Consider the following 56,182-nt stretch of genomic DNA (forward strand, 5'->3'; position numbering starts at 1 on the left):
GTCACTGCACAGCTGCATTGCGCGATTCCACCCGAGGAGAAGAGGTCATATAAGGCGTGCATTGTTCGTAACTGCAGTACAATACTACAAAGCCGTTTCAAAAGAGCTTTGCGTTTATCAACTTCAAAAGGCTTTTACAAACAGGTTTCTGAAAATCTGTTTAGGAAACCTGTTTGGAAAGCCACAAATTTGCGGCTTTCGAAAAGGCTTTCCGAAAGGGCTTTCAAAACAGCTTTGCGTTTATCAACTCGTAAAAATTCCTTGAAAGCTGTTTGGAAAACCTGTTTCTGATGAGAAAAGGAGTTGATAAACGCACCCTTGGATCCATGGGGAAACAGCTGCAAACAACCTTGTGGGATATTAGAATTGCCAGTGACTGGAAACTGAGGGGATAAAATGGAGACTAGATTTCCAGCCAATAAAATTTGGTACCTGGGCTCAGCAGCCAGCTAATCATGAACTCACGTAATAAATGGCTGCATCTAGCAAATGAAAATTAGTTATGTGAAACCTTCTCGATTCCTAATAAACCAGCATTGATTGTAAGACTACAACACAGTCAAGCACAATTTGACCTACAAGCAGGCATGGTTATACATAATTTGCTTGCTTTGCAGGACCAGGGCCAAAAAACATGAATTTTCATATGCACAGCCCCTTCCGTTTGAACAAAACATATGAAGCATTATGTTGAAAAAAAAATACATGTATAACCACTTAGCCATGTCTGGTGTTGAGGACACCTTTTGTTGATGAGAAAATGAAAATTGATATAACAACAGTATAATAATAACATACGAGTGCACTCCCATCACAACAAAGTCCTTGGAACTGGCGGTTTTCTTTCGTTACATCAAAATTTCATCATAATCAAACAGTAAAGACAACAATTTTTACATGATGATATTGGAACCTAAATGTTTACTTTGTTGTAACAAGAATTTCGTTATAATAGCTATCATAACGGGAGTGCAATGTACTTAATATTAGGGTACTGCTCTGCACATTTTACCTGTTCTGCAAGAAGTATCGTAGCACACAAATGGTTGTTATTATGACAAGTATATAAACGGTATTACAGTGGATTGTCTGCCATCAAAGTATTGCCTGACAAAATTGTAAGGCAACATGTTGCACCCCTGTAATTATGGCAAAAATCTGGCAAGATATTCATGGGCCTCCCATAATCATAACAATCATGTCACCACTTGATATTTCATATCTCTGAAACTGCCATACAGTACATATCTTTCAACAGTCTCCTGAAATGTGTGTGAGTGAGTACCTTTCAGGAAGCTGGCCATATGTTTACTTGGTTGTCAATCTTTTCAGAGCAGTGTGTCGTCAAACAGAGCCGATGATGGTATCTAATTTTCAGTTCCTCACATATTCCCTTAACCCTTTGAGGACGGGCTAATTTTGCTACAACACACATTTCCCATAGACACTTGCCAGAGTATACTCGGGACTCGTCCTCAGCGGGTTAAGGTCCTTACCCAGAATCTTCACAGTCACTTACTAGTCCGTGTCTACAACTTCTTCATTATATATATATATATATTTTTTTTCTTGTCTTCCCCTTCCTTGAAACAGAGGGGGAAAAAGAAAAAAGACACTGCTTCCAGGTTAAAGAGATGGAATTCTCTGTGTGATGGCTGTGTCATACATGCATGGTGCACTTGTGTTCTTGTGTTTGTATCAGGTGCCATTCTGGGCTAAGGACTTTGGGGTGTAGACCACCGTTCTCTCATCCCATGCGCAGTCTGCCAGCTGGATGGACAAGAGTGGTAGAATATAAAACACTGAGGAGTGCAACAACATGATAGAATTTGATGCAACATTAGAGAGAAATGCAAGCTCATAAACTCTGGTATCATATCTATAATGAATTTTTTTACTAAGTTTAAATATCAATGATTATCAAGATGCCATATTCAATGTCATTATTTATTTTTCACAAAGTATGAAGACACATGAAGTAGCTGTGTAGAAGCAGTCATGCATTATGGGAACATCACACACAACATTTCCATGAGTTGATTCCAACTCGATAATATAGAAATACCTCAATATTGTCTGACAATAAATACGTCTCTCTCTGAAGCAGCTCAATGAAAATCCCATAACTGCTTTCCACGTGATATTTTGGTTCTGATTTTTAGGGTTTGTTCATTTGTTTCTCATTCTGCTTCTAATACACCCTATCATTTCACCAATTGATCCCATCCATTCAGAAACTTCATTACCAATGTGTGACCTAAATACCTGTGGTGGGTTAACACACGTTTGCATTAAATATCCAATGATTCATGTTGTATCTCTATAGTTAAACATACCTGGCCTGGAACATGGATGTTGAAGTCTAGTCCACAGACAAATTCTGTGTGGTGTTCAATTGTTTCTAGCGGTGCTGGTTGCTGGGCAAAGTTCCACGTCCGAACAGTAAAGTCATATGAAGATGATGCGAGCACACACTTGTGGTGGGGGGAACACTGCGAATACAGAACCAGGGAATGTCTAATTGAGAGCAGGACAACCTAGCTTGTCTGATCATCATCATCATCATCATCATCATCATCATCATCATCATCAATCACTTCAAACATGCAAAGTAAGTTCTGGCAAATTGATGATGCCAAGTATCCAGAGTGTCAATTTGCAATGAATCTGGAAAGGAGGTCCATGAAAATTTATGAGCATTTCCCCTGTGAAAGACAATTTACAGATATGCTTTCTTCCAATATTTGCACAAAAAAATATTGAGATTTCATTAAAAGTAAAATAAAACCTATAATATTTGTAGAATATACCTGAAACATGCCCTCTGCAAAATATTAGAATTTTTTGTCAATTTGATTGTTCATCATTGTGGTTTAAAGGGACTGTAGAGTGCTGGTTGAGGTAGGGATTCATGTTTTGAACATTCCTAAGTGAGATAATGAAAAGGCTCTAATGAAATATGAAAGAGCATGTAATTCTAAGAAGGAATCAACGTTTATTTGATGAAAATTGGTTTTCAAATGGCTGAGATATCCAAAAAAGTGCTAATAATAAAAGGCGACATGCCCCAACTTTATTAGTATCTCTTTGTTTCACCTTGTTTTTGGATATCTCAGGCATTTCAAAACCGATTTTCATCGAATAAACTTTTGATACCCCTTAGAACTGCATGCTCTTTGACATCTCATAGAGTGGTTTCTGAATATCGCACAAAACGTTTAAAGCTAAATCTTCACCTCGACCAGAACTGTACACACCCTTTAACTATTAATTCTAAAAAAGTATACAAAAACAAAAATGCCTTGATATAGACTAGTCAATCACCCAATTCTTTCACTCAAACGTTAGTGCTATCGATATTGTTTTATCTATCCAAATATGTCTTCAACAATAGTGATATGCAATGTGTGCATGCAATCAGCTAATCAATTGACACAGACTCTCGATATTATTTGTAAAAATGTACCGTGTACACGAATAGCTAGAACACGCACACATCATTACTGCACTGACAGAGCAGAACTTTAATGTGCAGAGCATAAGCGCCAAAGTGTTATAGAGATATGATCTGATTTATTGAAACATGTACACATTCAGGGGCTATCACAGGTGAATTATGGCTGATTTTGTGTATTCTAGCTGTACACAAATTTGGTTTCAGGGTATTGGTACACTTTAAGTCATTATTTACAACTGAAATGACATACAGTGTACTACAAAACAAGAGCAGCAGACAACAGTACAACTCACATTAAGATTCTTCTCACCTTGAGTCTACGTATTGCATGAGTGTGCCCACCTAGTTGAAAAAGTACTTTTGATGGGTTTCTCAGATCCCAACCTCTGATTTTACTGTCGACAGAACCTGCAACAATGATGTTCTGCAAAACAATAAAATAGAAAAAAACAATCATGAGATTCACTTAAAATGAAGCGGTCTGCCCCAAGTACACAAAATTCATACAACTGGTCTCTATGATAGACCAGCAGCTTTATGATAGTGCGGCTGAATATGGGTGATCAGTCATCTTGTCTTGTACAGATGGAAACTGAAAACAAACAAACAAACAAACAAACAAACAAACAAACAAATAAACAAACAAACAAACAATCAAACAAACAAACAAACAAACAAACAAATAAACAAACAAACAAACAATCAAACAAACAAACAAACAAACAAACAAACAGACAATACAATTAAGATTTTACCCATGAGATTGCAAGTGGCATTCATCTTTGATTTTACACGGATAAAATTACATCTTCCAGGATAGGTTGTCCAGGTTGTTATACAAATGATGCACAGGATAGAGTGTGTTAGTGTAGGCGTGGTGCACTCGAGGGTATTTACAATTGTGAAACATGCACGAGGCGAAGCCGAGTGCATGTTGCACTACATTGTAAATACCCGAGAGTGAGCTACGCCTCCACTAACGCCACGAAATAATCCTGTGCATCATTTGTTTTATAAAATGGGTCGAAAATTCGAAAACTAACATCATTTTTCAGCGTTTTTCACGTACCTTTGTGGGTCAAGACGTCCGAAGATGTTCGTCCCAAACATTTACGCACGTTGCACTCGCGGAAGTCCCGCACATACAGTATAAGTATAATGGGGGGTTGGGTTTCCGGACACTTAAGTTCCCGCATGAAAACTTACTTATTTTACATAGAATATGCACCCTTTACCTTAAAGACTTGATATAGACTCCTCATATAGGCCTACTAGACAACATACTCTGAAAACGGCGTGAGAATTAACCTGCTAAATCGTTGGATTTGCTCTTCAAGGTGACTCCATGTACGCGTCCGGTCCCATAACGCTTGGTCTACTGTACTGTACAAAGTGTACGTATAGTAGAGTATACGTACGTACGCCACACATGTTATGCACAAGGGAAGACAGGCCGGCCGGCCGGCAGCCCGAACTAGAAGTTGTTTACAGGATTGACAGCGCGTATGCATGCAATTCATCAAAGGAGCCGCCGCGCGCACAGACGATCGGCAATCTACCATAGGATTACAGGCAGTGCAATTGTACTGAAGTAAAGGAAGGAGGTGTGTCTCATTTCAGCGCTTCCTATTGGCTACATTCTTGAACCCATTTTATAATTCAGGAGAAGAAATGGTAAGTACATTTTTGTAGGTACAGATTTCTACTGAAACTCCGTCTTTTACCAAGTTACACTGAGAAAAAAAAAAATCTTCAGATTGCCCATGCAATTCAAGACCCTTGCCAGATGCACTCTGAACATGCATATTTTGCATATGTTAGGTACGGAGGTAACTTTGCATATTTCACCATTATATTTGTAATCAGGCATTTCACTTCGGGAATTATTTCTGCATACATTGGGTGAATAGACTTATGGCTGCATCTATGCATGGGGTTCTAATCTTATCTGATTAAGAGTTGCCCAGTGACCTCAATCACAGTACATTCGTTCTTGGTTGTAAACACAAGAGGGTCAAGCTCTGATAAGCTAATTGGTATCTGCACTAATGTATTACCTGAGTGCGTCTCTCTTTTCCCTATCAAGTGGGACATATTTTGGGATCATCTTGTAAGTGTGAGAAAAATCATGAAATACTTGCAACAAGACAGAACTCTAAAGAGGCACTATTCTAAGCCTTTAACATTTCATGGTGGGAGAATAAAAGGATACAAAAATATTAATGTGAGCACCCAGCTCAAGACCCACAAAAAGGAGGCCAAAGTGAATTTCCACTCATGTATATAGTTTAAACGAGGAAGCTCTAAGCTTTATACATGTAGTAATGTTATATAACTTCTTAAAATTGGATTACCCTAACCCACAAGAAAAGTGATTAAAATGAGAGAGATAGGAGGTGCAGTTTCATAAGAAAACTGGATTCAATGAGTAGTGTCACTCCGGTGTGCTGTGCAGAAGAAGCAATGAAAATGTATTGTATTTGTCAGTGAAAGCAGGTCCTAAAAAATATGGCCAAGAAAAACTGTGAATATACACCTATATTTTGGTTCTGTGTTAAGTCACCTGAGTTTGACAGTAGGTAATGAAAACATTCCTCTTCCAGGTAGTAAAGACCAACTTTACAAATTTGGGTCGGTCAATTAAAATTGCATATTTTGGTCATTTACAGAGAATCCTAATCTGGAAACTTTTTGAGGACTTTGAGCTGGGCGGTTTCATTCTGTATATGCTGAATATTTCGCAAGGATTTTATTCTTGCAAATTTTGCAAGTTGGGTGCTATTCGCAAATTTAAAAACACGCAAAGATATTTACTCTGACCCCGTCATGAATGTGACGTGCACGCATACATTTCTCCGTTCAGTACTGCACTCCACAATTGCGAATTTAACCACTTGCGAAATTGTTGGGAAGTCCAGTTTCACAAAAAATTAGACTCGTTTAATACATTTGTATAAGGCACATACAGTATAATGATTGATAGGAAGCTTCACCTGATCATATTTGCACCAGTCACATGATATGACATCCGCCTTGCTGACAGGAATGAGAAAGCGTGGCTTCTGCGGCCGGTTGATGTCCCAGACGCACAGCGAGCCATCGCCTGGAGAAGGGAGGAGGAAAATCACCATGACAACAGTAAACATTGCTGCACTGAACATCTCGGTCACATGGTGCAAGGTTGTGTCTTGATAATTATCGGTGTCTGTCATTCCCTACATACATGTAAATTGTTCGTAAACTTTTGTGAGAGCAGCAGCCATCCTTTAGCAAAGAAGTGTTCAAGGTCTTGGACAGCTGTACAACTATAATGTCATTTTAAAGAATAATTATTCATGGCCATACAGTGTATATTATCAGGAGTATCAAAAAACTAATGCCCTCAAGCTAAGAGATCTGGGCCCCATTGCAGAGACTCCAACTCTCCCGTTTTCGACGGGAGATCTCCCGCCGAAAACCCATTTTTGCAAAATCTCCCGTTCTCCCGCTTGAGATTTAATTTCTCCCGCCCAGGCTCTGTGTCTCCCGTTGAAAAGGATTTCTTACTTTTTGCTATCGTATGTTGAAAAAAAATCAGCCTTAGATAGAACCAGAGAGCATCTAGAACCCTAGGAACTTCGCGCTTCGCACACATCAATTTGGAGTCTCCCGTTTGCTATTGGTTTCAGGCGGGAGAATCTCCAGATCAGAAGGTGCTTTGGGTTGGAGTCTCTGCCATTGCATAAAAGTTACGATCAAACACAAGTCAAGAAGAGCAAACGTACAATGTAAGTACCAAATGCTCCATTCTGATTGGTTGAAAATCAAGTTGCGTATGATTTTCTTGAATTGCGTTTGATCATAACTTTTATGCAACAGGGCCCTGGAAGGCTTTTAATGTGATTGATGATAACATACAATAATGATGATAGTAATGATGATGACAATACTGATGATAATGGCTAAATAACTTATACTTATACTGAATCATTATCATAATGGATATTCCAGTTCCTCTACTTCTGTTCATCATCAATATTATCATCTATGTGATTACTTTATCATTGATATTATTTCCAGTATTATTACTGTCATCTCCCATACTATCATTCTCTTTCATTTAGTAATATCAACACCAGCTAACCGAAAAAAAAATTTTCTGTGCTACCTCCATGCACACTCCTGTGGTTCCCAAGGGAAGAAAGGGCACATAGAATTTCTTTTCATATTACTGCCTGGAGTCTGAGAAGAATGTAATATGCTCTTTACTCATCACTCCAAAGTTCTTGAAGAAAAAAAAAATTAAAAGAAATGCATTCTTGCCTGAGGAAGTAGCAAAGCATCCCGGCACAATGGGGGACCAGACAGCCGTGTATACGTTGTGGCGGTGGCCAACGAATGTCCGCAGGGAGTGGTCCCGATTTGGGTCCCAGATCTTGACGGTCCTATCCCAGGAGGCGGAGACAACAAGGTGCTGGTCCCTGGTTTGGCTCCAGTTTACACAGTACACCTCCTTGCTGTGTTCCTATATCATGGAAAACAAATGTATTATATATATATATATATATATATATATATATATATATATACCAAACATATGGATTATAGGACTGGTGTGTAAGTTCATATACCATACAAGTATATTACATAAATGATAAATATGTTACAAGACAAATAAAACAATATAATACACATGGTAATCACACACACAAAAAAACAAACAAACGACAACAACAACAGCAAATGAACAAATGGTTTCAGCTCACACGGCGTATCTCGTTTCTGTGTTCTTATACCACGGAATATAAACATACAAATAGAATACTGGTATAACATAATGGATAAGAGGTACAAAGTTTGTATGCATGTATATACATTGTAAATAATACACTCACAGGTACATATTATAATACAATACGTTGAAAACAACAACAAATAAACAATTGGTACAGATAATCTGAGGCTGCATTAAACCTTCCTTCCAAATACATTCATAATGCTACATTACACAAAACAAGACATCAAATCGTGATAGTGTGGTTTTCAAATCAGCTTCAGCTTTGAATCCGTACAATGTACCTACTTTTACGTACACTAATCCTATTTCTGCAAAAGACAGAAAATATCACAAAATCCCAGGGGTGACAAGACCTCCAGTCTCTACTGGCACATGATCGAAAACCTAATGACTCAATTTTGACAAAAAAATACTGATCTGAGTTTTCAAACCTTACAAATACGTATCAATATAACCCAGAACAATGTTTCTACTTTATTTGATGTCAACATTGATGTTAATCTATGAAAATGTTGCAAAAATGAAAAAGTTTTTTCACTCTTGAAAATTCATGATTTTATTAAATATGAGGTTTCATCCCACGGACAATACACTGTATGTGCTTGTGCCGTATATTACACAATATTACCCGTAAAATGGTCCCATTAAATAAACGTCGACTATTAAAACTTCTTTTCAAAACCTTAACTGTAAGCAAAATAGCTTGGAACTTTGATCTTCTAATCCCCAGGTATCTCCAAATCTTTAGACACACATGGACATTGGTGTTTGTTTTCTCATTAATTTACAGTGCCCCTTGCACTGAACAATGCAATATATATGAGAGATATCTTATAGATATTATCCCCCTCCCACAAAAGGAAAAAAAAAAACCCATTCATGTTTGGCATTTCATTGGTGAACAGCATATCTTAACTGTTATCACATAAAACATTCAGTTCAAGTCAAACAATAGAGGGCAGAGAAATAATGACTTTATAGTTATTGCGTACACAAAGTTGTCACTTTAAAATGTTTATACGAGATCAGTCGTGCATATGACCCAGCCCACTATGTGATAAGGATGTTTATTATTGATAGCAAAATCTGGCTTCCTCTCGCATATGACAAATAATACCAAATAATATGATAGTCAAACATCCTTCTACTGACTCTATAATTCTCAATATTATCTTTTGAATCAACTTATCGGGATGAGGCAATGAAAGGGGCATTGTAATGGTATTTGCTGGCTAGTCAGAAAATCAAACAATCCTGAACAAGTTTGACAAATTTAAAAGGGAAGTGTTTTTCAGAGCTGTACAATTCTGGAATTCTGAACCCACCTGCCTACTTTTAGTAACTCTGATAATAACAGCAAACAAAGAACAGAAATAAGGTATACAGTCAGCCATACTCAGCAGTTATTCATGCACACTTGTCAATGACACTGATACTGAGTTTTTCATGAAATGTTGCAATGTGGCTGAACAGTGAAACTATGTGGATAGGAAGCAGCATAGAGCCAATTTCTGTCTCACAAGACAAGAGATAACATTTTGGGTGCAGCATTAACGTGAGATGTTGGAGAGTTTTGAACAGCATACATCATGAAGGAAAAAAGAAAAAAGGAACATCATGTAGCAAACTAGCATCATTATATGTTAAAAAAAAGAAAGAATGAAAAATACTTTGTAAAGATGTATCCTTCATTGAACTCATCATAAAGTAAAGGGGTAAACAGCAAAATGGGGCACAGTACCCATAATTACCCCATCACTATCCTTAATACCACACAAGTGACAGAAAGTTCACCATTGACCATCTAATTCAGTCAAGCCTGTCTGCAACTGTCTTTGTATACAGGTGCTCTAAAAAGTTATATTTTTATTTAATAAGTTTGGTAACTTGCATTTGTTGGTTGACTCTCACTTTCATTTTGTTGCCTCTTCTTGGTACACCAGGCTAGGGCTCGCTGCTTGCTCAGCCCCCCCCCCCCCATACTGTTGCTTTTTCACTCCTTTCCTCTCTTTATCCTCTGTTGTTCCTTTATCTTGTTTGATGTTGCCTCCCTATTCATCCTTATCCTTCACAGGTTGCCCCCCCCCCCCCCCCCCATGGTCCTCCAGATCATCACTGACCCTCCTCTGCCTTTTGTCTGTCTACCCTCCTGCCTTAATCCCACTCCCTTTACCTCTTGGGCTCTTTGCTCATGACTTCCAACTCTTCCCTTTTGTTTTCTTTGTTCTGTGTCCCTAGTCCTCCCCTGACTGTTCTTGTTGTGTGTGGTCCCATTGCTTTCCCTGTCTGTTTGTCATTTTGCCTCTGACAAAGATTCTGCTAGGATCAAAAGCTGAGGCCCCTTTTGACTCCATGCATTGGCTTGCCACTATTGGACATTAAAGGGATTGTATACTGTATGCGCCATATATTTCGCGAGTCTAAATTTTCGATAGTTCATGGTTGAGACCTAACTTCAGGTTTCTTAGACCCCGTTTACAGTGCGGGGCTGGGCAGGAGCCGAGGCAGAGGTGCGGCAGAGCCTGGCCTCAATTGCGGGGCCGAGCCCCGCAATTCTGTCCGTTTACAGTGCCGGGCTCGGCCCACGCTGTTAATTCAAACCTTTCAATATTTTGTCGTAGTGGCGCTCTGCTTGTAAACAAATGCAATTTGGTACAGTCTGGTTTCCAGACCCTTTGCCAACTGGACTCCGTAGTGACGAAGTCGCCGCTCGGCAAAGGCCTTTGCCGAAGGAAAAATCCTTTGCAGGACAAAAGCATCTTAAACTATACTAGTTTTCGACGTTGAGGGGGTTAATATCCTGAATAGCGAAATAGTACGGGCAGAGGGTCTGGAAGCCAGACTAAATTTGGTACCGCATTTGGCCCAGTTTGTGTTTACACTGAGAAAAGGCCAGGCTCGGCAGCAGCTCGGCCGTGACCGACACCACCTCCAGAGCGTGGTCAAATGCACGGCCAATTTTGGCCCCGCATTTGGCCTTTTGCGCGTTTACACTAAAATGAAGGCCGGGCTCGGCCGCGGCCGAGCCCGGCCTTTTCGCTCACTGTAAACAGGGTCTAACACTTTTGGGTGAGATAATGAAAAACCTCTCATGAAATATGAAAGAGCATGTAATTCCATGAGGAATTCAACATTTATTTGATGAAAATTGGTTTTCAAAATGGCTGAGATATCCAAAACAGAGCAATCCTAATAAAATGTGGGACCCAACTTTTATCATGATCACTTTGTTCTATTTTGTTTTTGGATGTTTCAGTCATTCCAAACCCGTTTTTCCTCAAATAGACTTTGAATTCCTCTCAAAATGGTATGCTTATAAATACTAAGTGTTTTCTTGGTATCTCGCAAAAAAGTTAAGCCCAATTCTCATCTCCATTAATACTGTACCATCCCTTTAAGCAGTTTTTAGCAGTTTGTTTTTTTGTTTTTGTTTTGTTTTTGTTTTGCTACAGGTGCTCTTTCATTAACAAGTTGAACCGTAATGTGCTTTAAGTGCCGATGGCACAGGAAACCCCCACAGTGTTCAAAGTCCTTGGCACAGAAAAGGTTAAATGAGGATCTTGACAGCACAGGGAATCTGGAGCTTGCTCATACATTACAGTACATGTGGCACGTAATACTGTAAAATACGCTCAAGCACATGCAAAAAAAAAAAAATGAAGGAAAAAAAAATCAGTATCAACAGACGTGATCTCATATATCATATAGTTCATATATTGCACAGTATCATGTGTACATTAAAAGTATTTTCAAACTTTATGTACTATCTAATGTATCTACCACACTGCCTGGCATATAGATGTCTGTTTAACTGTCATTAATGTATGGACTTTGTGCTCATCATTGGTTAGAAATGTTTAATGACACATCAATTTTTCTTTGGTGTCTGCATGCAGTGGTTGTGCACACATTTCAGTCATTTAGCAGATCTATGTAAAATCAGTGGTAGCTGCACATTCACCTTTGGCATATACAGAGACTCCAACCCCAAGCACCTTCTGATCTGGAGATTCTCCTGCCCGAAACCCCTAGCAAACGGGAGACTCCAACTTGATGCGCACAAAGGGCACATCTTGAGCGCGAAGTTCCTTGCGGTCTAGGGTTCTAGGTGCTCTCTTGCCCTATCTAAGGCTCATTTTTCAACATACCATGAAATTAAGCGAGAAATCATTTCAAGCGGGAGATTCTGCAAAAATGTGCTTTCAGCGGGAGATCTCCTGTGGAAAGCGGGAGAGTTGGAGTCTCTGCATATCATACTTCAACAAGATGCTGTGGTAATTAGTTGTACATGTAGGTTGTGCCAGGCGAATGGTTGGTTTTTAATTTCTCCACAACACAACTTCTGTCACGGAGATTTTAACATAGTTGCTGAGAATAAATGGGTCCTACTCTACAGCAAGACAAATTTTTCCCACATCAGATAGCCCAGTAAGGTATAATACAATTGTAGTAACAATATTGTGCAGCTAATGCAACTTCGCTAAATTAATTTGCTGGTAAACACTTTGCTGCACTGAAGGAACCAATAAAGTTGTTCATAAAACCCTATTAAACTGTGATCTTTTTGCTGACTGGTATGCAAGCTGTGGAGCTTTCTTCGCTGATTGGGAGAGATATCTGGAAACTATCATACTGTTAATGAATGGAGATTTAGTAATCCCTTTCATCCGGATTGTGTTACCATGACCTACCTGATGGGCAGAGACATTTTGCTACGCCTCAGTAGGTTTACTAACACACCTTTGTATCTTGTCAATTAAAGTTCAACTTTGATGGGATGACTGAATGCTGTTAAAGAAAAAGCTTGGTATATAGTTACATAAAGGGTTAAGGGTAGCATTTGCTGCCCTCTATGAGTATTTGAAAGAACTGCCGTAAGATATCCCCCCCCCCCCCAACACAAAAACCCAACAACATGATTCTAATAGGGACAATAGAGCCAGTCAAAACTAATGAGCATAAATATGAACTTTCACCTACCTTACAGGACTTGAGCGGGCCGTTCTGCTGGTTGAGGTTCCATACCTGGATAGATCCGTCCCCGCTCCCCGTGACAATTAGACTCTCATTGTTCTCGGCCCAGGTCAGATCGAAGAGACCCTCGTTCCAGTCGAACGTGCCAAGCAGCACTGCCCCTGCCGGCATGATATCAATGAGAAATAGGGTGCCAGTTCCTGTAGGGGAAATCATTCAAGAAAATTGGAGACAAAAGGGAAAGCAAACGACATACTAATGGCTTCTTCTCGTCGACAATATTTTGCTGGTCTTTGATGTATGTTTGAAGTAGATTACTTTTTTTGACCTACCAATACTACTAAGTACTTGATATCTTATCATGCTGCAAGACTTGAACCAGTCACTTTCCTTTTGCTATTAAAAAGAAAACAAAAAATCATAAAACAACAAACCTGTCTCTTCCCACATCTATACATATAAAAACACACACAAATAACAAGCATGGCTTGATCATCTGGATATTGATGCTGTTCAGCAGAACAAACAGGCACTCTTCAGAACCTACATGATATTCCTGTGGAAGAATCTTCAAATCTTACACTGTACGTCATAAGTATGAAAAATTATTTTCATGTGTAAAAATATTTAAGCCATCAAACACTTGACATAAATACGCTTCATGCCCAGAATCTTTGAAGTTTGATCCCACACGTATACAAATTTTGTATACTATCTAAAGTATTGTATAGTTCAGGAGACAGTTATCAGTTTAGCCAAGAACATATCAACTGTAAGTTCCATCAAAAATACAAATTGAGCCAATGTTCCCCCAAAAAGGACCATAAATTGGAAATAAAAGTATACAATTTAAAGCACATTATTGTATGTATAGTTTAGGAGACAGTTATCAGTTCAGACAATAAGATATCGATTGTAAGTTATAACTATCAAAAATATAAATTAAGCCAATGATCCTGAAAAAAAAAAATCATAAATTGGAAATAAGAGTTCAAACGTTTATACTCAAACTGAAATGACTTCAAAATGCAATAATTTCATACCTGCAATTCCATAATGCTGGGAAGTTGCGACTGCAAGCCGTTGTGGTAGGTACGGTGAAAATTCTACAGCGTAGCCATGGCGACCAGGAGATTTAAAGGCGACAGGTGGCCGATTCATGTCTGAATTTTGACGTTTACGAAGTCCGCTCTTGTTAAAAACTACATCATCTTCAAAGTGACCGTCCTCTACGAGAACATATTGTGGATTTTTCTATGCATCACAAGAATAATTATAAGAACTAAGGGGTAGAACAGGAGCACACTCTTTGCTACCGGTAATCTTCACAAAAGGTGGTTCGTCATCTGAAAGTATAAGACAAGTACGAAAAGACGAGCATAACTAGAATACAATGTCTCCAATGATTTGATTCCTCGCTCATTGAGACAATTCACTGCACTGACTGTTACAGGCAATAAATAAATGGATTCGCATACTATAACAATATATTCTAGATCCAGCACTGGAAGCGTCACATAACTGCCACTGTCTTGCAATCTAATTTGAAAATGTTCCCTGTATTTGCACAACAGTTTGGAATTTAAATACATTTTATAGGACATTTATTGACTAAGTCATGACATCAAACATCACAGACAAGAATTATTGCGCAATAAATATCATTCCCGGGACTATTTTTATAGGTGTATTCCATATTGGCTAAGCATGACGTTCACTATTAAGTACAGTGTAACTGTAAACATAAAGTAATCTACTGTACAATCTTCAGGTACAGTGTATTCTTAACCTAGTTTTTCTCTTTCTTTTTATTTTTCTCTCCACATAAGCTACCATAGCAGAAACCTTGTAACACCACGACACTATTAATGTGTGGTGGGAGGGAAAGAACTCTGCACAGATTTTAATAGGTAACATGGCTGTATGACTTTCTTTTGAACTGGTACATGAATGAATGAATATAGGAATTATGATATTGAATATGATGTTAGTCCACTGAACAATTGGCATAGACAGTCAAACTTATCCACAGTGACCACTCTCAAAAATATGACTTTGTACAGTATTGAAAGAGGGCAAGTGTAGACTTGATAGCAGCCACTTACTTTGTACATAGAGACAGTTCATCATCCCATTTAAAGTATATTTGAATTTTAATTCAGAACATTTGTGTATACCCCTGTGTCCAAAAGATGGGGGGGGGGGGTGGGGAATATCTTTATAGAGTCTTTCATTTGGACAAGGCATTCAGTATCATTTATGCTGTTTTTCAAACATATTAGTAGGGATTGGATCAGCTATCAGTATCACATCAGTCACAACACACACACACAAGAAGAAACTACATCCATATGCATGGACATACTGACAACAATAAAAGCTTTAGGTTATTGCTGGTTGCATTATTTTGATTGATTGCCACTATACACAACAGGGTCATTAAGTTTCATGTGAGGAATTCATTATGGTGGCATGTAGCAAAAGATTGTTAAAGGGTGTGTACAGTTCTGGTTCAGGTGAGGATTCAGCTTTTAACGTTTTGTGGGATATTCAGAAACCACTCTATGAGATGTCAAAGAGCATGCAATTCTAAAGGGTATCAAAAGTTTATTTGATGAAAATCGGTTCTGAAATGGCCTTGATATCCAAAAACAAGGTGATCCTAATTATAAAGGCGTGGCCTGTCGCCTTTTATTATTATGACTTTTTTTGGATATCTCAGCCATTTGAAAACCAATTTTTATCAAATAAATGTTGAATCCTTCTTAAAATTACATGCTCTTTCATATTTCATACGAGGTTCCGCATTATCTCACTTAGACTTAGGAATGTTCAAAACATGAATCCCCACCTCATCCAACCAGTACTGTACAGTACAGTCCCTTTAACCTTTTTTGTTTTCTTCTTGACTGAGAGTCAGACTCTAAATGCCAAACGTATCATGTCTAACATCAGACTGTAACCTGAGCGTAAGTTTAATATTCTAGAAGAAAGATATAGGTCTACACAGTCACAGTTACTTAGACCACGTTACTGGCATTGTCATTGATTTGCATCAATCATCATTTAAACAGCCTGTAACAGTGTCAACATGGTTAACTATATTCATGTGCGATATGGGAATTAGACAACCCTGCAACCTTCCGCTTCGTAGTTCTCCATACTGGAAGAAATCAAGCAAATACAAAATGTCAGTACAAAGAAGAAGAATGCCGTAGACAGGATGGATATGGGTACTGGAGCTGGAGTACCACACGCGCTATCGCTTTTCAACCAGTAAATTGAGTTGCTAATGTCAGTCACCGCTTGCCCTTTCCGTCCGCGCCGGTCGCGGCGCGGCCCGGCGACCCGACGTACAGTGACACTTCAACGCTTCGCGGCAGCTTGCCGTGGCTGGTTACGTTTACATTTTCGGTTCGGTGTTCGAGCAGTCCAAGCTCGCTTGATTCTTATCTTTTCGGAACAAACGATAAATAAGATGAATAAGACTGTGTCTAGCTACCCAAAGAATAGGAGACAGAGAAAGAACGGCGCTAAATTAACACAGCACCAAGAAAAAAAAAAAAAAATCCACGATCATACGATACCACTCACCACTGCGTTCGCCACGCACGTCATTCTCAGAACGTGAATTATGTAATCACAACAGGCTAATCACCCTTGAACCGGAAGCTGTCAATGCGCCTTTTTCGCGCGGGAGCTAGGAGTTGTATGCATAATATGGATGACAACATGATCACAAGGAGAATGCAGACGCAACACACAGCAGGCGATCGAGTATTTCATAGATTCTGATCCAACAAAGATATGATTCGTTTGTCAGTTTTGACTTGCCAACTTTCCATTAGGAAGCACAACGTCCTTGTAAAGGCGAGCTAAAGATCAAATTGTCGCAGTTCCTACTCTTCCTCGCTGCACTGCGCAAATCTGCGCAACGTACTATTGAAAGGACGATGGTTCGGGCACTTCCTTCGGATCTCGCTCGTCTTGTACTGGGTAAGTTCAGGCGCACAGGCGTGAGCAATTGCGCTGCGGAGCTCCGTTTCTCACCTCGTGTGATCAGATTATGGTCATTTTGAGACGGGCAGTTATACTTGCTCTTATGTATTATGTAACTTCAATGAAACATAACCATACATGGCAAATATCAATAGCTCTTACCTAAGTAAAACAAGTTGTAAATTTTCTTACACTTACTTGTTGGTATTGCATTGCCATTGTGCATTGGTAAAATTACTGGTATAGAATACACAGTACTAGCCAAACGCCCAAATGCCAAAGGCAAAGTCAAAGATGGACCGGTCTTACATGGTTAGACTTGGGTCTCATTCAACTTGTATAGCACAGTATGAATTTAAATAGATGTAAACTTCATAAAGTCTAAACTTAATTAGGTGTAGATTATCTATTATTATATCTAGAGTAAGAACCCCAATTTTTGGCCGGCCTCCGAGTCCAATATCCGGACACTTACCACTTATCACAAGGCAGCAAAGTCGACTGTCACAGCTCAAGCATATCACATCGTTTCACACACTAGTACACTCGTTCACCACGCGAAAATGCCCGAGTCACCTCCAAAAATCCATCTAAAATCCCAAATTTTGCCGTCAAAATCGCGGAATCGCCGCGACTTTTCCAAAGCGCGCGCAAATTAGGGCCCGTGTAAAGAATCGGGGTCGCCAAAAAAGGGCTAAAAATTGAAAAATTACGCCGTTCTGTTGCGAGATTTTTCGCTTATCGCAAGCTCAGAGTGTGATGGTATCCTCAAAAACACAAAAGAAAAACAAAATCTCCGTACGTGCCGATGCAGTGAATAAATGTACAGGGGCTGAATGCAGGTGCAGAGTCCCCAAAATTCGGACACGAACGGGCGCCGCAACATCGCCAATGCAACCTTGCGTCAAGAAGGTATGGCGCGCGCGGATTTTTCAGCGGCCTTGTATGCGTACTGACATTGCACGCGTGTCCGGATTTTGGAGACGCTGTCCGAATTTTGGGGAATTGACAAGGTGATAATATTTGGGGATTTTGTGAAATTTTATGATCGGTTTGAGAAAATCAATATGAAGAAAAATTAGTTTGATATATGTAACAAACATTATTATAGATTTCATTTTGTGGAAAATTATTTGAGTTGAATAAATATTGCAAAAAAGCTAAAGTGTCTGAAAATTGGGGCTTTTACTCTAATTAATCAAAATGTTATATGTTCGTGTTTTTTTTTTTCCCCTAGTAGGAAAACAAACAAGGATGTAAATTTACAGTTCTGATTCAGTCTGAAAGCCGCTGCACTGGAAGCTATCCTGTAAATTTACTATTACTATCTTGATAAGTTTACAGGAATGTAGAAAAACTACACTCCAGTACAGGAGAGTAGTGGTAAATTTAGTGGTAGTTTCTACTACTACCACTGTACTACACCAGCACTCAAGTCTACGTCTGTAGATCTTGAAAGCGAGGCTATACACTGTAAAATTTTACTTAACTTACTAGAACTCTACTAGAAGGGGATAGGCCCTACTAAGTACTGGCAATTACTCATTTTAGCACTCCAAATGAATCTTCATTCCCATGAAAATTCTACAAGTACAATACTACTGTAATATAACCCTACTCTACTACCATGGTAACAGAAGAGTCATTTTACTCCGTTGATGAGGACGGACTGAAGTTACTACATGTATTTCCCATAGACACCTGCCTGAGTATACTTGAGACTAGTCCTCAACGGGTTATATAATCATTTTTTTCTCCAGACTACCTGCATTCTGAGGGTCTTCAGGAAAGCTATGACGTCTTCCTCCATGAGAGTCCTCATCTTGAGGAGATCCGAAACATCTCATCAGCAGCAGTTGGCATTTTGGTAAGAAAGAGATCGAGATGGACTAGCGCTACTATCAATTCAAATGAATTTAATTCTTCAGTCATGTACCACCGTTTCAAAATGCACAATGATTTATAGAACCTTGCTATACACACAGAGAGACACACAAATCGTACAATATATGGAGTTGTCTGCATTTATTATGATTTGATATGAATATTTAGACAGTAGCGCACAATGTACCACTCTAATACCAGTAAATTGAACAGGAGTAAGAAGAATACCATTATAATATTATTATGGGAACCCAACAGAAGCTGTATTCACATCATTCTCAAAAGAACCTTTATAGAAGATGTGTGCCATCATTAGATATACAGCTTTTATTATGTTCTTTCTACATAAGCGTACACCTGTGAGCAGTAGGCCTACTGTCTGTAGAGTTAAAACGCTGAATATTTAGAAATGCATCAGAGACCAAGAACATCTCTGAATATACAATTAAAAAAAAAAGAATGGAATCCATTTTCTGAATTCAGCTGTGATGAAAGTAACTAAAATTTCAAAAATTCAGCATTGCATATTGTGAAAGAAAGTGTAAATAAGAAGGAATAATAGACATGGCTGTTGTGTGTGTGTGTGTGTGTGTGTGTATGTGTGTGTATGTGTGTGTACACACAAAATTTGATATTACAACATCTGGAGACTTCAACTTTTGCAAAATCTACCATCATTAATGTTTGCTCGCTATTAGTTATTGCTAATTTGACTGCAATGAAATAAAGCATTTCATTTGTGATCAATTTTATAGTCATTAATGCAATGACCCCCCCCCCCAAAAAAAAAAAAAAAGACCAACCCAGTATTTGAAAGAGAATCTGTGTCTATTTGATGTTACATCTTACCTGTTAATGTCAGAAATTCTTATTTTATGAAAGATTTTATGGTCCAAAATGTTGACAGTTATTTTTTTTTTTTGCCACACATACAGTGTATGTAGGAAGAGTGATAATATTGATGGTAGTTCTTTGCTATATGTTTGTGATCTTTTTGTCGTGTTTTGTTTTATTTCATTATTGCATTTGTTGTTGAGAGAGAGTGTCTGTATGTGCAGCTTTGCAGATATATCACAGAATAAAAAGTACGCCCTCACTTTGCATTGAAACTTTGACAGAAATTTTAAAGGGAATGATGTGCACTATTTCAGCACTTTGATGGCATAAGAATGCTGTCAATTTTATTATTTTATTTCATTATTTTTTAATGAAATATCATCATTTCCCATTGTCTGCATCTGTGTTCTACAGCCCCTTGGAGCCAAGAATCTGCAAATAATTGTGGAAGAATACTACGAGCTGATATCACAAGGTAAGTCTTTTTCTTGCTCAGTATCCAGAATATTATCTGTAGAGAGTTAAGCCTTTGTTTGTTGTGAGTGCTGTTTGGCACAGAAAACCCCTTAGTGTTGTACAAAAACACTGTCCAAAGTCCCTGGCACTGAAAGGTATAACAGCATGAACACAAAGTTGGTATAAAATAAAAAGGAAAAATGAAAATAATGTATAAAGATACAACAACAGGCAACAGATCATTTTATCCTGATTTGGTAGAAAAGGGGGGCGGGAAAGATGTAGTGATGAAATTTTTCCAGAGGATCTGTCTATACAAAATAAATTCTGTGCTTTTGAATTCATGCCATGTCATGACAAAATTGTTTTGATGTTATTCATTCTAAAGGATTTAATTAAACAAAATGAATTCTACACTTTGGAATGCAAAATTATACAAGATTGATGAGATTTCATAAGAGGTGGTGTGTACTACTTCAGTGTTAGCTGGTCATAATGTTGCCACATTTTGATCTGCAATATTTTATATTTTATATAAGGTTAACCCCCACCCCTCACAAAAAAAGAGAGAAAAAGGCCACTTACCAATGCAATATGCAAATTCTGACAAGTAATTGTTTTTTCCTCATTGACTAACTCTTCAAGCACAATCAAATCGGTTTTACTTAGTAGATCATCCCTCAAAAATGTTCTGTGGAAACCTTACAATAAATATGCACTGTGAATTTGAACAAACATGTGGCATAGAGCCTGAAACAGTTTCATCAATTAGATGGTATGCAAGAAAATAACTTATGAGCTATGCGGAGTGTTGCTATGTGTATATTTGTGGATATACAGTACTGTAAAAGTGGTTTCTTTTGCGGTTTCCATCGGTGCCGACTTTTTCGCGTGAGTTTAAATTCGCGGTCGGCAAAATCTGTGAATTCACAGTTGGCAAAAACTTTTATTTTGCACATGAAAACCCAAACTATAATCCAATTATTCTTTTATTTATTAGATAGAAATTGAAATTAAATGCAGGCTTACCTGAAATGCTTGTACCTACATTATGCGGAATCTTTGTGTGTGCATGTGCGCAATAGCGTTGTAACAAGCGGCGAGTTCAAAACATTTCCTTGCGTGGTTAATTTCGCGCCACTTTTCAAAACATTTTCACGTGATGTTAAATTCGTGGTTCAACCTCCAAGCGCGAAAAGCGCAAAAATAAAACCACCGCGAAAGAAACCACTTTTACAGTAAATGATTTTCCCTCGAACCTATTGCATACATTGCTATTAGTCATTTTATGTCTGTGTGATATGAAATAGCAGTTTATAAGCAGACAGCATCTTCTGAAATACTAGCTTGTTGAAGATACATTTATTCACATGTTTCATAGAAAGAGAAAGAAAAGAAAATTCAGATAACCAATGAGTTAAGGTTTGTGCTTTATTGGACAGTGTTGAGCAACTTCTTTTATCACTAATTGTCACTGGGAAATAAAAAGAACTTCTTATGATGATTTATGAATCATCTGCTCTCTCCACACAGATGCCAGAAAGGTGAAAAATGCTAATGATGCTCTGTACAAGCTCTGGACAAGATTTGATGCCCTGCTGATACAAATCAAGTGAGTAGCTATGTACAGTCAAACTCGGATACCTCGAAGTCGTCGGGACTGAAGAAATTGGTTCGAGGTACGCGAATTTCGAGGTACGCGTACGTCGAATTTTCTTCGACTTATCCGATTTTTGTCGATGTTCAACATGGTATCTGTTACAGTGCCTACCGATTGTTTGTACGCTTGTCAATTGGATTTGAATCAACTTTAATATGAATGAATTGAATGAAAATCGATGTTCTTCTTTCATCAGTGTTTTCTGGTGAACAATTAAATGACTTAAATCACCATAAAAACAAAAAGAAAATACCGGTACGTAATCGAGCGCAAGACAGGGTTGCAGAACATGCGTGCTGAATGTACATTGTCGCGTCGGCGTAGGTACCCCCTCGATCACTATTCGTTTTTCCTCCTTTTCTCTCTCTAAGTCATCATCTCTTACACAATATCCAACACAAGAATCAGTCTTAGCTTTACAAACTATTAAAATTTCGCACAACTATGGGTGTACATGTAGCTCACCAAGACGTGTAGAGCTACAGGGAGCGACGGCAATGTCGCACCGCTACGCACCGGTCTTCCATGTGTCTACCAGCAGCACTCACAGTCAGCAGGCGATACCGTTAATCATTTCCAAATGTAAAAGCAACGATCAGTTATTTATTTTAGTATCATACGGAGCAGAATATTACTGTTATTCATTTCTAAATTTCCAAGCAAACATCCGACATTCGTTTTACTACCATACGGAGCCCAATATTACTGCTGTCCACTTCCAAAAGTGAAATGAATTATCTGACAATCATTTTATCATCGAATGGAGCTGATTGTTACTGTTATTAATTTCGAAATGTATAATAGCAAATATCCGACATTTATTTTAGCATCGTATGGAGCAGAATGTTACTGCTATTCACTTCCAAATGTAAAAGCAATCATGACTGTGATATTTATTTTGGAATCTTCCGCAGCCGAATGTTCTTGCTATTTACTTTCGAAAGTAAAAGCAAACATCCGACATTTATTTAATCATCGTACGGAGTTGAATGTTATTGTTATTCATTTCCGAACGTAAAAGGGATCATTCGACATTCATTTTAGCCTATCCCGGAGCCCAATGTTATCGCTATGTACTTTCGAACGTAAAAGCAAACATCCGGCATTCATATATTATCATCGTACGGAGTTGAATATTATTATTTATTTCCGAACGTCAAAGCAAACATTCGAAATTTATTTTAGCATCTTCCGGAGCCGAATGTCATTGCTATTTATTTTCGAATATAAAAGCAAACATCATACGGAGTTGAATACTATTGTTATTCATTTCCGAACGTCTAAGGGATCGTTCGACATTTATTTTTGTATCTTTCGGAGCCGAATGTTATCCTTGTTTATTTCCAAACGCAAAATCAAATATCTGACATTAATTTAAGCACCGTACAGAGCTGAATCTTACCGTTATTCATTTCCAAAAGTATAAGCAAACATCCGACATTTATTTTAGTATCGTATGGAGTCGAATATTACTGTTATTCATTTCCAAAATCAAAAGCAATCATCCGACATTCATTGTAGCAACTTTCGGGGCCGATTGTTACCGCTGTTCATCTCCAAAAGTAAAGGCAAACATCCGACTTTTTTTTTTTTGGTGGCCCGACGTGCGTTTTGGTGGCCTCGGGCCACTGTAAGTGTCGAGCCCTGAATAAGTGCAGCACAGTACATTAAGGATGGGCTACTAGTGAGTGATATCGCTAGATCAGATTCCGGCTATGGCTTCTGAGGACAGTGCTATTGCTGTAATCATAAACATTTACTGAAGAGGATTGTTCGCATTAAAAAAAAAGAGAAGCGAAACAATCTTAGGGGGCCTTGACGATTGTGCTAGAAAAGAAAAGAAAAAAAATACCGAAAACTCGAAAAAGATTCAATTCAAAACAGGGGTAAAATACATGATGATTTCTTTCTTTCTTTTTTGTCTGAAAATCGTAAAGCGTATTATTCCGTTACTTCGAAATTTATCAAAATAAACTGTTGTTAAATCATATCTATACTATTCTTTATTATGCTAGGCCTATACTTCCAGATCATATACCACACTTATGCTTCATAATCGCATTGCTGGAAAAAAAAAAATATTCAGAGCTTGCGTTCTCGGGGAGAATTAATGAAACAAACTTCGTGAAAGGAAAAAAAAAAAACTAGCGGGAGATTGATGTTTGGACAGTGGACCTTGATTAATGCCAAAGATATAACTGTTAACACCTAAGCAGGTGCGCCACGACGGTTAAGAAATGTACGCGCACGGCATGACTATCACGATCGCAAATCAAAACAGAGCGTAGTGCTATTGTAAGCCTTCCATTTGCACGGCTGCTACAAGTATATGCATTCCGGGTACGTGTGTAGGTACAGTAGGTGTTGGGGATTTTCCTTGTCAGCTGTGTATCGGGTATTTGAGCGCACGATCGTTCTGGGGCTCAGAATATTTACAATCGAGTGTGAAAAGATTTGTGACATGTCTTCGCTGTCCACGCGCGCTTCATCGGAAATGCTGAGTGATGTTTGCAATTTCAATTCGAGCAACATGCTGGGAAAAACAATAAGTTAATTAAGATCGGGACATGAGATTTCCCTTCGAGGTAACCGAACTTCGAGTTAGTTTTTTTTGAGCTACGCGAATTTTAACACACGAAAACTCCATAGGAACAATCGGGACTTTCATTTTGCCTTCGAGGTAAGCGATATTCGGCTTATCCGAGTTCGAGGTATCCGAGTTTGACTGTATGTCATATTGCTTGAGTGCTGTTTCAAAAATGCCTGCAGATTCATTCAGGACAATGAAGATAGTTTTTGAATATATGAGTAAATGTTTATCATAGAATTATCAAGCTATTTGACTAAGATAGAGTTTTCATGCATCTAGAGCTGGGGGGGGGGGGGGCATTGGATGGGTCTGACAGGACATTAACAGTCAAGTTAGGCAGGGAGAATTCATGTAATTTACAGTTGGTTACTGTTGCAGAGGAAGCTTCTTACTCATCTGTCACACTTTCCAAATTTCATCATTGAAATTGACTGGCTTTTAATTTCACCTTTGATGGGGTGTCTGTACATACAGTTCACTCCTGCTGTAACGAACACTTTCCTGTAATGAAATTCCGTATGCAGCTAAGTAAAATTTATGGCCAAAAATTATCATCTTGTAGATATCTTTATGCACTTCATTAGTTAGGATATGATGATATTTCAATATAACGAAAGAAAACTGTCGGTCCTGAGGATTTTCCCATAGTGGGAGATACCTATATATCAGTAGGCCTACGTTGTATGTCTCAAAAGATATTTACACAATGCTTCTATCCTAATGTTGTAGAGCTTGAAATTTTATCAATTTTTCACACCTAAAAATAATCCATTGTCACAGTATACTCAAGGGGAAAAAAGGGGGGTTTGTGGTTGAAAGATCTGACTTTATAAGCTACCAGTGTACTCAAATTGAAGGGTGGACAGGTATCTACTGACAAAGGTGAATGAAGTTGAACAAGTACATTTGTATAAATAAACTGAGGAATGTCAAAAAATTGTCATTAAGGAAATGAATATACAATGTACTAAAGTTTATTGTAGTTTCAGTGATTGAGATTGAGACAAAACTAAAGACAGGATTGGGATGTGTTTCTCCTGGGCATTGTTACAGAGTTTTCATCAGTGAGTGAAATTAGAAATGATAGTAAAAATATAGATCTTGATCAATGATTTTGAAATGTATTGTGCCTTGATTTCAGGCACCACTACAAGGGGAGTGGAGCCATAACAACTTTCACTGGTGAACTTCCAAGCCAATCAGGTAATGTGTGCATATGTGATCCTGCATCACTTAAAGGCATTATTTACCATTTGCAGATGAAACAAAAACCCAGCTTAAGTGCTTCAAAGTTGATCTAAAATGTGAGTTCGGGATAGAAACAACCAATGTAAAACTGTTAATCCATATAACCAACGTTACGTATCGTTAAATATACAAAATGTGAACAATAGTTATGATATAATTGCTTCAAGAAGAAACCATCCACAGTTATGGTTTAGTGAGAAAACTAGTGGTATCTCCTTATATGTTTGGTTTTGTTACAAACTTTATATGGTAGGATGTTTTGTGATACAACTGACCTACACATATGCATCACATATGATAACTTGAACATTTTGTAAATCACTGCTTTCAATGGTAAACAATATCTTTAACCAACAAAATGTCGCCAGACATGGATTTTAAGTTAAGGGCAGATCCTAAAGGAGCAGACTCTAAGCTTTGAAATGATGTGTAATCCAAATTCAAATGGACTCTCCAAACCTATTGTTTGTCTGCTTTGAGTGCTGATTGGCACAGAAACCCCTATTATGTTGTGCAAACTTCCCAAAATCCCTGGAAAAGCAAAAAACAAACAAACAAACAACAACAACAACAAAAAACAAACAAACAAAACTAAAAACAAAAATAAAACCACCCCCCCCCCAAAAAAAAAAAAAAAAAAAACAGAACTAGTAGAGTAAGCACAACCAAATAGAATGTCAAAAGTGTCACTGAAAAAAAAAGAAAAAGACACAGAACAAAAGAGTGATGAGAGTTTACATACACCAGCACAAAATTTCATGAAACAATAATGTTGGTCATAACCACATGAAAATTAGATGAGGGAAGATGCTGACATTTTAGTGATAAGACATTGGCTGTAGATACCTGTGCAACTTTCATTTTTATTTTTTATATACACATCAGGGAGAATGATTTTGCTGTAAAATTCAGTACGTGTTTGTATCCATTAAGATTAATTAAAAAAAAATGTAAATCAATGGAATTATGTGTAGATCACTCCATGAATTGACCCCATAATGATTGGATTCATTCTCTCAGTGAGGAGTCGATACAGTCTGAATCGGCTCTACCATGAACGTTTCCAAATGGAGCGTGAGCAGGCTCAGCAGAATGCCAACTTCACTGCCATCAAGAAGCAGCAACAGCAGCAGCAGCTGCAGCAGCAACAACATCAGCAGCAACAGCAGCCGCAACAGCTGCAGCCACAATTGCAGCAACAAGTCCACCAGCAGACCGTTCCACAATCCAACGTGCAATACACCACCGTGGAGAGCCTGCCAGGCAACCGGCCGTCGGGTCAGAGGTCAGGCGACAACAGGGTTGCTACCCCTCTCTCGGAGCAAGCGTCGCAGATGCTACCGTGCGAAAAGCCATCCCCTCCACAGGATGTTTCCAGTATGTGTCTTACACACCCTCTTATGCCAAATTTTCGACAGACATTCAGACAGATACTCTCATTTATTGATTAGTTTAAATACTTATTATAATAAATAAAAACTCCTTCCTGTATCCATGTACTTAACTTATCCCTCATGGTGCATTTTTGCTTTTTGTTTAGTTTCATTTTGTTTTGCTTTCTTTTGAGATCTTCATTCCATAGCCTTAAGATTTTGCAATCACTACCACATACACCGTATGAATATCTTTCCTCCCTTTTTTTTCCGCTGCTCCTTTTTCGTCATTTTCTTCGTCTTTATTTTTCATCTTCCTTTTTCTTTCCTCTTCTTCTTTCTCATCTTATGATATTTATGATTAGGGACATTGCTCCACTCAGGAGTCCAAATGTACTTTACAACAAGATGTTTACAGATGTCATTTTTATTGTTAGCTCAACTGTCATCATTATTGCCATATCTACTTCTGCAGCTTACCAGTATTGTTCGGATGAAGGTATAGTAGAAGGATAAGACACAAAGATTATGCAATGGGTTTCATGATATATCACACTGTTATTCAGCTGCCATGTGAACAGACCTTGAATAATGCTGATAGGGACTGCATTTAAAAATGGCAGGTCCTGATTCATACCCTTGCAGTGGTAGACCTTAAAAATGTATCGCTTTTGGTCAGGTAGTGTGGTAGTACATGTACGAATAGCTTTCCAGCTTATCATTAGGATGTGATCACTGTCACAGTATACTGTGTAAGTTTTCATAGCTTTGCATGGGCATTATGTTTCCTTATCCATGTGTGTGTGTGGGTGGGGGAGGGAGTAGATTTTATCCAAAGTTCACATTTGTACTAAGAAAGTCGTTTGACCTATGAATTTTCAGTTTTGCTCAGATTGATGCAGTAAGATTTTTTTTTTCCTCCTTGTCTTTCAGGCACCCAGTCTCAGTTCCTGACTCCGAGCAAATCCTCCCGAGGACATCTTCAGAACGAAAAGATCATCGGAAAGTCACCCAAGAGAAAAAGGTCAGTCCTGCTTAATTGAACATCTCGGTATGATGGGAGTTGTGAAAAAAGTTGTGCAATGCAGTGTGCGATATTATTTAATAATGTGTCACAGAATTTTACCAGGAGCCTGTTACCCTTTCTATTCATTCTATTTCATTCTTCAACATCTGCAGTGCCCCGCCCAGGAGAAAGCTCACCGGTGCACTGACGGAGAAGGCGCACACAATGACATCAACGGGCGTCGACTCCACCTTTGGCCCAGATGAGATGCGGGACCTGCCATCGCCATGGGGATCGGTGGTGAACAACAGGGAGCTGGTAGAGAAATTGGCAGAGAACATCAACAAGATGTTACCCCCCCAGTGAGCACTTTATCAGTTTTAAGAGGGTTGCTGTGAACTCACCAAATTTCAGTTTGTTGGTGGTGATGTTAATGTCGATTGTTCTTCATCCATAATGTGACTTGCTCAAAAGTAGGTTCATGGATATTTCCTTTCTTTCTTTCTTTCTTTTCAAACAGCACCTCATTAAAAATTTAAGTTTTATGTAATGTTCATGGCATTAAGACACCCTACAGGGTAGCCTTGATACCTAAACCAAAACAAAATGACATATGGGACTCATTAACTATCACAACACCTCAGAATATACCGTTTCAATGGAGGATTTTGACAACACTGCATCAAATGAATGCATGAAAGTGTAAGAGCTGTGTAAGTGCACTTCATTTGCAATGTGAGTATGCACATGAACCCTTTTACTTAGCCTGATTGACTCAATAAAGTAATGAAATGTGTGATTTGATGAGGTGCTTATTCTGATTCATAATCACCCAAGTGAGAACTATAGTTACTAGTAGCGCCAATGTCTAGTAGGAATGTATTTTTGTCGAATCTCAGCACTGATTGGCTGAGTTTGTTCATCATTTGCATATGGATTGAATTCTTTATTGGTTTGTTCATGCTGCATACACTTTTGAGGCTCTACAGTTTTTGTTAAAAATGAGATGCAAAATAATTATTTTGAAACAAAGATTTATTTCTGTCAGTGACATGGAATGAACAGTGGGATATAATGCTTTGCTTGAGCCTTGTAACATTCAGGTTGTGTGTTTTTTTCCTCTCATTCATCACATACCAAGAAGTTTAATAGATAGTGTGTTATTACAACACACTGATACAATGTTGCGAATGTCAAATGTTTCATAGGGGTTCTATTTCTGCATATTTTGTGAGTCGTTCAATATTCATAGATGTTAGAACACGCAAAAATATTAATTCTGATCGTCACATAAATGACACATACATACGTACCTGTTCTGGTATACAGTACACAATACATAGATGAGGTGTGTGATGATACTGTATGCATGATCTCAAATCTAAGCACAAGCAAAATTGATGCAAAGTCCTGATTTGGAAAAATGATACTCACTTAACATTGTATGGCAAGTACAGTAGTCCTTATGTTAGCCCCAAAAAACATTCCTCTCTGTCAGCTAGATATTTACTTTTGCGTGGTTGCTAGGGACTCATCACCCCCCATGGAGTCGTTGCCTGGCAACGAGGTGAGCGACAGCAGCCCCACCACTGTGGAGGAGAATCCAGGCGAGCAGTCCACCCCTGTTGCCAGCGGCAGCCAGGCCATCGATGACTTCCTCTCGGGGATGATGACGGAGAACGTGCTGGAGGAGTTTGTGGACATGACCAGCAACGACCCCGCCTTCAACTCTCTCTTCTCGCTCTTCAACACGGACCGGGACAGGTTCCTGAACAACGAGCGCAAGAAGCTCTCTCTGACTCCGCCGGATGGAGATGGTATGCAGAACAACACATTCTGCAGCAATAGATTTGTCTGCATGCAAGTTTCTGAAAGCTATTCCTGGCTTATTTTTGTTTCTGCATACATGTAGGTTGATGAGTTGGGATGCATTATATGTCATTGGAAAGCACAAAGTTTGGGGAGTATATTACTGCGGAAATGACAGAAACCATTTGTTTTGTGATTGTATAAGCTTTCTTGGAATTTAGTTACACTTTAGGATATGTATAAAGGTGTGGAGGTGCAAGTGTCACAATATTTGAAGTTATAGTGGCCATTCACAAGTCAATGCATACCACAGTGGTCTCCATTGCATAATTGATTCCCAGTGATTTAGGCGATACAGACAATAGAAAGAGGTCTCTCCAGAAATCTGTGCGATGCCACCGCATTCTTCATCCCTGAATAACATCCATTAGTATTTTAATTTAGGCATGATGAAAATGCCCATGCACCATGAATTTCAACAGGTTGTTCACATGTTCGGTCACAGTACTTCATTTGATTCAGAGTTGTTTGATATGGAAAATAAAAGAGGCTTCAGTTTCCTTAACCCTCTAAAGTCAAGGTCCAATGACTTCGAAATTGCCATTGCTAGTCTTGCCTCTGACCGGTTTTGTGTTAACAAGGATTTTATCCCATAAAGCAAGTGCAGTGGACTCCCATTATAACGAAGTCCTTGGGACAGGCAATTTTCTTTTGTTATATCGAAATTTTGTTATAAATGAATAAATAAACAATTAAGAACAAACAGCGGATAATTTTGCGGCATGCATTTTTACTGAGTTGTAACCGGAATTCCGTTATAGCGGTGTTCGTTATAACGGGAGTGCACTGTACTAGTTAAAGTCCAAGCATTACCAGATGTAGCAAACCTTTTATCATCTTACTTTCATATATCATAGTTTTGATCTCATTCATAATCATTTTAAATCTTGCAGTGGTAATTATGAAAATCAAATTGTCTTTGTTATTGCAGCTGATATGGACTCTTGTGTGAGGCCTGCAGAAGGATCAGTGCCATTTCCAGGTGCCATGTTATCGCCCAATCAGAATCTTTCTCCGCTCATGGACATTACCTCCACACATGGTCAAACTGCAACCGAATTGCTGGCAGAAGGGGGAGGGACAGGAACAAGTGCCAGTGCAGGATCAGGGTCAGTCATGGTCACAGGGTCAGTAGAGGTCACCGAGTCAGTCGGATGCGAGAAATCGTCCGGGGAGAATGACTTATTTACCATCTCCGATAGTGATCAGGTCTCTTCCCTTTCTGTGCTGGACAGTAGCAAGTTCCCAAATACAGTAGTCACACGCAGTCAACCCGAGGCCTGTACAAATCATCAAGATATGGCGGGAAGTATTAGAGAAAAGTCAAACTCAGTGGGTCAAAGAGCGGTCAGTCCCCGTTTCAGTGGGACTCCCCAATGTCCTTCCTCCGGACGAAGGCACAAGACAATTGTAAAGACCTTTGCGGATCTGAAGACAGGCCATCACGTTCGGTCTCTGTCCTTCACCAGTGGTCAAAGCCCAGATAGGAGATTGTCAAGGGGGAAGGAAGGAATAAGTGACCAAGGTAAGCCTTCATCATCATCACCCAGCTCCACCAGCTGCCAGGAGAGATCTGTGGAGGTCACTGATGGAGGAAGGAATGACACCAGCACCGGCAAGCGCCAACACACCAATGAAAGCACTCCGTCCAAAGTAGCCACACCCTGCGCTGTCACCAGAGTCTACTCGCCCAAGGAGAAAGTGGTGGCACGACTGCTGACCACGCTGCCCTCCACGCCACCAAAGGTGCAGATACAGTCGCCAATGAAGATGGGAATCAAAGCGAAAAAGGTGGTGATCATCAAGACGCGGAGGCAAGACGTAACAGGAAAATGTGCAGGAGGAGGGGGAGCAGGAGGAGGAGGAGGAGGAGGAGGAGGAGGAAAAGTTGGTGGTGGTGATGAAGCTAGGGGTAGCGTTTCTAGGGGCGACCCATCTGACAGAGGTATGGCACCTACACATAGACAAGAGTCACTCGTTAATGGGGGCTTTGAAAGCACACCTCCCGGACTGACTGCTGTTAGCATTACAAGTAGAGTCTCTGTGGAAGAGAAGAACTCTGATGAGAAAAGCACAAAATCTGCTGAGTTGGCAGCACACCTCGCTTCTCCCGCCAACTCTACGGGCACGGAAAGTATCGATGGGACAGACAGCACAGGCAGTGTAAACACTCCACCAGATGGAAGCCAAGACAAGAACACCCAGAAAGGTGTCAAACGCTCCCGGCAGAATGCAGAGAAAGTTAAGGTGAGGGCATTGTTGGCACCTTAGTTGAGGGTCATGAAAATTATTCTATTATTAGATTTTAAGACAGAACCCCCAAATTAAGGAATCCTTACAAATCTTCTCTCAAAGTTAGTGCTATGAGTAAGTTAGGTTGGTGACTGTAATTTCAAGTTTGTTCTGGCAGATTGGGGATGGGAGGGGGGGAGTAGATGAGAGGGGGAAGGGACAAAATTGGGACCAGAAGGGGGCCCAAACCCGCAAATTGAGAAATCTTATAAAAATCTTCTTAGTTTGTTCATGGCAGAGAGGGGGTGGCTCGGCGTGGGGGATGGGGGGGGGGGGGGGGTAGGTGTCCAAACAGGGTGCCTTAATTGGACATTTCATCTTCCTCTTCAAACCTCATGATGGATTTCCACCAAACTATGCAGGTGGCATCCCCATTGGGATAGGACCAACTCTACACTACACTACCAGGCTATCCCTGCTACTGTTGGTAACTAGGGAAAGTGTGGTGATTTGTATAGCTGCCCAGAAAGCTGTTAGACGACAGGTGTGGTTTTCACTGGTTCCTCTTTTCTGACATGTACAATGTTACAAATGTAGATCAGCAGTTGCAATCATTCAGATTTCATTTGTACGGAGGGATACAAATTGAGGAAAAATCATATCCCAAATATTTGAGAGCTTTAACATATGCTGTACATTTGGGGTTTAGTCTGCACTGTGCAACTTTAATCATAATCAAGACATCTGCTGTTTTGTTTGCTCTGTCTTGCAGGCTTCAAAGAAGACAAAAAAGGACAAATTAAAGAAGAAAGGCAGCTTTGGATTCCCGCTCGATCTTGATGTGGACAAGTTTTTATCGCAGATTGATTACGAAAGCTGATGGATGAGGCGATTCTTGCTATCTTCTTTTGTTCGTTGTTCTTTTTTCTTCAACAAATCCAGTATGAATTGTGTGGTAATGATCTTAATGTCATGATGATGGTTTCTTGCACAGAAGTTGGATATATTTGAGAGATTTCAGCCTTACAAAAGAACTTGTGTAAACACATTATTTTCTTAAAAATTGTTTCCCACAGTCATGTTCTGACACTGAAATCAGATTTCTACCCCCCTTCATTTGCAAACAACTTTCCATTTAACAACTGTTTCACAAATTCCGTAACTAGTCAAGCATATGTACGGCCAAGTACATGTACCATTGATGGCAAAATGGTAAACTGTAAAAGTGGATAGTTTTCTTGTGAGTAATTGTGAGTAAAACACTCGGCCAATTAAGATGAGTTTCACATGTTTTTATTACCACAGAATCAAGGCAATAACTACTTGGACATACAACAGGCAGAAATATTGGTGTGCTGTTATTTTCGTGCTTGTTTCTGGTTGCACGAAATGCATGAAAAGTTGAACACTGCGAAAATTTCCACTTTCACAGTAATTCAAGGCTGAGCTAAGCTCCACCTCCTCAACCGTTTCTAGAGGTTGGGCAATTCGGACTTCAAATGCCCACTCATGGTCGAGCAGAACTTGAATGAAAAACGTCTCCAGACCACCCCTGGTCTTACGTGATTGGTGTCGGGGTGTATGATTCAAGTTTGCTGGAATCAGACTTTCAAAACTATTTAAAATCAAGTATCATGAACTCTATTTCAAAGGATATGAACTAATGGGTGTTACTGATGGTCTTTTGGCAAGTGTGAACCTGCTTTATATGGTCATATTTTCTCAGATATGTCTTCATCAGCTGTAAATTCCAGCAAGGCATTCAAAGATATTCTTCATCCGTATTAGAGTTTTGTGTCCAAACACAATTGCTACAGGCTAATACAGTGATTGTTAACTTGATTTGGGGTTTGGGTACTCACCTTGTGCATTACTGTGTTTTTGTTAAGTTTCTTTGTTGTGTTTTCGTTTTTCATGTCACTGTAAGTCACAGTCAAGTCGAGTCAAGTCCAATTTACAGACAGTGAGATGTAAAGTCACAGTACACTGTATTCACTTTTTGATACCAACAATGATTACAATCAGTCAAATATTCTCAGAAATAATATTGTATTTCAACTCAGAAGACTGAGCTTTCCACTGGTAGCTGTGAGATTCAAGGACCTTGTTTTCATTACAGTTTGTACCATCAGATGAAGTGAATGAATTTCCTCCTACATAGATGAATAACTGAATAATTAAATAATAATAAAGTAAATATATCGATGAATAGATATATATAAAAAATATATAACACATTTATATACATGTATATGTTGAAATTCAAATAATTCTATTCAAAGGAAACTTTGTGAAGTTTACTTTTAATTACCCTAATGTGCAGAATGACAATTACAAGTAAAATGTAAACATTAAAAGATATGACATTTACGTTTTACATGTAAAATGTAAATGCAGTGACAAGTAAGAATGTAATGAAAACAATACCATTAATAGTAGAGCGGTTAAGCCCTCAAAATCATGAGAATTGTGCAAAATTTGACTGAAGCATGAAACTTTCACCAGTGTTAGTACATACCATGAGATTCATTTTAAGATCGGGAGGTAAGTCCGATTTGACCTCTGATGACCTCCAAAGGTCAATGAACTTCAAATATCAGAATATTGATGTTTGAAGGCATTTGTGAAAGATAGGCCTAGACGTTGGTTACGCTGCACTAAATATGCATTTGTACTACAATTCTTCTGATTCCACAGGGCATTGACAGGTTTCTACCTTTGACCTCTGATGACCTTTAGAGGTCAATGACCTCAAATGTATCATAATATTGATCTGTGATGTTATTAGTTAATGATAAACATGGTTAAGATGTACAAAACAAGCATATCTGTTTTACAAGAAATTGTCTTCATATTCCAAAGAGCACAGACAGGGCTCTACCTTTGACCTCTGGTGATCTTTAGAGGATGTACAAAACAAACACAATTGTAGCCCAGATGGCTACTAGCACATGTTTATAATAAAGGATAAAATAGAATAGAATAGAATAGAATAGAATAGAATAGGATAGAGAGTAAAAGAAAACAGATCACTGCAGTCGTTTTCCTAGACACCCTGTGATGCCTATATGCTAAGTATTTTCCTCTTCTTGGAGTTTTTAAAACCGTTTACTAGTATATTCCTTCCAGCTGTTCCCTTTTTTTCAAACTCCCCTCTCCCAAGAAAATTCTATGGTGAAAGGAATTTATGAGTTTGACAGTGGCTACTTTCCCCGCTAGTGGTCAGCACTCTCCATCCCCAGAGCCCCGCGCCAAATTACGGGGAATAATGTGATGACGTGTTTTTGCCCTCTGATCCCCAAACATAAATGACCCTCTGAGCTGGAAGGTGGCCTTCCTGCCAGAATGTATCCCTCTATTCTAGCATTTATTGTTTACTGTAGTGGGTCAAACAGGAACTCCAAAGACAAATTCAGGGACAACGACCCAGAACAATGATGACGTTGGTTGTCATAAGGACACTAATATCCATTTGGTTTATCATTTTGATATACAAGAAACAATAAAGTCTTTACCAGTGGTTACAGAGAAGAAGTGAATGAAGAAACTAAAAGACAGTGGGCGAATTAATCAGAAATTGAAAATTTTGGTGATGATCGGTGTCTATGTGAGTATTTAACCCCCGACCAGTACAGAGAGAAGGTGACAGACCAATCCAATATCTATCCGCCTCTGTACAATAATTGGTCGCCGGCTTGGAGAAAGTAGTAAGGAGTTTTAGGGAACTTACACAATAATGACGTTGTCTTCATATATTCCAAAGAGCACAGGCAGGTTTCCACCTTTGACCTCTGATGACCTCGACAGTTAAATGACCTCAAATTATCAGAATATTGATGTTTGACATCATGATTAATGGTAAACATGATGATGTTCTATAGAGAGCATTGGATGGTCCTATTTATTAATCTGGTCTGGTGCATACTGAAAACGGAAAAAGCATAATTAAAAAATCAACCATTGACCCTTGCCGAAAACGCTGCCCCGGAGCCCTACCCCACCCCCACACTTAGAAAAACACACACACACACACACACACACACACACACACACACACACACACACACACACACAATTCCGCCGCCCCAGTTAAGGTGTACTCTTTAGGAAAACTGAACATGAAATTGTAAAGTGCACATCACCATGTCCCCGGTGAAGAAATATTAATTACACTGTATAATGCTCTCGCAGATCTGTCAAACCTGTACCGCCCCACCCTGGCAAAAGGCAGCAAATGACAAATGCGATTTATTTCTTATAAATGAACGAAATAATATTGCGCTGGCGATTGCAATGACATATCTCACAGGATTGATTTCTCAGCCATATTTTTTTGTCCCCGCCGAACGAGTTCGAGCAGGGGACTATGAAACGGGCTCCGTACGTGTGTGTGTCCGTCCGTGTGTCCGTGTGTCCGTGTGTCCGTGTGTCCGTCCGTGTGTGCGTCCGTGTGTGATCAAAATGTTCAAAATGCTACTCCTTCGCCATTTCTAACCCGATTTTGATTCTGTTTGCTTTATATGATAGCACTACATGGGAGCTTTGAAACTTGTATACAGAATTTCAATTGTGACCTTTGACCTTGACCTTTGACCTATATTGTACATTTTGCTTCAAAATGCTACTCCTTCGCCATTTCTAACCCGATTTTGATTCCGTTTGCTTTATATGATGGCACTAGGTGAGGGCTTCAAAACTTCTACACAGAATTTTGACCTTTGACTTCTTTGACCTTTGACCTTGATTTTTGACCTATATTGTACATTTTGCTACAAAATGCTACTCCTTCGCCATTTGTAACCCGATTTCAATTCCGTTTGCTTTAAGTGATGGCACTAGGTGAGGGCTTCAAAACTTCTACACAGAATTTTGACCTTTGACTTCTTTGACCTTTGACCTTGATTTTTGACCTATATTGTACATTTTGCTACAAAATGCTACTCCTTTGCCATTTGTAACCCGATTTCAATTCCGTTTGCTTTAAGTGATGGCACTAGGTGAGGGCTTCAAAACTTCTACACAGAATTTTGACCTTTGACTTCTTTGACCTTTGACCTTGATTTTTGACCTATATTGTACATTTTGCTACAAAATGCTACTCCTTTGCCATTTGTAACCCGATTTCAATTCCGTTTGCTTTAAGTGATGGCACTAGGTGAGGGCTTCAAAACTTCTACATAGAATTTTGACCTTTGACTTCTTTGACCTTTGACCTTGATTTTTTTACCTATATTGTACATTGGCTACAAAATGCTACTCCTTCGCCATTTCTAACCCGATTTCGATTCTGTTTGCTTTATGTGATGGCACTAGGTGAGGGCTTCAAAACTTCTACATAGAATTTTGACCTTTGACTTCTTTGACCTTTGACCTTCATCTTTTTACCTATATTGTACATTTTGCTACTAAATGCTACTTCCGGCGGGGACATATATTACGCACCGCGTAATTTCTACTTTTCCTTGTTTTCCAGGAAAATATCAATAAATCGGATTTCAGCAATTTGTCAAACCCTCCCCCCCCCCCCCCGCTAAAGTAGGACAGTACATGTATATATATATATATATAGAGAGAGAGAGAGAGAGAGATAAGAGAGTAATCATTTAAGAGGAATTACTTTCATTTACATTTTAAGACATTTCAAGAGATGTAGTCTGATTTGTTAAATCGGAATTTTCATGTAATTTACGCATTTTGCCTGGAAAAGAATTACCAAGAACTTTACAACACAACACATGTTCAAAAGAAACCATTTGGTTCATATATAATTTACTCTACAGAGTGATTCATAGGGGCCTACTTATCACCGTCCACGTACTCGAACAGTTTTCGCTAAAGATACAAGTATGTTTACGAGACTGCAAACATTAGAATGATTTGCCCCTTAAAAGCATGTGATGGGAAATGTAAACAGTATGTGCGAATGCTTCTGTTTCCTGCTAAACTTATTTGTTAGTGGGGAAAAGAAAAGAAAAGAAAAGAGAGTCTCGCTCTACCACGTCTACATCTTGTACTACAATGCCTACGGATATCTTTGTTTCACATTGTTAGTGGGGAAAAGAAAAGAAAAGAGAAGTCTCGCTTCATGAGAGATGTTCAGATCCCGCTCTACACCACAACGCCTACGAATGTCTAGGCTGAAGGTGGGTTTGAATGTCTTATAGGGCCTATAGAGCACCAACAGTAAGTGCAGATTAATTGGCACGCTATCTTTTGAATAGAAACAATAGTTTGTTTCACACAAGATGATAGCAGAAAGACAACTGATAATCATCCACTCATGTGAAATCAAGCAGAACTTTTTTCAAAACATTTCAAGAGGCATCTTGGTGAGTTACAGTCTGTTACACATGCCAATATAATGTGAAAAACAAATTGAAGGCCACCTGCAATAGGCCACCTGCAATACAGCCTCGCATTTTCCGACATCACAAAAACTTTGATCAACACGTTCCATATGTACCCGTGATGGAGAGGGAAAATAATAAACAACAGCATTGCAAGATTGGTGCATTTCTGCCAAGACAACAGACGGGAACTGATTCCACGTAAAATACATAAACATGTATTTTGATTTTTCCATGCATTTTTCCCATATCATTACACACAATCATTATACACGTATACTTGATATGGTGTTCAGCTCACTGTGTGCAGACTGAGCACGACCCGATAATTCGGAACCTCTGCCTGAGAAAGGATTGTTGCCTATCCCGCGAATCAAAAAGAAGCTTTCCTATCATCTCGTGCATCCTGTACTCTATGTGCAATGCACTCATCATAGAGACAAGGTTGCCTTCACCTAAACTGTTTAGATATTGCCACTGGAAGACTCTGATGACTGATCGCATACAGTGGCTGTGCACCTATAAGAACGCTGGGCTGACCTCAGGATGTCTATCCAGTTTAGTCGTGGAGGAGATCCCATGTGAAGATCGCGTGCTTCACTGAAGACGCAGATGCTGCCCTGTCTTGAAAGAGATCAAGGGTATAGATCTAGACCAATTTCAGCAGGTTACACTGAATCATCACTTGCTGGCAGAGAGTCTTAACCGGATCATGCAGGTGATATTACCCGCTGTCAGCGTACCCTGATTCACACATTGGATGCAAACCGGATGGCGGCATATTGGAAACAACCAAGTGTTAAGGAGTATCGAGCATAAAGAAGACAATTAGAGTAAATAGTAGTTCCACTCCTATTTTGAATTGAGGGTACCTAAAGAGGTCATTAAAAAAATGCCCAAAATTGCCTGACGTAATGACCCAAACTTAATTGGATGACAATATAGCAAGTTGCAAGACACAGGGTTGCTTCATGTGGAATGCATGTTATGCCTCACAGTATGTCGCTTTCCAAGTGGTCCATGACGTCACTTACATGCTCCAGGACCATGAGTTATTCATCGGAACCATGCAGCTCACGAGCTTGACACTGACCGACACAGGCCTGCCAGCTCGAAACTAGGTAGCATTGCCCATGAGCTTGACACTTATAGCAGGGCTCCACACTAACTTTTATTTTTGGTGGCCCAAAGGCAAACATCCGACATTTTTTGGTGGCCTGATCAGGCCACCAAAGTCTTCATTTCTGAAATTTGGGTGGCCCGATGTGCGTTTTTGGTGGCCCTGGGCCACCGGGCCACCGTTAGTGTCGAGCCCTGCTTATAGTAGAGGCAAACCAGGCCCATAAGGGTCCGACACATGGGGGGAGGGGGAGGTCCACAAGACCTACACTGAATAGATTAAGCTTTCTGATGTAATACATATTAATCTCGTGGGCCTTGTTTTCCTCGAGTGTCGGGCTCGCGGACCGCACAGCTTGTGGGCCTATTATATTTGATGTTGAGCTCATTGACCTTGTTCATCTAGTGTTTAGGTCACGGGATGTGACTCGTGGGCTGCGTGACTCATGGGCTGTACGACTCGGGTTGTTTGACTTGTGACGTACACCTGATGAGATGGGCCTGTTGTTTTCTAGTTAGCATCTGTCACCCTTTCATCCAGTTCAAGGGACTTAGTTTGCCATATGCCTGTTCACAAACTATTAAGCATCAACCCAAAATATGGTACTCCTCTCCCCACCTTCCATGTTTAAGCGTACAGATTTTGTCCAGTGCAAATTGAATAATGTTGCACATAATTTCATGCAAGCTAGTCTGCATAACTAACCCAAACATAAATATTATATTTGAGGTCACTGCCATCACTGATGAAGACACGTAAGCTTCATTTCTGAAGTATATAATTGACCGCTCACATTCCTGAGACCTGTTACTATGAACCAATGCTTTGTGGAATATGCATACATATACTTTGATTATAACGTCAAGGCGTGATTTGTACATGATTAAACATTCAGGATTAAACCAATGAAGCCAAACATCAATATTTGCAATCCTACACAAATTTTGATATTCTAAAAGTCTGACCTCACATTGTCCTTGGAGGTCAAAGTTGGATATATATAGGGTACTGTAATGACCAATGTTCTGTGGGATGAGAAGACACTTCTAGTAGCATAAATGCTAATAGCATAATGCATAATTGCACACCAGGTATACAGTTAACCATTGAATATACATCAAATATCAATATTTTGATATTTTGAGGTCATTGACCTGTCACAGTCCTCGGCGGTCAAAGGCAGAGACGTGTAAATAATTTCCCTTGATCTGAGGAATAGGAAAACGATTCAGTTGTAACACAAATGAATGTTTAGGACATCGTTATCATGTTTATCATCAACCAATTGCACCAAATATCAAAATTCTGATAATTTGAGGTCATTGACCTCTGGAGGTCATTAGAGGTCAAAGCTAAAAACCTGTCAAGGATCTGCGGAACATTGAGGCAATTCCACTGTTAAAAAAATGGTTTTAGTACATCATTGCCGTGTTTATCATTAATCAATGACAAAATATCAATATTCTGATATTTTGAGGTCATTGACCTCTGCAGGTCATCAGAGGTCAAAGGTAAACCTGTCAGGGTTCTATGGAACATGAAGACAATTCCACTGTAAGAAAAATTAGTCTTTAGTACATCGTTATCATATTTAACATTAATCAATGACGCAAAATATCAATTTTTATCAAATTTTGAGGTCATTGACCTTTGGAGGTCATCAGAGGTCAATTCAGACTTACCTCCCGATCTTAAAATGAATCTTATAACATGTACTAACACTGGTGAAAGTTTCATGCTTTAGTCAAATTTTGCACAATTTTTCGGCTTATCTGCTCTACTATAAACCATACTGATGACCCAACATAATAGAAAGTGAGTTCTCAGGTATCCCCTTTATGTTAAGAATGTTTGGGCTGCAATTTCATTGACATATCGTGGGTCAGACCTGTCAATACTGTTAATAAACGAAAAGTCCCCGAATAAACTGGACAGACACGTTTGGTCTAGACCTGGGCACCAAAATGCATTGTAGTTTGACTGGTAAAAGTAATTTTTTGTTTGATTGTTTGTTTTGTTACTTATTCATTAGCTTCATGTACCAAATGATTTAATCATTTTACATTTGGGTATAACTATAAACAACTTAACAAAAACAAACTACATGTAATACTTTCAGATGACAAAAATCAACAAATCAACCAGATGTAAAACATTAAAACACACTTACCCATTGCATAACATACAATTATCTACTGGGTCATTGCAAATACAATAATTTGTTAATGTTATCATGTACGCTTTAAAAGAGAAGAAAAGAATAAGAAAGCACAAAGAAAAAGAGAAGGGGAAGAAAACCTTGCACTGCAGCACACCCACAACAAGCAGAGTTGACAATAGCTTTTGTTCTGACTCAATAATAGTAATGTAGCATACTGCTCTGCCATTTGATGCTGCTCAGGCTTCACTGTCACCTTGATAACACAGATTATGACAACGGGCCATCTTAATTTGTACACGTACTCTCATTGGCCAGGGCAGTCATTTTTCAAAATTGCTGCCATTTTTTTTTCTTAAAAAATTTGCTAATTCCAGAAGAAGCAGACTGTACAACCATCATATCATCTACAATGAAATTATGATGTTTAAATAAAAGAAACAAATTATTTGTTTAGATGTTCTGATTTCAGCCTATTGAGTGGAGGCTGTTAGTAAACAATATTTAAAGTACAGTATTATGTTAATTCAAATAAAGACAGCAAAAAACAAGCATCAATTCTAATTTTTTTTTTTTGTACTTTAAAAGACCAGTTTTCAAAAAAAGTGTACAATTATGTCAATTTGTTCTGTCAATTTACCATAAAATTACCTTAATTGACCCATGTATTGAATATGGTGTTACTGGCAAGCATAATGATGCTACACATTATATGCTGTGGCTAAAGTTAATGTAGGATTTGAAAAGATTGTAATGTTATCACAAGCAAGCATGGTATGCAGCCTAAGTCGCATCCATAGAGAAGCCAGACTTCGGGCACAGGTATCTACTTTAGTTCATAGAGACCATTTTCTGACTTTATCCAGCCCTACAATGCATATAGTGTTGGTTGGAGAAGGAGAACAGGAGTTGTCAGTTGGGGTTGGTCACTGATGTGTCCACCCTGGTAGACTGCTCTCGTAACATGTTGCACCAATGCTGCATGGAGGTTGTGGAAATCTTTTTCACATTGCTTCTCTCTGCAAAGAGTTTTCACCTAGACTTAACTATGTCTGTGCATGTGCTTTTTCTGTCACTGAGCATGCAGGATGACAAATATTTCTGTGGACCTCAAAACACATTCTGGAATGTCACTTGGTGTGTGAAACAATTTTAGTGCATTGGTATTAAAAAAGTTCTGGGAATGTCCACCCAATGCCCATTACGTTTTCTTGCCTTGTCCACTGAAGCTCAATATGCCTACCACCAATCACAACCAGTCAGTAGTTAGCGTGTTGGTTTTGCCACCAGTCGTACCGTATTGAAATTAATGTTGAAAAAAAAAAATTGGATATATGCTTAGTCCTGTAACTTAAATCTGTTTGTAAAAGGGGAGATAACTTAATCATGAGAGAACTGAGATGACGCAAATAAGACAAACTGAAGTCGATGAAGTCTGGTAGTGCTCTGATTTATTCTGAAAGTAACTCGCCCTAAACTCAACTCAGCAAACTTCCGATTGAACATAATTTACATAAATTTACATAAACAATATTTACATATGTAAATAATACTGTAATAATAATATCAATATATATTCATATTATCTACAACCCATAGACATAAATAAAATGGACGACTCTAATAAAGTGGAAGAGTCTAATTCAGTAAATCAACCAATAAGTAAAGAGGAGCATGAGATGGTAGAGATAGGAGGGGGTGATCACATAAGAATGGGAGCTGTCTGGGCTCAAAATTCCCATCTTACATCTGGTAGCTAATGTAGGTATTGTGAGAAGAGTGCAACATCATTGTTTTAGTGAGGCCGTTTGCCCCCTACTTTGCTTCCATTTAGTTTTGTAGAATTTTGAACAGTTTCATTTTGTTATTTATAATTGGCAGTACTGTATTGGTGGATGTTGATCGTTCTACAAGACATGTAGTGAATGTTTCGAACTGGTCTTGGCCAATCTTGCTCACACTTTAATGGATTGCCCTTACGTCTGTATGATTTGTTACTCTTTGCTGTGGTCTGCCGAGGAGGTTGAGAAGTGTTTGTACTCATCTTCTTATATTCAAGGGATATCCACGATCTTCAATCACACTGACCAGGGCACTGACATCTTCACTAAATCATAGATATACACTTGGTGTCTGCTCGCGATGATGTACAGTGCACTCCCGTTATAACGAAATGCTCGGGACCGGCAGTTTTCTTTCGTTATAACGAAATTTCGTTATAACCGAATAAATACAATATTATAACTAAAACTAGGAAACCACGTTTACATATCATATCATGTTTGCTGAATACTCATCATACACTGTCCAAGAAAGCTATGTGAAATGTGATGGGATAACTGTATTACAATAATAAACGCAAGGTCCCCTCAGAAACTGTGCGTGACACAAGGAGCGGACACACAGTGGTGTGAAGCGTTCACACATGCAGAGACGCTATAAATGCTTGTTCCGCTACATATTTTCGAAAGCAATTCACATTTCGTTATAACGGAGCACATTTCTTTTGTTTTTCTTTGTCTGTGGCCCTCGGAAAAGACTTCGTTAAAACGGAAATTTCGCTATAACCGTGTTCGTTATAAGCGAACTTTGTACCATAGACTTTGATGGTGATAATTTTGGGACCAGAAGATTTACTTCGTTATAACGAAATTTCGTTATAACCGTGTTCGTTGTAACGGGAGTGCACTGTAGTACACTGTATGTGGATTGTCGCCTTGGTGTACTGCCATGTCACCATTTCGATTATCCTGGCAGCTTCTGGTCCTGCTACCATCCAGCGTCGAAGGGCTTGTGGGTTCTCAGTAAGACCAGCAGCTCTACCATCTCCATTGTACTAATTAGGCAAAATATATGTAACATACATGTACATGCATGACAAACTAAATCAATTAAGACTCTCAAAACGGTATAAATGGAATGGCCTTCTTGCAAAGATCTTGGCCATAATCGAGATATCAGCTACCATTTCAACTAGTAAAGATGTACAGACACGGTTGTAGAAAGCTTAGGCAAGTATAATCCTTATAATCCTGTAATGGTCACTGAAATGCTATGAAAAATACATTAACTGTGCTTCATGACAATTGTTTAATGCTGCTTGCCTGTGAACATTAAACCCTAACACTGTTTAAAGTCTGACATCAATACCCATCTTGCTCACAGCTAGCTAAAAATATACATGACCAATGATCATAAACTTACATGATGAAGAATACACTTTTTGGCATCTTCCAAATACAAGATAACATATTCTTTGTATTATTTTTTTTAATTGAAAGGTTTATTTATTCATGTCGTACATCAGAGCTCAGGGGCTAAATATCATATACATGTAGAATAACTTTACAAATAATCAATATGTCAGCATTTAAGAATCTTGCAATAAAATATAAACTGCAAACCAGCTAACAAATTATCATGCAAGAGATGTGAGGTCTTTGATGTAACAAAAGTATAAAGAAACTTAAATAAATAAAAAGTAATCATTGAATATATCATGAAATAACGAAATGAGAATGCAGGTGGCATTATAAAGAAGGAAAAATTAATGTAAACTTACGTTTGAAATGTGTAAACAAAAAATTTCATATAGAATACAAATTATTGAACATGCATGCATAATATAATAAATGAAGGAAATAGTATTATACAAATGAAAACTTTAAAATAGGGAATGTAGGTCGACAGACATTGCAATATAAACATATTGCACACATTCAAAAACAACTAAAAAGTTGCTGTGACGATCTTTGTGTGGATACGGTACGTTTTACCACCTCAAGATCAAAACTTGCAATACTTCCCTGTTGGTAGAAATGGTGCATCTTTTTCTCATGTGAGAGACCGTTTTGCCATCATGATCAAACAATATCCTTGGTTCTATACTACAAATGTATGTAGTAGATGTATTTCGTAGTAAGTTAGTGTGGAGCCCCGATGTAGGCATTACTCTGCTTATGAGCGTGGTCAATCGCAACAGGAGATAACACCCATTGTGTCTTCTTTTACTCGGAAGTTTACCAGCATTGAACTGCTTGGCTGCCTCTGGGTGTTTCATTGCCATATAGTTCAGCCATGTCTCTCCAATGAGATGAACAGTGGTTCATCTAGCGTTGTTCATGTAATGAAGATCGTACAGTAAAACCATATGGCTACCACTGACCTCTGTTAGAGCAGGGGAAATTATCTCACCTCCCTTATTACAGAGCATATTTATACATCGTGTAGGATGTCTGTCGCAAGGAACAAGCTCCAGTTCGTCACAGTTGCCCACGAGTGAAACTGGGGACTGGTTTGTTGTCGATTATCATGATTCCACTATTCTTCGACTTCCACTGTTTTCTCTTCATATCCTGCCAGGAGATACTTTTCATAGACACGATGTTCTGAATGATCTGTGCGGTAGTGCATTAGCTAAACTTTGGTGGGCCCTTCTCATATCAGCAATGTGTTCCGCTTTCTAGAAAGAGTTTGCTTTCCCAGCTGTTGCAATCTGTGCCATAAGTGCTCCCACTCAGCCGATATCTGCAACCAGTTTCCAAGGGCTTTCAAAGCTGCCATTCTGGAAATTCCTGGGAAATGGAAACTTCTTGATTTCAGCTGAGACAGACGTCTGAACTGAACCAGATTTATGTAGCTGTGTATTTGTCTTGCTGCGTAGTGTGTTTTTGGAAGGAGAGCAAATTGGTGTTGAAGACCATAGCGCTTCTTACGAATGAGCCTGCATGTTGTATATACTTTCTGCACCTTACATTTATCCTTTGTGGCTTTCTGAAGTGCGAACTCTCTGATATTCATTATGTTATTCATTCTGTGGAGGAGCCCTTGGCCTCCATCTTGCACCACAAGAAGGAACATATAGTTAGTGTCCATGACGGCCAGTAGCACCATTGAAAAGAAGCGCTTTTAGTTGTAATAGAGCGATCCACTTTTCTTGGGTTTCTTGATGGCAATGTGTTTTCCGCCAATAGCCCCACAACAGTGGTGAAAGTTGCATTGCGTTCCAAACTGGCGGGCGACGGTTTTCCACTCATCCTGTGTGGAGGGCATGATGGTGAACATCTCCTCCATCTCTCGTAGATGGCGGTGAAGACCTCCGGCACGAACGTGGATATGCTGTTGTGTGCCACCCGGAAGATGCCTGAGAAGCAACTGAAGAAGGGGTCAGCTGCAGCACGAATCACATTGGCAGGCTCCAACTGCTATATATAAGCACCGCCCCCGGTGATTCAATAACCAAAACCCATTCTCCACCACACGACGGGCCCGTGAGGTCCGATAGTTCTTCACCCTCTCTTTGTGGGTCGACCATGCAACGGCGACTGTATGGCTTCATGAGCCACTTTCGCAGGGGAAATGCATCATCTCCAACGATGAAGTAGGGAAAGTCCCGGTCGTTGTCTGGAATTGGATCCGAAGCTAGGAATCCAGTTGTGTTGGCCCCCACCTTGCACAACAAGACAGAATAGGTAGCATCCATGACGGCCAGTAGCACCATTGAAAAGAAGCGCTTTTAGTTGTAATAGAGCGATCCACTTTTATTCTGTTTCTTAATGGCGATACGTTTCCCTTTCGATAGCCCCACAACAGTGGTGAAAGTTCCATTGCGTTCCAAACTGGCGGGCGACAGTTTTCCACTCTTCCCTTGTTGAGGGCATGGTGAACACATATAATTATCTCCTCCGTATCTTCCTTGTAGATGGCAGTGCAGACCTCTGGCACGAACATGGATATGCTGTTGTGTGCCACCGGGAAGTCGTATGCGAGGGACCTTTAGCTGTTCCCTGTCGCCAAGAAGCGAAGGGTGATGGCCAGCTTCAGGCCAGGCTCCAAAGGGCGGCGACTCCTGAAACATAGTACATTGCAATGGCATGTCCGTTAGTATGATTTTTCACTTTTACCTTAACCATTCCGTTTTCTTAAGGGGGCTCAAACTAGCACAGTATCTATACTGCTATTGACGACCAATGCAATATTGCCATATCTAAAAAATAACCAAGATAGAGACATTAATACATGTATTACTGAATTAATATTCTTAAAATGATAAGACAAAATTTTAAACCAAATATAAAGCAAACCCAAGCATTTATTATGACAGGAATGAAGACACCATAGGCCCTTAGTTATTCGCGGGGTCACTCGGAGAGCTCGGAGTCAATTAAGAGGTATTCCATATAGTCCCCCCTCGATTCACGCTCTAGCTCTTGAAACAGTGTTTCGATCGTATTGCCCGAAAAGTCTCCTATCGATCTCCTGCGTCGGTATCCCTGTTACCTTTTCTGCTCCCGCATCAAGGTCCCGCATCAAGGCAAGTAATATCAAGTCGTGATATAGGCACCGCCCCCGGTGAGCAAATAACCCAACACCATTCTCCACCACACGACGGGTCTGAGAGGTCCGATAGTTCATCACCTTCTCTTTGTGGGTCATGAAACGGCAACTGTATGGCTTCATGAGCCACTTTCGCAGGGGAAAGGCATCATCTCCAACCGTAAAGTAGGGAAAGTCCCAGTCGTTGTCTGGAAGTGGATCCGGAGCTGGGAATCCAATGGTGTTGTCCTCCCTCCTCCGGAGGGTGGACTGATTAAACACACCCGCATCTGAGGAGGAGCCGTTGGCCGCCATCTTGCACCCAAGAAGGAATAGTTGTCATCCATGACGACCAGGAGCACCATTGAAAAGAAGCGCTTGTAGATGAAGTAGAGGGATCCACTTTTCTTGGGTTTCTTGATGGCGATGTGTTTCCCGTCGATAGCCCCTCAACAGTAGTGAAAGTTCCATTGCGTTCCAAACTGGCAGGCGACGGTTTTCCACTCAAGAAGCGATGGCCAGCTTCAGGCCAGGCTCCATAGGGCGGCAACTCCTGAAACATAATACATTGCAATGGCATGTCCATTGGTATGATATTCGCGTACACATGTAAACCATTCCCTTTTCTTAACTAAGGGTGCTCAAACTAGCATCCCCTCCTCTCGATCCATGGGTGAACCCTCCAGCTCCTGCATCGTGGTGTCCCTGTTGCCTCTCCCTCTCCTGCATCAAGGCCCCGCATCAAGGCAAGTAATACCACGTCTTGATGTAGGCACCGCCCCCAGTGAGCACATAACCCAAAACCACTCTCCACCACACGACGGGTCTGAGAGGTCCGATAGTTCATCACCTTCTCTTTGTGGGTCATGCAACGGCTACTGTATGGCTTCGTGAGCCACTTTCGCAGGGGAAAGGCATCATCTCCAACCATTAAGTAGGGAAAGTCCCAGTCGTTGCCTGGAAGTGGATGCAGAGCTGGGAATCCAATGGTGTTGTCCTCCCTCCTCCGGAGGGTGGACTGATTGAACACACCCGCATCTGAGGAGGAGCCGTTGGCTGCCACCTTGCACCACAAGAAGGAATAGTTGTCATCCATGACGACCAGGAGCACCATTGAAAAGAAGCGCTTGTAGTTGAAGTAGAGGGATCCACTTTTCTTGGGTTTCTTGATGGCGATGTGTTTCCCGTCGATAGCCCCTCAACAGTAGTGAAAGTTCCATTGCGTTCCAAACTGGCAGGCGACGGTTTTCCACTCATCCTTAGTGTTGAGGGCATGGTGAACACATATAATAATTATTATCTCCTCCGTATCTTCCTCGTAGATGGCGGTGTAGACCTCCGGCACAAACATGGATATGCTGTTGTGTTCCACCCGGAAGTTGTAGGCGAGGGACCTTTAGCTGTTCCCCGTTGCCAAGAAGCGAAGGGTGATGGCCAGCTTCAGGCCAGGCTCCACAGGGCGGCGACTCCTGAAACATAATACATTGCAATGGCATGTCCATTGGTATGATTTTTCGCTTATAAACCATTCCCTTTTCTTAACTAAGGATGCTCAAACTAGCACAGTATGCTACTATTGAATACCAATGCAATTGTGTGCCATATCTAAAAAATAAGCAAGATAGAGACATTGATATTGCTGGATTAATTAGCATTCCTAAAATGATAAGACAAACATATATAAAGCAAAAATAAGCATTTATTATGGCAGAAATGAAGACACTGACCTTGGTCCCGTGGTTATTCGAGAGGTCATTCGGAGCAGGAGCTGGGTGAAGAGCTCACGGTCAATTCAGATGTATCTGACATAATCCCCCTTCGATTCACGCTGTAACACTTGGAACAGCGTTTCGTACTGCCCGAAAAAAAAAGGAAAAAAAAAAAAACAAAAAACCCCTCTCGATTCATGGACGAACCCGCCATCTCCTGCGTCGGCGTCCCTGCTGTCTCTCCCTCTCCCGCATCAAAGCAACGTGCGCTGCCACGTAGCTGCTCTTGCAGCATCAGAACGCGGAGTTTCTACAGTGGAATGGGCTGCAGCAGCAGCAGCAGCAGCTGAGACTTCTGAAAAACCTTGAAAGGTCGTCCTATACATACCCCCAACATCGGACACAGTTGACCTTTTCATCATTAATATGTCCACGTTTTGGGATATTGTGCGCTTGCTTTCAACACATTCATGAAACAATGCTCTCTTTTCTGCTCTACGACTGTATTTGTTGTACCTAAGCTTGCGTGACTGAGTGATTATAACATACGGTACAGTTAGTGGGGTGGCTTAGTGAAATTATCGTGACACGGCGGACAAAAGCATGATTTTTTCGCCAAAGGTACTTCATGATGTACCTTCTCAAAAAATAGGGTGCTCCAAGAAAATTGATGCTGGGAAGGAGGTCAGAGGTCAAAGGTCAATGACCTTTATTTGTGAAATAGGTTTTTTGGCTATTTCTCAGGTCAGGAATATCCAATCTGGATAAAACTTGGCAGGAAGAATATTGAGAACAAGTAAAATATTTTGATTGAATTTGGAGTGACTTTTCCAAAGGTCAAAGGTCAAAGGTCAATGAACTTTTTCTAAAAATCATGTTTTTGTTTATTTCTCCAGGTAGGAAGATTCAATTTTCACAAAATTTGATATGAACGTTGTATAGAAGGTAGCAAGAGTATAAACCAGGGGTCAAATATAATTGTTGATTTGTGCGTTGCCATGGCAACCCAAAACTAGGGTTTTTAATTGAAGTTAGTAACAGGAGGCTATTTTCCAGTTTGGAAGAGATTCCATTTGAATAGGTACAACTGATCGACGGGATGTATAGAGGTTTGAAATACTTTTCATTAGTGTTAAGTGGTATGTTGCCATGGCAACTACATATATAGATTTTGGTTAAACTTAAAGGAGACTTCAGAACTTATGAATTTGAAGAGATTTCCATCAAGGTTGGTATAATTGATCAACAAAAAAGTCGCCAGACAAAGATTTGTCACCTTTATAGCATGTGGGTTGAGTGAATGCAGCAACAGTAGTAGAACACATCAGTGAGAGTTTGAGGAAAATTGGACAGTCCGTTCTAAAGTTATGAATTTTGGAAGTTTCTGCTCATGCAGTCGAGGCTGGATGAGAAGACTACTATACCTTGTAATGTCACATGTGTACAACGATATAAAGAATGAATAAAGAAAATTCAACATAAATTATTTTCGCTTACAAAAGGATACTCGACTTCTCTTTCAGAAGGCAGGGGGAATAATATTACCCTTGACATACGTCAGTAGCAAGTCAAAGAAACTATGTGAACTTTATTCAAAAAGTATGGTTTTGTGAAATTCTCATTTTATTTTCCTTAGAATGTGCGCATGTGACATCATACACTGTGGTAGTCTTTTCATCCAGCCGCAACTGTGCAGATACCTTAAAAAATCATAACTTTTGAACGGATTGTACGATTTTTTCCAAGCTTTCAGTGATGTGTCCTACTAATATTGTTGTATTCACTGAATCCACGTGTGAAGGTGGACTTGTCCTTTAAAGGACAAGTTCACCTTTATAAACATAAGGATTGAGAGAATGTAGCAATATTAGTAGAACACATCATTGAAAGTTTGAGGAAAATCGGACAATCCGTTTAAAAGTTATGAATTTTTGAAGTTTTTGTGCAGTAACCGCTGGATGAGAAGACTACTGCAGTGTGTGTATAACTTAGATGTCACATGCGTACAGCAATATAAGGAAAATATAAAGAGAATTTCACAAAAATTTCATCCTTTGAAAAAAGTACACATTCCCCCGACTCGTTACCGACATATGTTATGGGTAATATTATTCCCCCTGCCTTTAGAAAGAGGCAAGTCAAGTGCTCTTTTATTATGCGAAAAAAGTGAAAATACGTTGAATTTTCTTTACATTTTCTTTATACTGTTGTACGCATATGACTCACAAGCTGTAGTAGTCTCCTCATCCAGCGGTTCCAACACAAAAAATTTAAAAATTCATAACTTTTGCATCGATTGTCCAATTTTCCTCAAACTTTCACTGATGTGTTCTACTAATATTGTTGCATTCTCTCAATCCTTATGTTTATGAAGGTGAACTTGTCCTTTAAGGACAGATTCTGAAAGAGCAGGCTGTAAGCTTTAAAATGATGTATCACACAATTCAAAGGGATTCCCCTAACCTATCTAAATAATAATACCAGTACTGGAAAGAAAGCACACACTCTGAATAAGCATGAACTGAGAAAAGAGGCTGCATTGTCTATTTTAGCGTTTAATCTTTACCAAGCTGTCTCATGTCATAATGTTCGTCTTTTCTTCCCCCCTCCAATTTTCATTTGAGTTTGTCATTATTAATTTTTGATGATAAGAACGATGCCACAAGGCATTGTTTCTTAAAAATGCTTCAACTGCTCCTTCAGGTCCAAAATCTACATCAATATATATAATTTTCCTGATCTCCTCAACATTTTCCAAAAATAAAGCATACACCTTTTATGCATTGAGTCCTCCTTTTTGTGGATAATAAAAGGCAAAAACCCAAAATTAGTGCTTGAAAATTATTCTTAAGTGTGAGTTACGGATAGAAAGAACCTCTGTAAAAAAAATGAATCTGTATAATCAATGTTAAGTATTGTTAATAACACAAAATGTGAACAATATTTCTATGATAACATGTTTCCAGACTAAACCGTCCGCATTTACGCTTTGATGAGAAAAATACTGATATCTCTTTATATGTTTGCTTTGATTGCAAAAACTGTATATGTTAGGATGTCTTGTGATACAACAGGGGGGCATTTCATGAAGCAGTTTAGTCAGATATTTTTTCTGACAAACTGTTACAAACTACAGAAATCCTTGCATCTGATTGGCAGAGAGCAAATTTGTCCGACAACTTGTCGGACAAAATGCTTCATGAAATGCCCCTAGACCTACACATATTATGCATAAAATGTGATATCCTGAACATTTTTTTCAAGTCACTCTCCCAAAAGTGTATATATAGGACCTTGGAGTTTTTCTTGTGTTTGTTCCTGGCAGATTACTAGTACACAAATGCTCCAATTCATGATGACCTAACGGAAATTAAGGAAATTAAAATGAATATACTGAAAACCAAAACTACAGATACTAATAACTTACTTCATTCTTCTCTCCCCACCCCACCCCACCCCTTCTTTTTGGTTTCTTGATATACTAGTAGATCTAGCTGACTTTGATAATTGTCATTATGTAACATCATTCTCAATTGACAAGGCGATAAAACTTAACAATCATTTTATTATGCTGCTGGACTAATGGGGTTAGTTGAACGATATTGTTTTTAATGTACTATACTTTTTCCTCCTATCAATCACATGTATTTTGGGTGGAATGTATTTTGACATAAAGCATCATAGAATCAACCGCCTTTGGGGTCGGGAATTTTGTCATATTATATTGTGATTTAGATTCTGCTCTAAGCCGATTTTGTTTTATTTCTATCAACTTTTTAAACTTCCCCATAGACTTTGTTCACCAGCCAACTACATCCCACCCTCTTTGGATAATGTGAACCAATCAAACATTGCTTTTACTTTTTAATAACATGTCTATACATAGCTATCAGACCAAAAATATTCAAACCGCTTTAAGTCTTTATGAGTGAAATTACAAATATCAATATATTTTTAAAAATATTCAAATTGTCTAAATTCAACTTCATCTATGAAAACAAACTTTTAACCTTTTTAAACATTTGAATACCCCCCATGAGAAATAAGAAACATATAGAGAGGGGAAGTGCAGACTATAAAAATTGCTTACGGGAACCAGGTAATCCCTGCGCTAAACCTATGGAATTCACACAATCTTGGAGGAAACGGGTTAAATTTGTTAGGAAATATGTAGGGCAATACCCAAAATCTTAAGTTCTCAATGGGATATGCAGCTCTTCTACTGGTAAAGTAGTAGTTCTGGGAGAAAAAAATGAGCTGTGACATAGTCCTACACCTTGCTCAGTCATTGCCCAAGATTTAAAGTATCTGAGCCAGAGTAACATGTCACTCTTTGCCATTTCTCTACAGGAGGTAGACAGTACTAAAAAAATCCTTTACCAGAAATTATATCTAATTATCTAATGAAAAGGTGCTTAAGAAAACTGGACTATTCCAACACACCTCCCTCAGGTCTGCAACACAGACTAACCACATGTTACCACAGGAAAACCAGTAAAAATGGTGTATTACTGTAAACATGCACATAATATGTCATATTATGGGTCTGAATTTTAAGACTAGCAACCGTGTACATTGCATTGCATTGTACAGAAACCTGGCGAATGCCCTGTGTATAGTCTTTGAATTCAGACGTTATTGTTATGTACAAATTAAGGGCATTTTCTCATTTTTTCTGTTAGCGGATTTCTTGGAGCACCCCCTAATTTTGATCCACATATATATACAAATGTCTGAGGAAAAAATGACACTTTTGTCCGGCGTGTCACGATTATCAATATATTTGTCACTAAGCCACCCCACTAAGTGGAATGGGCGGTAGTAGCAGCTGAGACTTCTGAAAAACCTTGAAAGGTCGTCCTATACATACCCCCAACATCGGACACAGTTGACCTTTTCATCATTTATCTAATATGTCCACGTTTTGGGATATTGTGTGCTTGCTTTCAACACATTCATGAAACAGTGCTCTCTTTTCTGCTCTACGACTGTGCTTGCGTGACTGAGTGATTATAACATTTTACCAAATTTTCTGCGTAGTTAACGATAGCCAAAATACATGTATACTAATGTCTGCGTTTTTCTTTTTAACGAACATGTGAGTTGAACTCAAGTCTCTTCTTGGTGAGCAATGTCCAGTCAGTTTTAGTTGGCAGAAGGAAAGGTCTGTGGGATTGTTTTTGTTCAGCTTCTTACAGTCTAAATCTCTTTCAGCATCGAACCCACGATTTGTCGTTTTAAGAGGGATTCAAAGCACCTGATAAAACTTTTGTTCCATAATTAGTTGGACCTTCTATATAGTTTCACAATTCATTGCAGAATTGTTTCGAAAAGTAAAGGACAATTACTTCAGCTGGCAGCTGTTTGAAAATGGCTGCCACCGCCATTGCGGGCTTATGCAGGGCCACCTCGGGATTACATTGTATTTGCAATGAGCCAGTTTGGGAATTTGTTTAGAAATACTAAATCTACATGCACATAAAATTTGCCTTTAATCAAAGAATGCATAATATCTTGATTTTGTCAGGTATGAGCTGTTGCTCTGTAATTTAATTTTGTATTTTATATCCCTATTCTCTCAAGACATCACAGATAATTCAGTATAGATTCTGAATCAGATTGTCCACTGAAGGATGAAAAAGGCAGTGTTCAGTGTATAAACAAGTATTTTTTGTACACCTTTATGAAATACATGATTACATAATTATTTCTCACCTATTTGACGTATTTGCATCCTTTTTAATATTTGTATTGCTCGATTGTCTGAGAGATTGAATGTTGTACATGTATTTGTATTTTACTTAATATGGTAAGAAAGCATACGTTATCTCCTTTGCTTCATACTTTCATAACTTTCACAGATTCTGCAACTCTCTGTCCACAGGTACAGAGTAAGACTCCTTGAAACTTCGTATTGAGGTTATACAAGATGTATGTGCCGTAACAGCCTTGGCAAAAGATTGCAAACGTAGATGGTTTTCATGGTTACTCTATCTATCTATCTATCTATTATATGTGTTATATATATATATCTATATATATATATATATATATATATATATATATATATATATATATATATGTGTGTGTGTGTGTGTGTGTATATATATATATATGCGTGTGTGTATGCATGTGCGTGTCTGTGTATAGGGCCTACAGCTGTATGTACAT

General features: G+C 39.1%; 3 protein-coding genes across 3 annotated transcripts; 1 reads left to right on the forward strand and 2 right to left on the reverse strand.

Moving 5' to 3' along the window:
- Window positions 1-1,147: 1,147 nt before the first annotated feature.
- On the reverse strand, window positions 1,148-16,813 carry LOC139725630 (peroxisomal targeting signal 2 receptor-like). The gene is made up of 8 exons (XM_071636719.1): window positions 16,803-16,813; window positions 14,252-14,554; window positions 13,215-13,408; window positions 7,760-7,961; window positions 6,451-6,560; window positions 3,768-3,881; window positions 2,337-2,492; window positions 1,148-1,770 (listed from the first exon to the last, which is right to left on the reverse strand). Exons 2-8 carry the CDS (start codon window positions 14,367-14,369, stop codon window positions 1,699-1,701), a joined length of 966 nt encoding a protein of 321 aa, XP_071492820.1. The 5' UTR covers window positions 14,370-14,554; window positions 16,803-16,813; the 3' UTR covers window positions 1,148-1,698.
- Window positions 16,814-17,100: 287 nt separating this feature from the next.
- On the forward strand, window positions 17,101-33,242 carry LOC139725674 (uncharacterized). The gene is made up of 13 exons (XM_071636765.1): window positions 17,101-17,204; window positions 18,968-19,074; window positions 20,343-20,403; window positions 21,918-21,996; window positions 25,776-25,837; window positions 26,903-27,020; window positions 27,138-27,259; window positions 28,189-28,279; window positions 28,435-28,623; window positions 29,789-30,078; window positions 31,062-31,951; window positions 32,102-32,377; window positions 33,135-33,242. The coding sequence occupies exons 1-13, from the start codon at window positions 17,162-17,164 to the stop codon at window positions 33,240-33,242; spliced, it is 2,436 nt and encodes an 811-aa protein (XP_071492866.1). The 5' UTR covers window positions 17,101-17,161.
- Window positions 33,243-48,948: 15,706 nt separating this feature from the next.
- LOC139725675 (putative nuclease HARBI1) lies at window positions 48,949-50,306 on the reverse strand. The gene is made up of 2 exons (XM_071636766.1): window positions 50,219-50,306; window positions 48,949-49,499 (listed from the first exon to the last, which is right to left on the reverse strand). Exons 1-2 carry the CDS (start codon window positions 50,304-50,306, stop codon window positions 48,949-48,951), a joined length of 639 nt encoding a protein of 212 aa, XP_071492867.1.
- Window positions 50,307-56,182: the final 5,876 nt, after the last annotated feature.

Source organism: Diadema antillarum, unplaced genomic scaffold (assembly GCF_040938485.1).
Source record: "Diadema antillarum isolate AM-2024a unplaced genomic scaffold, OU_Dant_1.0 seq00000053_RagTag, whole genome shotgun sequence".
Classification (NCBI taxonomy): domain Eukaryota; kingdom Metazoa; phylum Echinodermata; class Echinoidea; order Diadematoida; family Diadematidae; genus Diadema; species Diadema antillarum.

Coding starts and splice junctions, on each gene's coding strand:
- LOC139725674 (XM_071636765.1), top strand. CDS start 17,162: ATGGTTCGGGCACTTCCTTCGGATCTCGCTCGTCTTGTACTGG. Junction 17,205..18,967: donor TCTCGCTCGTCTTGTACTGG/GTAAGTTCAGGC, acceptor TTTTTTCTCCAG/ACTACCTGCATTCTGAGGGT. Junction 28,624..29,788: donor AACAAGATGTTACCCCCCCA/GTGAGCACTTTA, acceptor CGTGGTTGCTAG/GGACTCATCACCCCCCATGG.
- LOC139725630 (XM_071636719.1), bottom strand. CDS start 14,369: ATGAATCGGCCACCTGTCGCCTTTAAATCTCCTGGTCGCCATGGCTAC. Junction 6,561..7,759: donor ATGCTTTGCTACTTCCTCAG/GCAAGAATGCAT, acceptor TCCCTTCTCCAG/GCGATGGCTCGCTGTGCGTC. Junction 1,771..2,336: donor ACATCCATGTTCCAGGCCAG/GTATGTTTAACT, acceptor TTGTCCATCCAG/CTGGCAGACTGCGCATGGGA.
- LOC139725675 (XM_071636766.1), bottom strand. CDS start 50,306: ATGCTGCAAGAGCAGCTACGTGGCAGCGCACGTTGCTTTGATGCGGGA. Junction 49,500..50,218: donor GCCGACGCAGGAGATGGCGG/GTTCGTCCATGA, acceptor ACTACTGTTGAG/GGGCTATCGACGGGAAACAC.